This window comes from Copadichromis virginalis, linkage group LG3, assembly GCF_057382275.1.
Source record: "Copadichromis virginalis isolate Kocher_CV1m ecotype Utaka linkage group LG3, C_Virginalis_male_GT1.1, whole genome shotgun sequence".
Taxonomy (NCBI): domain Eukaryota; kingdom Metazoa; phylum Chordata; class Actinopteri; order Cichliformes; family Cichlidae; genus Copadichromis; species Copadichromis virginalis.
The window spans coordinates 15,610,920-15,671,867 of record NC_140620.1 but is presented as its reverse complement, the minus strand read 5'-3'; the positions used below and the strand labels follow the sequence as shown (position 1 = coordinate 15,671,867).

General features: G+C 41.3%; 1 protein-coding gene and 1 pseudogene across 1 annotated transcript; both read left to right on the top strand.

The window, feature by feature from the left end:
- Nucleotides 1-805: 805 nt before the first annotated feature.
- On the top strand, nt 806-37,419 carry LOC146713017 (uncharacterized). The gene is made up of 3 exons (XM_085452309.1): nt 806-910; nt 33,563-33,665; nt 34,039-37,419. The coding sequence occupies exons 2-3, from the start codon at nt 33,648-33,650 to the stop codon at nt 35,152-35,154; spliced, it is 1,134 nt and encodes a 377-aa protein (XP_085308435.1). The 5' UTR covers nt 806-910; nt 33,563-33,647; the 3' UTR covers nt 35,155-37,419.
- LOC146713016 (uncharacterized) lies at nt 35,367-37,896 on the top strand (annotated as a pseudogene).
- The last annotated feature ends 23,052 nt before the right edge of the window (nt 37,897-60,948 follow it).

The following is a 60,948-nucleotide window of genomic DNA, read 5'->3' as shown; positions in this document are numbered from 1 at the left end:
TTATAGAAGTTACAGATTTGTAAAGTGAGGCAAATTATTGTGATGTCACAATTACAGGATGATCTACTAACAGTGTGCTTTAATCTCTCTATGAAGAAGCCACTTCAGTTCAGTAAAAATCAGCTGGAGAGCATCTGTGAACAGCTGACTCTTTGCTGTGCTATAAATAAGTAAAAATAAGTGGGGCTCACCTCAAAACACAGCTTGAGGACTGACTGGAGAGTTTTAGGACAGTCTCTTCAGTAAACCTAGCAGCTCTTTAACATCAAAAGACGTGTTTGACCTGCTGCAGATGTTAGTAAATCTGACCCTAACTGTTCGTTCTTCTTTAAAATTCAAACTTAATAATGAAGCAATATTTTTAACAGGCTGTTCCTGTTTATATAACCTCCATAAAACAACAGGGTTAGAACACATTGTGACGAAGTAAGATGTTTGTTTTGTAGTCCATCTTCTGCACAATGTAGTTTCAACAGGCGGACATCCGGTGTCACGTTGTTACAGAGAGACGAGTGTATGGCTGTTCCAATTCTCAGCACCGCTCCTCTCTTTCCCTGACTTCTCAGCAGTTGTCCTCCCCACGATGACGTTTTCATCGGGGCCAAGGAAAAGAGTTTAGGGAAAGGAGATTGGCGCTACTTTTGAAATAACACTCCACTGGGTTACGTTGTGCAGCTGAGTCACGTGACCGCACAGCAACAAATCACAGCGGAGCCGGGTAAAGGGGGCGGAGCAAAGTGTGTGTGTAGGAGAGGAGTCGAGCAGAGAGAGCTGCTTTTTCATGAAACGGGAGTAAAGTAGTAAACTTACAGGAACAACGTGGGTCTCTGCTCCCTGATCTGTTTCCTGTGTTTGGAAAGTGTTCCAGCTTCATCACGGAGTTTCTCTCGGTTTGTGGGCTCGTCTAAAGGTAAGCATCGAGCTAACTTTAATGTGGGTTCAGTTTATGCTGAGTTTAGCTCTGTTGAGAATAATAGATTGCTTGGTAGACATTGGAGTTAGACAGACTGTAGAGTTTGTGATTGCTTGCAACATCATAATATGGCGGTTGCTGGGGGGAAAGAATACATAAAGAAAAATAGTCTTGGAATATGAACAAAAGGATGGGGTGCAGGGCAGGAGAACAACCAACCCCCACCCCAGGACATGAAGCCACAGGTACAAGCCTGGGGGAGCGCAACTCCAGGGTGAGAGTAGTGGAAGCTTGCTGAGAAGGAGGCTTTGGAGCGTGATGTCACAAGGGTGGGCGTGGAAAGGATTTTGGCCTGACGCGCTATTTTCTGGCAAAGCTCAAGTATGGGCTCAAAATGTGATCATAAATATTTTGTACTTGTAAATCAGGATTTGTATGTGTATGTGTTTACGACTGTGCGTAAATCCCCCCTAATATTGGTATGATCTGAGCTCAGGCACTAAGCAGGACGGGGCAGCTACTGCCTGCGAGTTAGTGAATGGTAAATGGCCTGTATTTAGAGAAACTGTTTTTATTCATCTGTTTATTTTTTTATGAGCTTTGTTTGAATTTTTGAGTATCTGCAAGTGGGACCGCAAAAACATGATTGTTGGCCTGTATTTATATAGCGCTTTACTAGTCCCTAAGGACCCCAAAGCGCTTTACATATCCAGTCATCCACCCATTCACACACTGGTGATGGCAGCTACATTGTAGCCACAGCCACCCTGGGGCGCACTGACAGAGGCGAGGCTGCCGATACTGGCGCCACCGGGCCCTCTGACCACCACCAGTAGGCAACGGGTAAAGTGTCTTGCCCAAGGACACAATGACCGAGACTTTCCAAGCCGGGGCTCGAACCGGCAACCTTCCGATTACAAGGCGAACTCCCAACTCTTGAGCCACAATCGCCCCGCAGTGACGATGTGATGGGATTTCCGGCTCTTTCAGCTCGGCTCACTAAAAAGAGCCGGCTCTGTCGGCTCCGAACCGGCTCTTCAGGTTGTTTTGTTGCTTTAATTAATTTATTATTAACAATAATATAAAATTATGCACAAAAGGAATTACTAATGTAAAAAAAGAAGTGGTTTTATTTATATATGTTTATATATAAATATATGCGGTGGCCCCTAGAGACAAAACATGTACAAACTCCAAAACACATTTCTAGCGTTAACTGAACTTTCAAAACCGCTACCTAGATCACTTAAATTACACAATTGAAAGCATGTGTGTATTGTTTGTGTATTTATACACAAGCACTCATATATATTCAAATAATAAAAAAAAAAAGTTCATTTACCTGTTACTACCACACACCAAATCCGGTCGTTGGTACTTGCTGGCTTGTGTGGCCACTAGGTAACAAAAGCTCAACACTGCGCCCGAGCATCCTGGAGCACTTCTGTTGTCTTTTGTACGTGTTTTGGAGTTTTTACGTGCTTTGTCTCTTGGGGCCACTGTAAATATACTTTTATTTATTCACTCCACACAAAATGTAATAAATAAATAATATAATACAAAAACCAACTATTTCCATTTCAACTTTTAACTATTTAAATTTTCAGCTTTTTTCCTTTTAAACAAATTTAAAGTGAAAGAACACAAAACACTGCAAACCACAACACAATTAAATATAAATTAAAATATGAAAACAAAAAGAACATGCATATTCTCTGCCATTTGGGCCTGCATGAATAAACTTTCTGAATCCTTTATCATCCGCAACTGAATATAGTTTTGGATGATTACTATACCTTTCTAATGTGACGTTGATGTCCCTGGCTGTTTCCCTCCGGCTCTGTTCCTGTGCTACTGCCAGTGTAACTACTGCCCCTCCCCCCTCTTTCCAGCGCAAAGCACAAGGCTCGCGTGCGGAGTGACGCGGAAAAAAAGTGAGAGAGAGAGAGAAAAAAACCGGCTCCCAATAAGGAGCCGGCTCGCGTCGTTCACTCCAAAGAGCTGGCTCTAAGAGCCATTTCGTTCGCGACCGACACATCACTACTGCAAGTGCGCTGTTGGAGAAACGGAGCTAGGCAGACAGAGGAGAACTGAAGATTGACCAGGTACCAAAGTAAATCATTCATACCGTAAATTTTTTTTTAAATATGACGGTGTATCACGAAAAATTGATATCAAACTGATCACTTGACCAATATTACGTTACTTGCTCTTCAAGTTAATCAACAAATGGCGAAATGAAAAGAATAGAATTCAACTGTATTGTCATTGCACATGCACAGGTACAGGGCAACGAAATGCAGTTTGCATCCATCCAGAAGTGCTTTAGTGATATAGGTATATTACAATATATATTAGCAATAGTATAGATATGTAAGTATATTACAGAAATGGGTCTATTATGGTATGTTATAATGTGCACAGTATGAAGTATGTTGTGAATATTCTATAACTATAAGTATGTACAGGCTGTAGTGAGTACAAGCTATGTACAGGCTATGAACAGGATATAAATATGAAAAACTATACAGAATATGAAATAAATAACTTTACAGAAATCTGGGATATACAGCTATACAGAAATGGGAACTATGCAAGTTGTAAACAGTTGTAGGATTAAAGATTATTGAATGTACAGAATGATTATTTACACAGAGCTATACAGTAGTGCAGTTAAGATAAGTGAGGGTGTAGATAGTTTCTACAGAGGCTATATAAAGTGCTAGTGGTTGTGAGTGGTGGTTCACTCCATGTTATTATTGTGTGTTTGAGGGTACAGTTGTCCATTGTGGGGGTGTGTATGTTCAGTGCATGAGTTTAACGTGGGTCAGATGTCAGGAGGCAGAGTTCAGGAGTCTGACAGCTGTGGGGAAGAAGCTGTTCCGGTACCTGGTGGTCTTAGTCCGGAGGCTCCTGTGGCGCCTCCCAGAGGGCAGGAGGGTGAAGAGTCCATGTGATGGGTGACTGGGGTCTTTGATGATTTTCCCAGCCCTTTTCAGACACCGCTTCCTGTAGATGTCTTTTATGGCAGGAAGTGGTGCTCCGGCGATGCGCTGGGCAGTTTTCACGACCCTCTGCAACGCCTTCCGGTCCGAGGCAGAGCAGTTCCCGTACCAGACTGTTATACAGTTGGTCAGGATGCTCTCGATGGTGCAGCGATAGAAGTTCACCAGGATGTCTGAGGACAGGTGGTTCTTCCTCAGAGTCCTCAAGAAGAAGAGGCGCTGGTGAACAACAAAAGCTGAACAACAACAATGCTGTTTCTTTAGAGAGTCTTAGCTTATGTGTGTTTATTTCATATTTTCAGTTGTTTCCCTCCACGGCTAAATAAATCTGTTTCAGTAATGCACTGATATACAAGAATGGACATAAGGAGCTTCTTTCAAAGAAAAAACTCAGGTAGATGTTATTTTATATATTGTGCTTTGTATGTTGTTCAGTATATCTATGCAAAACAAGAGGACTTTCAATACACAGCAGTATATTCACAGTTGAAACCAGATATTTACATACACTTTATGGAAAACACAAGAACATTTTTTTTACTGTACAACATCAATTTAGAGTAAACTTATTTTGTTTTAGATAAATAAATATTGAAATATCTTTTGAATTAGTTAAATGTCAGAATAAAGAGAGACAGAGCTGTCTATTTTAATCACTTTCATCAAATTTAGGAGTACATATACATTAAGTTTATTGTTAATTAATAAAAAAAACTCCAGACGATTCCATTCTGCGCTGAAGAAGCTTCTGATAGGTTAGTAGAGTCCATGTGAGTAAATTGGTGGAACAGCTGTGGATGCATATAAGACAAAACACAGAGCCTGTTTCTTTGAAATGGAAAATTAAGAGATGTCAACCAAAACACCAGGAAAAGAATTGTGGAGCTCCATAAGTGTGGCTCAATTTTGAATACAATTTGGTGCCATTTAAAATTAAGAAATACAGATAGTTTCTCTATTTACTCTTAAAGTTAACAAATATGTTTTTTTATATTTATCAATCTAAAAAAATAAACATTTACCGTATTTTCCGGACTACAAAGCGCACCTGAATATTAACCGCACAAGCTACAATCAGGGGAAAATCCTGTTTTGTACATACATTAGCCGCACCTGACCAAAAGCCGCAGGTGTTTCAATGTTGACTTATCATATGTAAGAGAATATGCACAAAGCGAATTGTCAGGAAAGAGATGGCTGTTTGGAGAAACACCCCTTTTATTAATATTTTGAAAAACAAGTTATGGGTACATATTTGCATAACTTTTTAGGTATATGTACAAGTAGCGGTAATTACAAGTACGAAACATGTGCTGTGCTTCATAAATGAGTAACAAATGTAGTACATAACAATAACCTACAGCACACCAGAAAAATGGATTCGGACTACCTTTTAGGCTCAGGTGCAGTGACACGGCTTTAACAAGAAGAAAAGTCAGTCATTCACCACCATCTTTCTCTTCTTCCTGCGCACTAAAACCACCAAATTCCTCTTCTCCAGTGTCGGATACGAACAGGCTCAGGATTGCTATGTCATCCACTCTCAGCTTCTTTCCTTCGTTGTCACTTTCAAAACCAAAGAAATCCTTGTTGTCAGTGTCGGAGTCGAACACCCTCAGAAGGGCCGTGGCGGAGTCACATGCCCTTCCGCCAGGCAACGTAGTGCCGTACAACAGCGGAACAAACAAAACAAATTGTCTTACGATATGATAAAAATCATGGACAATCCATAGAAAAGCCGCACCTGACTAAAAGCCGCAGGGTTCAAAGCTTGTGCAAAAAGTAGCGGCTTATAGCCCGACAATTACGGTAGTCTGATTTGATGTTACAATTAAAAAAGTGTATCTGTTTTGATCTGAAGAGTATGTAAATATCTGGTTTCAACTGTATATTTGATGATTGTCAGCACAAAGAGGGAGAGAGAGGGAGAGAGAGGAGAATGAGGACAGAACAGTAAGGGAACAAGAGCAGGTGAGAAACACATGTTAGTCAAATGGTTGTTTATCAAAATCCGTATCATAGGTACTTGTGTATCTCGTACCTAGTGTTTCTTTTCAGGTTTGTTATTTTTCAAGTTATATATTTATTAAGTTATGCAGGCTTATGAAGGCTAAATAATTACATAAACTTTTCTGAATGTAAATAGTGTACTTTTGGTAGAATTAAAAAAATAAGTGTAGTGCGGGTCTATGATGATTTTTAGTGCTACTATCATCTAGTTCTGATTCTGGTTCTGTCTTGGTTAAGTCCTAAGTAGTCCTGATTTTGAACTGTTGTAGTCCTGTTTTAATTCCGGATCAGTTCTGGGTCTGGTTGAATTGGGGTTTAGTCCTCGTGTCTTGATGCAGCCCCAACTTTGTTCTGCCTTGCTGCTTAATTAAAATACTAGTTTAAGGTGTCCTGCATATGTGATATATATTTTTTCCTATATGAATTCATTCCTTTTTGAACAAAATTCATAATAAAGCCTATTAATCTTTCAGTCATTTCTACCCTCACTTAATTTCCTTTTGCTGCTCAGCTCTCACACAGTGGCTCAGTTATGCTCCAATTAATCTTTCAGTAATGTCTACCCCCCCCCCCCCCCAAAAAAAAACAAAAGAAAAAAAAAAGAATCCCACATCCATACTACCCTTTAGGGCTAAGCCCCGGGTGTTTCAGATGTCTGCTTCCGAATGAAATACGGCAGTGGAGTAAAGACCCAGAGTACTTACCACCACTGTCCTACCCCGATATCTTCACGTATCTTGTTAACCCTGACCCTAACCCTCACGTTCGGATTTTGGAGTGCCCTATGTTTAACGTTGGTAACCAGTCTGGATTTGTTTGATTCATTTCATAGGCAGGCTTCCCCACAGTTGTGCGAAAGAGTTAGCAAATCGTTACATAGCACGTATGTCTCCACAGTCACTCAATTCTATGTTTGTTTGTGTAACGCAAAGTTATTTAAGGACTAGTTTATCTCAATGGATGAATTTACTGACTGATGCGCAGAAGAAATACTTCTTTATGGAGCCTAGATGGTGTGAATGATGAGACCAAAGACTGCAATGTCTTGTACCAAAAATATATTGAATAAATAGGGGAAAGGGAACAAAATAATTAATACAACACACAACGTAAATGTCCACAATTAAATAATAAATCAATGCTGGGATTTTTTTCTGTGCAAGAGTCCTTTTGCTAAGAGTCCTTTTTTTGGTCCTTTTCTTTTTAAAGTTCACGTTTAAGGTATTCCTCCTTAGGGTCCAGCTGCATACAATGGGGAAATATGTCCATAATCCAAAGACGGCTAAGTGGGGGAAAACAAAGAATGTTCCTACCGGCTCGCCACTTCAATATGAAGAAGATCAATTCAAAGGGGAAAAAAAACCTGACCTGTAGGTCAGAAAAATGTCCATTAGCACATCAAGTTCGATTCAGTTTACCGGAAAACAAATATATTTTTCTGCAAGTCTATGTAATAATGCAAATCATAAATCATCATCAATCAATGTACAACAGTTAAATTATTAATCATCTTGGCTACGTAGCTTAATCTATACATTCCAGTAGCGTTCGCTACAAACAATACAAAAACAACAATAAAGAAAAACAACTGTCTAACAGACAGCATAGCCGAATTCAAGGCAACACATAACAATAATCATTCAATCGCACTTTGTTTCAAAGTAAGCCCATAAAAATGCTTAAGTAAATAAAAGTGTTCAAAAACAGTGCTTTTTGAACCGGAGTTCTGCTCGCGGTGGGAACACTGCCGCACAAAGTCATTTTTTAATCGCGAAAACGATCGGCTGGTTACTGACAACCAAAGGTTGAAAGATATTAAGGACATTTACCGCTGAGGTGAAATGAGGTTACAGATGAATTGAGGAGAAAACGCTTTGTTTCCCAACGCCGTTCTAAATGCCATAAGCTCACAGCCACAGCAGGAGTCGAACCCGGAAGTATCCCTTCACAGCCGGTTTTCAGAGTTGCCGCGACGTGGAAGGAGCCAATCAGAAGAGGGGCCTCAAATCAGCTGACATGGGTCATGTGACAGGGAGTAGTTGATATGGGTTACATTTGCAATTTCTATAACCTCCAAGAACCCCAACGATAATATTATTAAGCTATAAAGAGTGTTATGAACATACAGAACTTGCCGGAGTAAAAATGTCTGGAGCACACCAACAGATATCTGGAGAGCAAACTGGATATCAAGCCGTCTCATGGCTGCTATCCAGGCTAGACGCCTTCGTTTTGTAAGGTCCGCCATATAAGCTCCCTCATGATGCTTCCAGGTTGGGAAAGAATAAAAAAGACAAACCCTTTTTAAGCTTATTCCACAGCCGGCAACACAGCAAGTACGAACCATGGCTGTTGTGTGTGCCTTCGCTCCTTTTTCGCTTGCGCTTTGTTTGGACCCGGAAAATGGCGCATCAGGCCAAAATCCTTTCCACGCCCACCCCCGTGACATCACGCTCCAAAGCCCTATGGCGGTGACAACTCTTCCACAGTAGCAGGTAGGATTTTACTTTTTTTGAGGACGGCTAGTTTTACCTTTCCATACGGATGGTCTGTTTATGTTTTGATCAAGAGCCTTTTTTGGGCAGCTGAAGAGGAAAAGTCCATTTTATGGCCAACCTCTGATTGTATCTTGATCATATTACCCAGCAAAACCCAGTATCCAAGTTCATCTGTAACAGTCCTTGTGCCACAGATCCGCACTGTTGCTTCTACATTAAACAGAAGAGCAGCGACATGGCTGCAGGTCTCCGCAACTCCGGCCATACAGGTGCAGTGGACGGCTTCAACCTTCCCTGTGATGCTACAATGACCCATGGTCACAGGTCATTAATCAATGTATAAAACTAAAATAAAATGTATTTTTAGTGACACAGGATACATATCCTAGTATCCAAGTTCATCTGTAACAGTCCTTTTATATACTACAGGAAAAATGAAAATAAATAGTTTATTTTGATGCATTATAATATTTCCAATGGTGTAATTTCAGTTCTAAGGATCCCAGAAACAATACGGAAAAGCATGAAGTCAAACATCATCATCATCATCATCATCATCATCATCATCATTTATTTATATAGCACTTTAAAAACACACCTGGTAGACCAAAGTGTTGTACAATAGTAATATGCACATGACTTTTATGAACATCAACATAGGCTTATAAGTATGGAACGCCAGGACTGCCATAATGAATTAATTAAATACACCATTAAATAATTAATTAAATGTGGCAATAATTAATTAAAATTGGAATTAATTAATTAAATAAATAGTTATGACACATGTAATTAATTAATTATTGACACATTTAATTAATTATTTATGTATTTCACATTTTAATTAATTATTGACACATTTAATTAATTATTGACACATTTAATTAATTATTTAATGATATATTTATTTATTTCATTTTGGCAGTCCTGACGCCTGGCTCTCGTCATGAAATAATTTTATCTGTCAGCCTCACCCATCAAACTCAGGGGGCGGGGTTAACGCTGCCCATGCAGCTTCTCTAACATTTGATTGGTTGCCGTGCAAAGTAAGTCAAAACAGGTCGATCCTAGATAATCGATTGCTTGTGTAGACTTGGGGCAGCCAGTTATCCCAGAATGCAGATCAAATCACAGGCCGTTTTTCTGTCACCAGCTACACTTTTAACAGTGTTTTAGCCGCGAATGTCGCGCCGTATGTCTGGTCAGGTTGTCAACATAGAACATGTTTGCAAAAGTGCTCAGATGTTTTCAGAGATTTCACTAGCTCTGCTAACAGTTAGCATGCAGAGCGCACCGAGGGGGTACATTAACCGGTTTGTTTACATATTCCACTCTCCGTGTTCCACATGTTGCATTCGCAGATTCTCATTTTCACCGAACGATCGTCTCTTTCCGCCTGGTCTTGTGTCTCTGTGCTTCTGTAACATAAAGAACGAGCTGACATTTTTCTCACGAAACCAGCGATCAGCTCAGCAGACCCTCAGTTTACCTGCATGCATCCTCCTCCTCATCTGTCAGCTGTTTAACACCTGCTGCTAATTCAAGAAACACGCCTAGTTACCTGGTGATAGTCACAGTTTAACTGCACAAGATAAGTAAATATAGTATTTTCCCCGAGCGCAGAGCTGCTGGAGCTCGTTTCCTTACAGAGCACTTTATAGGCGAGCCAGCTTTATCAGCGGCTGATGTCCAATCACCAGCACACAGCTTTCAAACCTCAGCTGAGTTTTAGCTCTCAGTGGTTAAACGCTGGACTTCATTCACTCAGGTTCTGTCTGTCGGGTCACGTTTACTTCGCTGTTTTATTTACAACTGAGCAAATCGGTTTGGCTGAGGTTAAAGTTACGTTTCATAACTGCATAGTTTCACAGACGTTTAATGGTTCACTGGCACATGTGTTAGACTGAACTATCATCTAAATATCATCTGTTTTTTAATAGTTATTCAACTGTATTCTAAGCACCAGCTGTCTGTTAGAATGTGATTTTTTTCTCTCTCTCTGTTGGCAGAGGTATAAAAATGCGCAGGAAAATCTGACGTGCATGGCAAACTTCACCGACGATATTTAGGGAGGAATAAACACACATCAAACATAAATGAACCATTTGTCTGTCTCCATAATTGAGAGCATTTTCTTTTCTTATGTCAACACTCTCTCTCTCTCTCTCTCTCTCTTTTTTTTTTTTTTTTTTTTTTTTTTTTTTGCTTGCTTTTTCGGTCATGTTATGTTTACCTGTCAAAGGCTTGTTACAAACTATGAAACACATTGTGCAGACTTCTGGATGTTAGAAGAAAACTAATACTGCTCATGAATGAGACTAAAGGCAGGAAGGTGTCCTTTAAAACTAAACATGTTAATAGGACCTCCCTGTTTATATCATAGTTTATGATATAGCACGTGTATTTCAGTAATAGCCTGCTGAGGCCACTATACGTGCTGGCCTCATATCAAATGTGAAGGCAGACTGAGTCTATGTTTGACGTTTTTTATATCTAATCTTCCTTTTCAAACATTTAAACAGCAGCGAGTCTGCAGCTGAGGGAATACAAATTCAAATTGTCGGAACAGGTTTGCTCGTTTCTTGGATTCATTTGGTGATTTATTAAATGTATAACTGTGTGGTGGGGCGTGGTCTGCGGTGCCGTGCAGGGAGGGCGGACGCACCTGCACGGCATCCTTAATCACGCCCGCCTAGTTAAAAACACGGGGACTGAGGGGTTTGGGGGTGTTGTGGTGTGGTGAGATGTAAATAAAGATGACTCTGAACGTTGCTCCGTGGTCCCGCCGTGTCTTATTCACGCCACATTGGTGCCGAAACCCAGGAGGCAGCACGGCGGGTCCATATCGGAGCCAGGGAATGGAGGAGCTGGCCCAGAGGGTGGCCGAAATGGCGGCCGCCCAGCGGGAGCAGGCGGCGGAGGTGCGTCGCCAGCAGGAAGAGCTGCAGGACCAGTCCGAGCGGCACCTGGAAAGGATTGGGGAGCTGGCGGCGCTGCTCTGGGCCTGGGCGCCACCCCCACAGGTGTGTCCCGAGGACAGTGAAGCGGTGGAGGAGCCGCGTGAGGCACCTCAGCAGCCGGACGTGGCAGACGAGGCGCGCGGGGATCTGCGCCTGCCGGAGGAGGGGGAACAGCCAGGTGAAGGGCTGCTCCTGCCGGGAGTGGTGGATGAGCCGCTCCAACCGGAGGCGGCAGACGAGGTGCGCGAGGGTCTGCGCCGGTTGGAGAAAGAGGAGCTGCACGAGGGGCTGCTCGAGCCGGGAGTGGCGGCGGAGGGAGCAGTAGTGACGGAGGAGTCGCGCTATGGGCTGCTCCAGCAGGGAGCGACAGCGGTGACGGAGGGGCCGCGCAAGGAGCTGGAGGTCCCAGTGCCAGGGGAGCTTGCTCGAGTGGAACTGGCGAGCGAGGCGGGCGCCACGCTTGAGATCGCCGTGCTCGCCAGAACGGCCTCACCACCACCAGAGGCCTGTACACGCCACACCTCTGCCCAGCCACCTGTGAGCTGGGGCTCACGCTTGTGCCGGCCGCGCCGGGTGCACCTGTCACGTGTCCGACTTCCGAACCAGCTTTGCCTGCGCCGCTGGATTCGCGGGCGGCCGCCTGAACTCGCACCTCCCCGTCGCTTGGCCGGGGCCTGGGGGTGCCAGCTGTCCGGGCTGATTCCCTCTCCCACTGGCGGTGGGGGAGTAGGTTCGGCCGGATGGCTCCCCGGCCTCAATCGGGCGATGGGGGTATGTGGTGGGGCGTGGTCTGCGGTGCCGTGCAGGGAGGGCGGACGCACCTGCACGGCATCCTTAATCACGCCCGCCTAGTTAAAAACACGGGGACTGAGGGGTTTGGGGGTGTTGTGGTGTGGTGAGATGTAAATAAAGATGACTCTGAACGTTGCTCCGTGGTCCCGCCGTGTCTTATTCACGCCACAAACTGTTATTCTAATCTGCTGGTGAGTCTCTTACACTTTTCTTTATGCTGTATATTTTCACGTCTCTGGAATAGTTGGCAGTTAGATAGTCAGCTGGGAAACTTTGTGTTAACTCATGGAGCTGAGGATATCGTGGATATGCTGACCTCGCTGCGTGGTGTACAGAGCGAGGTCAGCATGATTAATATTCACAATAAAAATATTAGCCGAACATCATGAAGTCTGTATGTGTTTCATAGTGTCGAACAACCTTTGTACAGTTAAAGCCAGCAGTTACTACATGACGGAAACACCAACGTTATCTCTTTTATGTGTTTATACACAGGTCACGCTGATTACTGAACAAAAACCCAAAGATCAGATGTTAAACAGATTTATTTGCTCTCTCTCCTCCTTAAACATGTTTTTAATGTTAGTTATAATTCAGAATTGGCGACTGAAACACGTAGGACACATAAGAACATCAGGAAATAAAACACCGATAAATATAACCTCAGTAAAAGAAGTCAGCGGGGGTTACTACAGCTGTGTACCGGGGCCTGCGCTTTGTCGGTGGGATTGCTTGCGAGGCGAGCGGGTCTATCCCACGCTTTGCCGTGAGACTGGGCAGACATCTCCGAAATCATCGAAACACTTTTGCAAAGAGGCTGTATCTTGACAAACCGACCAGACACATGAAGATTAAACCACTACATTCTCGGCTAAAAAAATATTAAAACGGTATTTGGTAACACACAAACAGGGTTTTTCAAAGCTCAGTTCTGTTAGCTTCCACATGCCGGTTGTTGTGTGCTAGAAACAATGGCCACCAGGCCAAAGCAATGGTTTTGACTCGATCAGCGTTAACCCCGCCCCCTGAGTTTGATGGGTGAGGCTGACAGATAAAATTATTTCATGATGAGAGCCAGGCGTCAGGACTGCCAAAATGAAATAAATAAATATATCATTAAATAATTAATTAAATGTGTCAATAATTAATTAAATGTGTCAATAATTAATAAAAATGTGAAATACATAAATAATTAATTAAATATGTCAATAATTAATTAATTAAATGTGTCAATAATTAATTAAAACGTGAAATACATAAATAATTAATTAAATGTGTCAATAATTAATTAATTACATATATCATAACTATTTATTTAATTAATTAATTCCAATTTTAATTAATTATTGCCACATTTAATTAATTATTTAATGGTGTATTTAATTAATTCATTATGGCAGTCCTGGCGTTCCATATATAAGGCCCACAAAAATGACGTCACTTCCGGTTTCGGGCAGGTAATGGCGGACATGCAATAATTTGCACTGATGTATATGCCAACGTAAGAAGTGTTATGAACATCGGCAAAGCGTGTTTCTGGAATATTATCTTTTTGTTGCTGCAAGTTTGGAATATTATGTTTTTGTTGCTGCAAGTGCTTCTTATGCAAATTTTTCTAAAGCTATACAGGGAGTGCAGAATTTAGGCAAATGAGTATTTTCTACACATCATCCTCTTCATGCATGTTGTCTTACTCCAAGCTGTATAGGCTCGAAAGCCTACTACCAATTAAGCATATTAGGTGATGTGCATCTCTGTAATGAGAAGGGGTGTGGTCTAATGACATCAACACCCTATATCAGGTGTGCATAATTATTAGGCAATGTCCTTGTCTTTGGCAAACTGGGTCAAAAGAAGGACTTGACAGGCTCAGAAAAGTCAAAAACAGTGAGATATCTTGCAGAGGGATGCAGCAGTCTCAAAATTGCAGAGCTTCTGAAGCGTGATCATCGAACAATCAAGCGTTTCATTCAAAATAGTCAACAGGGTCGCAAGAAGCGTGTGGAAAAACCAAGGCGCAAAATAACTGCCCATGAACTGAGAAAAGTCAAGCGTGCAGCCGCCAAGATGCCACTTGCCACCAGTGTTACGAGTTCAAAATTGGGGATGGAGACAAGAGAAAAAACCACAATAACAACACTGGTCCGGCCGGGTTAAGTCAAACGATGATTTTAATGATCACACATGTGGGAGATGGACACTGTATGCAGACAGCCTCAGATCTCAAAATGGTGGAGCATTGATCAAACTCTTATAGCCTCTGGTGCCCCCACCTTATCATAAAAGCCTAAACATTCACATGCTTTTCTCTCACACGGCGCCTAAGCTACGACCTTGGCTCCCCGTTTATCTGCTCCTGCTGAGATGGGGCAGAAAACTCCAGCATGTTCCGTTCTCTTCTAATCAGACAAATAAGGCGATGCCTTTCTGCAAACAGTATTTCTGATAACATCATAAAACAATATCATTTATCCACAATAAATCAGCAGTCTAATGTAATGCAAATCAGTTTAACTAATCCAATAGTTATCAGCTTCTTCTAATTCAGGAGAATAATGCAAACTAAAACTACATAATAATTCATAATCTTTAATTAAGGGTATAACATGGCATAAAATAATATTATAATTTAACACTCCCCCTGATGAGGTCATTAGAATAATGAGCTCACCAACACCCTATAACCCAGTGTGGCCGGGTTCATCTCTTCTCACTCCTGAGGTCCTTTGTCCCCCTGATGAGCGAACCATAGGTGAGATGACCTCTGTGTTTGCGCAGTTCAAATGTAAGAAAAACAATTATTCCAACAATAGCAGAGCCTCTCGAACCTCGTTGGTCTGGTGTTCCTGGATTTCCGCCAACCCCTTCATGGTTATTGCTGTGTTTATGGGATCCATCCTTTTGAGGTGACTAGCTGGAGCCCAAACGCCATGACACTTGGACCCAGTTGGTGTCTCGGCAGTCACTGTGTCTGTCTCTGCTGCGGAGGATCCTCGCATCTCTGTGACCTCATCTGGTGTCTGTTCCTTTTTCTGTAAGAGACAGAAAACCAAAACACCTCTCTTCCTAACCCTAATAATCTAATGTTGTTATCTACTGACCTTCTAGTGATTCAGAATTGGTTTAGAATATTCAGAATGTCCCAGGGACTTATTCTAATCATATCCTATGTGTGTACGCGTGTTTGCATTTAGCCCTCTGCACTCAAGGCATTTCCTACACTTTATCAGTCCGGACCATCACGCCGAACAAAGCTTATGACCTTCAAAAGGCCGAGTGCAAACTCATTATAAGCACATTTGCAAGGTGTGTCTGAAGATTACTAAAACCACTCATATTAAGAGAAGACATCAAAAACAAATTAGCCGTTTTTTTTTTTTAATCCTCACCTTTGCCCCCCAAAAATCGTGTGTTTGCTTCCGCCTACTGTTCCATATGGAGACACAATATTGCAGCTACAAGGTCTCCCAGGTTGTTAAGTTGATCTGCGTGTGATGCTCTGACCCAAGAATATGATCTTAAATGAATGTCATTTAATTAACTACCACTATTTAAAACTTGACTTAAAGATATAATTGAATAAAAGATCACAAAGAATAACATGATATCAGTGTTATGTAAGCACGTGCAGCCTTCCATGCTCGAAGTCACTCCACACCATAGATCAGCCAAACATCGCGCTGACTGTAGCTTTTAACCCTTATTAACTTGTGCACAACTCTATAATGAGCAACAAACTGCAATATGTATAAAAATGATCATGGTTACACCTGCAATAGAAGATCACATGATTATCCTGACACCTGTGAATATACGATTAAGAATAGAAGATTAACCTGCGGTTATAACAATCACTGGAAGACAAACGTTAGTACAATGTCAAAAACTTCAATAAATGTTTAATGCAATGCTTGTTATATGATTCTGATGCAATAATAAAGCTGATGCCAAGATAAGCGTAAAAACATCCCCTTTTATCCCATTTAACTTGGCACATAAACGTTTATAAATGCCTCTTTTAAATTCTATTTCCCCCTGTCTTCCCCTTACTGACCACAGCAGGGGAATCTTAGTTTTGAATCAGCCATGAATCCAGCTCACCTGATTCATCAGTGAGCCCCACCGTCACTGGCGTCTGACAGGGTGGCGCTGCATACTCTTCCTTTAATATCACTATTTTCAACCTGTTGATTAGAGTGCTTAAACCTGAAGTCGACTACGTCCACAACAAGTCAATACAGCTGTAAATGTGGCCAATTATCAATCTATTACCAATCAATAACAACAGATAACTTTTATTTTATACATGCTCTCAGTCAACCACTCACCCAGAGGATCTCCAATCCCAGGAAATTCCTTCTCCTCATTTAATGAGTCTGTCCTCCTTCCATGCCCTGGTAACTGGTCCCTCCAGAGCCACATCATCTCAAAATATACATACAACAAGCCAAACCACACCTTGGTCACACCAACCCTTTTCCGCCCTGAAGATGTTCAACGCCATCTTAGTCTGGACTGTCAAAGGTGACTTTAACGCTGACTGTTCCGACAATTCATTTTATAACATTTCCTGGTCAGATTTGCCAATCTCTGCACCGGGGTTTTAATCGTTTTGCCATTTTCATTAGTTTTCAGTTTTATTTAGTTTCGACTCCAGATTTTCAATTTTATACCAGTCGTAATTAGTTTTTTTTACCAATTCTTTGCTAGTTTAGTCTAGTTTTTATTTTCAGAAAGTCCTTAATTTGAGTTTAGTTTTGATTAGTTTCAGTTATAGTTTTAGTTGTGTTTTGCAAAAATTAAGTGTAACCAAATCCTAGTTCCATTATATCAATCATGCTCTTCCGCTTATCCTTGGGTATTGAGACTATTAACTCTTGCAGCACCGGGTGTTCCTAATTTTAGTTCAAATGAATTGATAACCTTTTTGAAGGCGATTGACTCACACATTTATTTAGATGTCCCAGTCCTGTTGTCTCGGGATGCATCACGCTGCCTTATCTGGGGTTAGCTGTTTTCTGGGGATGCTGGTTAAGTGGGGGAGCTCTTCAAGGAGGGGGAGTGTGCTCCCCCTGATGAGCTCTTCAAGGTAAGCTAGGTTAACCTTCTTGTGTGAGCTTTTCAAGTGCACTTTAAAGTTTGTGGGATTTTTAGTTTCATAAATGTCCCTCATAAACCCCTTTTGACCCAGTAATTCATTTTTGCGCACTGTAGTACACATTTAGTTTTTGCTTGTAGCTCTCCTACTCTACTTGCCACTCCTCTGAGTCCTGATGTTTCTTAGAGAGGACAACAGTACCTTTAACATTATATCACATGTGTGGGTGTGGCCTTGCCAATTGTTTTTCCCACCTTTTCAAAATGGCTGGCATGCCCACAAGCACATTTTATGGAAGAAAGAAAGGTAAGCTTGATATTTACATTTAAAATGTTTTGTTAAACTCAGATTTTTATTAATTTTCGAAAATAAACATCTAGTAAATAATTTGAGGGGTCTTTAAGAATTAGGCTTATTAGGGTTTTTTGTTTTTTATCTCTATAAAAGTTGATTGACTCTTTACAGTGACCCGCTATGGTTAATAATAATCTGCTCACTTATGAGTGAAATCAAACCTTTTCTTCACTTTAGCATTTAACATTCCCAACCATATAATATGATACATTAATCGAAATACAGCTAATAAAACACAATTTTCTTAATGTAAACATCAGTAACTCAAAATTAGCAACCAAAGGGTTAAGTCTGCAGTTCACACTCCTGTGAAGCTACAGCCTCCCCCCTTAGTCTCTATCATCCTTCTGTTCTTGCAAAAACAAAACAAAGCAAGACAAAACATCCACCCTTCTTTTACAGGCTTGGTGAATTGTTTGTGGACATTCACTAATCCTTGTCCCCTAAATCTACACAGATGCCCTCTGGGTGGCATGAAATGCATTTAACCAATAAACAATCAATGGGTTCTTGTTGTTGTAACAGACTCCGTATTTGGATGTTTGTGTGTGTAGCAAGTACATAAGCTAAAATAATTTAAGTTGGTTATGAGTAGTTGGGCTAATTCAGAAGATATCAGATTCGGCTCTAGGAGGTGAGTGAAGTACAATAAACATACAACCACAGATATTGTGATTACAGTTATTATTTATAGTGAAAATAAAGCGCAATTACCAAATACCAATATTTATAAATTCTGCAGACAGGAAAAAGATAAACACATAATTCAAGCTTGTAAAATATCCGCTGCACAGCGGTGCAGCAACCTCCTCCAACCCCCGGCAGACAATGTCCATAAAGTTGCTATTTCATGATTGATATAAGTCCAACGCGTATGACAGTCTGTAACAGGTTGAAATTGGAAGTGTGATGATCAGAACTGAGATTCCAAGACTGAGATCTCGAAAGTGAGATTTGGGGGACTGAAAACCAGGGGGGAGAGTGTAGGCCGCAGCAGCCTCCTACCAGACCGCAGGAAGTTGTAGCTGGGGTTCTGGCTCGTTGGGCCTAGCTCGCCATCCAAGGTAGTGGTGTCGCTGTGGTCTCTCCAGGGCACCACTAGCCTGCACTATAATCACAGGACCACTATTAGCAAAATTCATCTAAATTTCCCAAGCTAGCTTTAGTTCCAGTGTACACAATAAAGTTCATGAGAAAATACCAATATACAACAAATACATATCCAACCATTGTAATAAATTAAAATAAATAACAATCTCTAATAACAAAACTACAGCCACGTAAAGTGAGAGTAGTAGTAATGTAGTAGGCCTCAGCCTTAGCTATCCCATCAGCTAATAGCACTGGCATACTGATACAGGTTACAAATACAAACAAACATTCAGGCTCAACTCACCATTCACTATGTGCGATGTCACATACGAGCCCCACGCATCTACCCGCGGCGGTATCAAAATACTGTTGAACGCAATCCACAATTAATTCAAAAACAAGTCAAGATAGTAAACAGCGAAAAGCGCTCGCCCCACGTACCTGTTGCTTCCATCCGCTAACGCCTCTCCCCCGCGTCTTTTCGAGACGACAACCCGGAAGGCATATATTGGTGCCTCGCGAATATGATTGGTCACAACAGGCACGTGCAGACTCGCGGCGTGGCGTGCGTCACGACGCGTCGCGATGCCTTCACGGACACACTCCGGTTGGAATTTAAGATTCCAATTTAGTTATAGATGCAGTTCTTTTTATTTTTATGTGGGTTACATGTGCAGCATTTGTTAGTAAAGCATTCTTCATTGCATCAGCGTGTGTGTGTGGATCACTTCTCAGTGAATTGAATCAGCATTTCGATTTGTGTGTGTGTGTGTCATTTCTCACTCAATCAACAAGTGCATATGTGCATATGTGTGTTTCTCTTCATTCTGAGTCAGTGCATGTAGATGTGGGTGTTTATGTTCATCACTTTCCTGTTCTGGTGTTCTGGGTAAACCACGGCCTGAAGCGTGCCCTGGGGTCCTGCCCTCCTCCTTTTCAGTCCGTTTGCATCCGTTGGTGCTGCTGCTCAAAGTTCTGTCCATACTGGTTCTGGCCCCAATTGAGGCAGTCCTTTTCTCCAGTATCCTGCATCTTCTCCTTGTTCCGCTCCTCCTTAACTTGACCCTTTTGCTTCTGTAGCTCCTTCAGGGCTTGCTCCTGCTGTTGGAGCTTTTTCGTCAGGTTTGGCGACCTCCTGCTCCAGCAAGCTCCGGCCTGATTCGAAGTCCTGTGTCTGGGACTCCAAGCCTGATGGGTTCGATTATCAGCCAGCTCCTCCTGAGCCATGTTCAGTTCCTGCTCTGATGCCTTGAGCTCTTACTGAGGGCAGAAACCTCAGAGTCTTCTCCGTACAAGTCAGAATGAAGTCCATTGATGTTTCCCTTGCTTTGCTCCACGGCCTTCTACAGCTTTGCTGTTCGGCTCTTCTCAGAGGTCAGCTCCTGGCCGAGCCCCGACACCTGTGCCTTCAGCTTATTTTCTCCTGGTGCTTTTGTTCATTCCAAGGTGCCTCCTGACCTCCTCCTGTCTCTGGCACGCCCTTTTTGCTGCCCGAACGTCCGTGTTGGTCCGTCACTGTCCTGCACAGTTTTAATGCAGAGTTGTTAAGGTCAGCATTCTTTTGCTCGGCCTCACTTTTCATCTGGGCTTAATGGGCGTCTCGTCACAGCTCTGTCAGCTGAAGCTGTCTGGAAATCTCCCCGTGTAGTGAAACGGGCCTTGGATTTAACGCTCTCCGTCTCCGCTGCATGAGATCGTTTTCCTGCAGCACTGTTGACATTTTCAGGTTGTTGTTGTGGGTCCAGCTGCTGTAGCATTTGGTCAGGGTCACATCAAAGATGGTAGAGGAGAGAGCAAAGATGGTAGGGGGGAGAGCAGGAGTCCAGGTCAGCCTCGGCTTTCCGGGCCGACAAAGCAGCCTGTAATCAAGCATAAAGAGAAAAAACAAAACGAACACAAAGTCAAAGTCAAAGTCAACTTTATTGTCAATTCTGCCACATGTACAGGACATGCAGAGAATAGAAACTTCGTTACTCTCAATCCCTAGATAAAATAGAAAATGAACATTTAAATATAAGAGTGATTAAAAATGCAAGTAAAATATTTTAAAGTAAAAAAAATTAAATAATATAATACAATTTTACATATAACAAGAAAGCTATACAATATACAATATAAGGGTAAATGACATTGAGTGCAAACCAGGCAGAGTAGTGCAAATAGGCAAATAGTGCAAATGGAGATTTAGTAATGTACGGTAAGAGATAGTGTAACACAAAGTCTTATGAGGTAATGGCAGTCCAATGCTCCACAAAGTGACTGGTAACTGGTGCAGGCCAGTGAGTGAGTCAGAGAGAGTGTGTGTGTGTGTGTGAGTGTGTGTGACAGAGTTCAGTGAGACCGTGGAGGAGAGAGGGGAGAGGGGGCAGAATCGGGAGGGAGTTTAGCTTCCTGACAGCCTGATGGATGAAGCTGTCCTTCAGCCTGCTGGTCCTGGCCTGGAGACTCCGCAGTCTCCTCCCCGACGGCAGCAGCTTGAAGAAGCTTTGCATTGGGTGCGTGGGATCAGCCGCTATGCAAAGGGCTTTTTTAGTGAGACTGGTGCTGTAAATGTCCTGGAGGGAGGGGAGAGAGACACCAATGATCCTCTCTGCAGCCCTCACTATGCGTTGGAGGGTTCTATGACAGGACGCATTGCAGCAACATAATAAGAAAAAAAAAAGCACCATCACAATAAACTAGCTAGCAATCGATATCAATAGTTACTAAATAATAAACGATATTGTGCAGCACGCAAGATAGACAGCGCACAATGTGCTTTGAGGCAGCAGCCAAGAAAGCTGTAGTCCGTGTCTGTGAATACCCATGTGTACACCTGTGTGCATACCTGTGTGGATCAGCATGCTTGCATTCCAAAGGTTTCTCCATGTAATGATCTGCTAGGGAGTGTGGGGAGCCACAGCCCTATCCTTTATGGTATCAAGCAGGTATGGAGGAGATCAAAACTCCAGACATCCAGAGGCCCCCAGAACACAAGAGACCAAGGAAGACCCACAGAGGGGCAGCCGCGCCACTGTCCCAGTAAGAGCTGAGGAGAGTCCCAGATGAGGGCTCATTCAGCAGCCGCGGAGCAGAAGCCAGGGGAGTTGCAGTAACGTGCCCGTGAGCTCCGCTGGCAGCCAGCTGTGCCTGAGTGACCGAGCCCCAGGCCGAGAGGCCGGGGGCACCCCACCTCCGAAGTGGTCCGAGCGAGCCCCAGGCTCCAGGCCCCGATAAGCGGCCGCCAAGGAGTGAGCCGGTGTGTACACGGATGCCCACCCCCAGACACAAAGAACCACCAACGCACCGACACCTGAGGGAGTACGCCACCGGCAGGGGAAGTGGTGGTGGGTGGAGATAGGCCCTCCAAGGTTTGGAGGCCTGAGATGTCCCCAGAGAGGTGGCGTCTGATACCCAACTTGACATATAGACACAGACATACAGGCACACACAGACACAAACATCCATTCCCACCCTCATGCTCTCATGTGCACTTCACACTCAACCGATGTGGAGACAGACATAAAGAGACGCTGTATACACGATCACACTCCCCAAGCGTACTCTACAAACCGGGTCTAGGTACCCTTGCCCCTGGAGGGGGGAACTGCACCCAGACCCAGGTGGTGTTACCCTTTTCCCTGTGGCGGGGAGAGGCAGACCGCCCCGACTCCGCAGCAGCAGGGAGGCTGTGGTTGTGGTGGAGCGGGAAGAGGGAGGCAGCTGGAGATGGGGAGAGAAGGAAGGGAGCGGCAGGTGACCCCTCCCTGGGGCCAGCTCCCCCGCTGACCCCAGTAGGCACTCCCATACTCTGCGACCCGCCAGGTAAAGGGGGCCCAGGCCCATCCAGACCGGGGCCCAGCGCAGCAGCGCCCCCCGGCCCCACAGAGCCCGGGACAGTCCACCCAACCCCACCCACAGAGAAAACTGCACCCCCCCCCCCCCCCCCATCCACTCATCTTCCAGATTACATGAGACGATAGACGCCCAGGCTGAGATCTTCCTCCACCTCTCCTGTATCTCCTCCTCCTGCAGAGAGTTCCTGAGGAGAGGCTGAAGGAGGAAAGCTCCTGCAAGGTGTGACAATCTCCCCCACCATTTGAAGAGCCCCCCAGGTGACTCGACACACCGGCGGCACCATGTGCCAGGGATGGGCCCCCACGCACCCACCTGCCCACAACCCCAGCAACACACAAACCAGGACCCAAGTCCCCGAGGCCCGATTAAAGTTATAGTTTTTACACAGCTGAATAAACCTCAAGCAGACAGCTGATTATCAGAAGTGTGAGATGCTGAGAATATACTCCGGTGTCCTGTTAGATTTTAGATAGCAAGGAGTTTATTAAACTTCACCGAAACAATCTGCAAATTTCATTAAAATTTAATAAACTATCATCTTGTCTTTATTTTTAGTTAGCACAGACCTTAAACACTTAAAGCTGTAAGCTAATGATAGTTATATAAGAGCAGATGCTGCTGTACGTTTTACGTCCAATGGATGATGATCTGATTAGTCGACTAATCGCAAAAATAATCGGTGACTAGTCGACTATCAAAATAATCGTTTGTGGCAGCCCTAGTCAGCACAAACCCTCCCCTAGCCCCGCTGCACGCAGCCACGAGGAAACGGTCAGAAAAGAGCCCCCAACCGGACATGACCGCTACCCCGGGTTGGGCCAGTGTCTTTTTTGAAGTTAAGTTGTTGTCCTGCAACCCAGAGAGTTTATTTGTTAGTAGTGGATAAACTTTATTATTTAACAACAGGTGTATGTTAAGTTTCGCTGCTTTAAACTTGCTGGAAAATCTTCACGTGTTCATGAATTTAAGCTGTTTCTTCATTGCACGTGTGTGCGTTTGTAGGTGGGTTAATTTAACTTTTTTTTTTCTTTTCTTTTTTTTTCAAACGAGGCATTCCTCTAGCACGTGCCTCTCTCACATTACTCTGCTTGTGTGTGTTTTTGTTTCACCTTTTGTTGTGATGCTCCGGACACCTTCCCAACTTCCACAAGTCTGTTGGCCCCAATTTTATGTGTTAAAAACTTCTCTTAATTTCTCCTTTAATTCTCTGCTAGCTGCTGTCTTTTCCACAGCTGCTGATTCTTGCTGAGTGTGGTTTCCATTACTATAATTTTGCTTCGGCCGCTGTGCTTGTGGGGGCAGTTGGTCCAGGCCCATAGCCACCTGTATCAACACACTAAGAGATTTATTTAATATCATTTTCATCACAATCTTACTATGCCGGCTGAAGTGCCGGTCTAAATCATACATGATTTGTCTCTTCTATATCAAAACCCAGCCAAACATCAAACATTCACCCTAGTCATTCAAAACCTTATTTGTAATATTATAATCAGCAAAATCAGCGTTTTAATTACAGGCATGTATCATTATTTACAAATCATAATTATAAAACTCAATAACACGCTAAACAGCAAGCAAAACTCCTCTGTGCGCTTCACAGCAGCCACCTCATTTGCATGTTCACACACAGTCTAAAAATAGCTCGCAGCGCTGCAGCTGCACGCCACACACAGTCTCACACAAAGCTCTGTTATTTTATATTACAAAGACGTCTTATATTTACAATCACTGACAGGCCTGACAGATTTAGCACCTAACAAATTTCGACAAATTTAAGTTAACGGGTCCAACCGAAGAAAGTCTAACTTTTTTGTAATCAATTAACCAGTATCTGTTTCCTCCAGAACAACCTATGGCCTAATTTCTAAAGTTCCTAACTCAATTTAACTGTGTCCAAAAAAGCACATCACACCGTTTCAAACGGTGAGGAGACTCTAACTCCTAGCTTATTCCATGATGCCCTGTACCCCACAGATAAGCCAAACTGAACTAACCCTGTTCGCCGACAGGTCAAGACCGCGCGTCCATGGCCAGGAGGGAGCGTAACCTCCGGGCTATGCGCTTCTTAGCAGTTTCCGACTGCCGTCCTATAATAATTTATAACACTTTGAAACAACGGTCAACACCCTAAAACAAGAGTCTGACTAAGGCAAGTGCAACCTAGAGGTCAATGGAGCCTTTCCCTCACTTATAATCACACAGGTCCACACTTATAACCAATTTGGACTTTAACCAACAACATGACCAATTCCCTACCAAACTACTTGAGCCTTTAACTCAATTTCTTGGGACTCTAACCCAGCATTTCTTTCATACTTTTTCAACTTCATTAAATACTCTTAACCGACTTTAACTGCATTAGACACACGCGGATCCTCATCAAAATCAAAACAGACCCTCTACCAGTAATTTCAGTGAGTAGACTTTTAATTTAATCATGTCCAATTTGGCACACTTTGGAAATAATTCAACAGGTAGATCATTAAAATCATCGTTTGACTTAACCCGGCCGGACCAGTGTTGTTATTGTGGTTTTTTCTCTTGTCTCCATCCCCAATTTTGAACTCGTAACAGCTTGGGGGCTCGTCCTGTGGTATTGGGGTGGAAGTTAGAGGTTTGGACGGTCCGAGGTTGTCGAACGGACAGGCACAAGCCAGTGGTCTGACGTGAGTGGGCATGAGCCTGTCAAACCTGGTAACTTGTTTTTTGATACTAACCGCTGAAACGTTTCATACAGCATTGTTTGAAATGGAAGAGAAACAGTTTTTGTTCATCTGTTTATTTTTTTATGAGCTTTGTTTGATTTGTTGAGTATCTAAAGCTGAGACCGCGGGACTGTAAAAACATGATTGTTGGGCTTCATTTCTGTCCTGAACAGTCATTTTAAGATTAGCTAGTAAATAACAATTAGCTAATGTTGTTCATGAGACTAAAATCATCTCATGTTGGTGATGTAAATATTATACTGCCAATATTACAGTTATTATTATATTAATCATTATTAGTTATTACAGCATTGAACTTGAACTCTGTGTCAAATACTGAGCTTCAGTAAAGATTCAAGTTGCATTTATTTATGTCCTATCACCTTAAATCTTCACTCAAAGACAAGTATCTTTGACAGTGTATATATAGATGTATCTGAATCGGAATAGTGTTTATTGGCCAGGTATATGTGCAGACACATACAGGGAATTTGGTTTCAGTAGATGGTGGCTCTCAAGCACAGCAATGTAAATCACACACACACACACACACACACACACACACACACACACACACACACACACACACGTGTCTATATATACACATACATACACAAAGCTGTGTAAACCAACTATAAATAACGAACCTAAACTTATATACATAAAATACAGAAATGAATGAGGTGGAATGAATACTACAAAATGTACATAAGGTGCAGTTGCAGTCTGGCAGTGGGAGCAGTGTGACAGGTCAACTGTTAAGAAGGGAGATGGCGAGGAGAAAGAAACTGTTCCTGTGTCGGGTGGTCCTGGTCTGCAGGCTTCTGTACCGTCTGCCAGAGGGCAGCAGATCAAAAAGTCTGTGTCCAGGGTGTGAGGGGTCTGTGATGATTTTCCCTGCCCGTTTCCTGGTTCTTGAGAGGTACAGATCCTGGATGGAGGGCAGGGGGGTGCCGATGATCCTTTCTGCTGCCCGTACAGTCCGCTGCAGTCTGCTCCTGTCCTGTTTAGTGGCTGCTCCATACCAGACTGTGATGGAGGAGCACAGGACAGACTCAATGACCGCAGTGTAGAACTGGATCAGCAGCTCCTGTGGAAGAATGTATCATATATAAGATACAAATATTGTTATTTCATTTTGTTGGCATTACTAAATTTGGCTCAGTTCTTACATATATTTGTAACAATATATGTAGATTAATGTTGTTCGTGTGTAATTTACGTTGAGTAGGCTAACCACGTTATTACATTAATGCATGTAAGGTGAACTAGCAAACACCGTCATAGTTACATGGCTTTCTTCTTGTCTGATGGCAGATACTCCCTTCACCCTGGCCAAAAGGCTAAAATGACCAAAGAAAAAATGGGAAACGGCTAAACATGAGAGGTTTTTGGACAAACTTTGCTCCTCCCCTTTGTGAGTGTGGACGCTTCATCTCTTTGCTCTTGAATGCTTTGCTTCTTATATTGATTTTTATTGATTTTTATGCTGATTTTTTCCCTTTTTTCCCTTTTTTCCGTGTGAGCTTACCTGCGATAACTTCTGGACACTTATAGATCATTAGGACTAAAGTGTTCTTAACAGAAACAGCAACATTTTTACAGTTACCTTGTCCTCAGCTCTCCGTGTGTCTGTGGCCTAGACACAGCTGAAGCCTGATTACAGCGTCTGGGCACCGAGCAGCCTCAATAGCCTGGAAAGGTGCTAACCGCTAGGCTAACTAGCAACAAGATGCCTTCCCTCTCCACAGATGACTACCACAGCCTCCTGCAGAAGATTGCAGTACTGGAGACAAAAATTCATCGCTTAGAAGTAAACGTGGAGGTAAATGGACTGTGTGGAAATGAAACAACCTTGCCTTTGATTCAAAACAATGGCGATGAGCAAGCTAGTACACAGCTAAGGAGCACAGATAACATGACCAAGAAAGTAGACTCTGTGCATTATTATAAATCCTCAAGTGATAATCCCCCCTTAGACTGTCTTGGTGCAAAACCAAGACATAAATCATGTCTCCTGGAAGGGGGAGGACGTATCACAGGCAGGGCACAGCGAGCTGAAATCTCTGAAACCGACTGGCCTTCACTTCCTACGAGACAGAGAAGCTCTTTTACCCCTGTATACGGGAGGAAACAGGACTGGACAACCGTGAATAGGAAGGTTAACAACAAACCTCCAAAACAACTGAATGTGAAACTGCAGAACAGATTTGCTCCACTATCAAAGGACCCTGGATCTATATCGGACAACCATCCATCTAAAAGCAGCGAAATAAGGTCTGAAAATCTGTTGAAAAGTGAAAGGCCACAGGGAAAGCTAAAGGCTAGGCCTGAAACTCTGATTGTGGGTGACTCTGCCGTAAAGGATGTACAAAGGATGTGCGGTAAGAACACTAAAGTCCTCTGCTTTCCTAACGATATGGTCAACAACCTGAAGGAGAGAATTCTTCAAATTGCAGATGAATATCCAACTGTGACAAACATTGTTCTGCATACAGGGTCAAACGATGTGTCCAAACAACAGTCGGAGGTTCTGAAACGGGACTTTACTGGATTACTAAATACTGTAAACTCTCTGAATGCAGCTGTATTCATCAGTGGACCTGTACCGCCGGTCAGAGGAGGAGACGAGAGATTCAGCAGGTTGTTTACACTGAATAAATGGCTTATATCAGCATGTGCTGACCACTCAGTGCATTTTATCGACAACTTTAATATTTTTTGGGAACGCAGGCATCTGTTCAAAGCAAATGGATTTAATTTTAACAAGTCAGGGGTGAAACTGTTCACCTCCAACTTGTTTTATTCCATACGTCATCCATCTGTGCTTGGTGCCAAGGCTGAGATAAACGAGGAGTTATCTCATAAAGAGGAACAAACAGTACTCCAAGAACAGACAAAGCCCAGCAGAAACCTTGAGGAGGAGCTCCATTTGCCCCCACCCGGGAAGAGCCTCAGAAAGGAGAGACATCCATGGCATCTGAGGAAGAGCCTCAGAAAGGAGAGACATCTAAGGCAAGAAGAGGGGTCCCTATTTGCCTCCAACTCTCTCAACAACACCAACGACCAGGACAAGGGACCACGACCTTCCCCAGTCCCCCAAACCCCTGACAGGCCATCACCCTCCTCCCCCTCCCTTTCTCCCTCCTCCCCACACCTGAAATTCACTGAGGAGATGATGGAGCGGGTCAATGCTGGGCTCAGATCTACCCCCCGTCCCAATCCCTTTTTGTCCCCCATAAACCCCCCACCAGAGCGGCCAAAGGTTCGCCATCGAGCCCCACCCTCAACAGAGCAATCGAAGTCACATTGCCCAGCCTCGCCCCCCTTAGTTCCTCTTCATGCCCTGTCTCCGCAGTCTGATGTGTGATGTGTGGAGGGTCCGGGCTGTGAGGATTATGGCAGTGATGACTTTTCCCAGGAGAAGCTGGGACCCTGTTTACTAGAAGGTTTTAAAATTTCTGTACTTTTAGGTGACAGGAGACATGTGGCCTGGTCAAAACACAGAGAGCTGCACTCTAAAAGATCTTTAAACATAGTAAACATACCTTGTGTGCCACAGACTGCTCCCAAACACGAGGGGACAAGTAATACCTCTAAAACACTTAAGTTGGCTTTATTAAACATTAGATCTCTAGCTGGGAAAACATTTTTAATTAATGATTTAATCACTGAGCACAGCCTTGATTTTATGTTTTTAACTGAAACTTGGTTGGACCAAAGTAACAGTGGAGCTGTTCTCATCGAGACGACCCCTCCTAACTACAGTTTTATCAGTGAGGTCAGGGCGAGCAGGAGAGGAGGAGGGGTTGCTGTCTTATTTAATGAATCATTTCAATGTAAGCAGCTATCTCCTGGAAGTTTTCAGTCTTTTGAATATGTGGCTTTACAGCTGAAGGCCCCATCCAAAGTTGTGTTTCTTAATGTTTACAGGCCTCCCAAATACTGCACAGACTTTTTTAATGACCTCAGTGAACTGCTGTCTGTGATCTGTGTTGATTTTGACTGTGTAATTATTGTTGGGGATTTTAACATCCATGTGGACAACCCTCAGGACAAAGGGACTAAAGACCTGAGTAACACTCTGGGCAACTTTGGGCTGACTCAGCATGTAACAGAGGCCACACATAATAGAGGACACACTCTTGACCTACTGATCTCCAAAGGCCTGAGCATTTCAAAGGTTACTGTGTCTGATGTGGGCGTGTCTGATCATTACTGTGTTTTCTTTGAAAGTAAAATCTCAGCCCACACAAATATATCAACAACAGTGATCACAAAACGGTGTATAACTGAACACAGTAGTGAGATCTTTAACCAGGTCTTCCCATTAACACCTGACCTGTCCAGAGGGTCAGTCAATGAGCTCGTCAATAGCTTCAATGCTAACATGTTAAATGTAATGGACACTATTGCTCCCATTAAGGTGAAGGTTATCTCTGGAAGGAAAAAGTCTCCATGGAGAAACTCCACACTGGTGAAAAATGAAAAAAGAGAGTGTAGGAAAGCTGAGCGCAGATGGAGAAAAACAAACCTCCAGGTTCATTATGACATTTATAAAGAGAAACTTCACAATTATAATTTACAACTGAGGAATGCAAGGAGGTCCTACTTCTCTGACATCATCACTAAAAACAGCCATAATGCTCGGGTCTTATTTTCTACAGTTGACAGGCTAACAAACCCCCCTGTGTCAGTGGCAGCTGAACTTCATTCGACCATGGCCTGCAATGACTTTGCCAAATTCTTCACTGAAAAAATCCAAAAAATTAGACAAGCAATTGGTACATCAACAGCAGATCCAGGATATGTACTGTGTCCACCAAAAAACTGTTTAAACACCATGAAACAGTTTCAACCTATTAACAGCAAAGACCTGGAGGACATCTTAGGTCAACTGAACTCCTCCTCCTGCTGTTTAGATGTCCTGCCAACAAGTTTTTTCAAAAAGGTCTCAAAGACTTTAGAGTCAGACCTGTTACAGATCGTCAACTTTTCTTTATTATCAGGTGTGTTTCCAGAATCACTAAAAACTGCTGTAATCAAACCTATACTGAAAAAGGACAATCTTGACAAGACACAAATGAACAACTACAGGCCGATCTCAAATCTCCCGTTTTTAAGTAAGATCATTGAAAAAGCAGTTTCTCAACAGCTCAGTTACTTCTTAAAACAGAATAATTGCTACGATGCCTTCCAGTCAGGTTTTAGACAGAATCACAGCACTGAAACCGCTCTGACCAAAGTGTTCAATGACATATGTCTGAATACAGACAGTGGAAAAATGTCAGTCTTAGTTTTACTGGATCTCAGTGCAGCATTTGATACAGTTGACCACAACATATTACTCAAACGACTGGAGAACTGGACAGGTCTTTCAGGAACTGTACTAAACTGGTTCAAAACATACGTAGAAAACAGGAAATACTTTGTATCAATAGGTAACTTCACATCTGAGCAGACAAGTATCACATGTGGAGTTCCCCAAGGTTCCATCTTGGGACCCCTTCTGTTTAACATCTACATGCTCCCACTGGCACAGATTATAAACAACAACAAAATAAACTATCACAGCTATGCAGATGACACACAAATATATATCACAATGTCACCAGGAGACCGAGGCCCTGTACAGGCTCTTGGTAAATGCATTGAGGAAATCAATGACTGGTTGTGCCACAATTTTCTCCAGCTAAACAAAAACAAAACTGAGGTAATAGTCTTTGGCGCCAAAGAAAAACGATTACAGGTCACCAGAGAACTTCAATCTATACATCTAAAAACCACAAACCAGGCGAGAAATTTGGGTGTAGTGATGGATGCAGACCTAAACTTAGAAAAACACATTAAGACAATAACAAAGTCAGCTTACTATCACCTCAAGAATATATCAAGGATAAAAGATCTGATGTCTCAACAGGACCTGGAAAAACTAGTCCATACATTCATCTTTAGTAGGCTTGATTACTGTAACAGCATCTTTACAGGTCTACCTAAAAAATCAGTCAGACAACTACAGCTCATTCAGAACTCTGCTGCTCGAGTCCTCACTAAGACCAAAAAAGTGGACCACATCAGTCCAACTCTGAGGTCTTTACACTGGCTGCCTGTCCGTCAGAGGATAGACTTTAAAGTCCTGATGCTGGCCTATAAAGCTCTGAATGGTTTAGGACCAAAATACATCAGTGACCTCCTGACCCAGTATGAACCTTCCAGATCCCTCAGGTCATCTGGATCCGGTCTTTTATCAGTTCCCAGAATCAGAACCAGACACGGAGAAGCTGCATTCAGCTTTTATGCTCCTTATATCTGGAACAAACTCCCAGAAAGCCTCAGATCAGCTGAAACACTCAGTTTATTTAAATCCAGGTTGAAGACTCACCTGTTCTCAGCTGCATTTGAATAAAGCACCAAATCCACACTTTAAGCTTAAATTTCAAAACTTACATTTAACTACTGATTTTATCTACTGTTCTGATTTTATCTGTTTTGATTTTATATACTGTTGTTTGTTTGTTTGTTTGTTTGTTAATTAGTTAGTTAGTTTATTTGCTTGTTTTAATCAATTTTAAATCATGCTTTTTATTTGTTCTTGTTTCTAATGTCTCTGTAAAGCACTTTGAATCACCTTGTTGTTGAATTGTGCTATACAAATAAACTTGCCTTGCCTTGCCTTTTTCCATTGTTTAAGCACTGCTTCTAGCCAAGAGTGATACCATATATGCCCTATGGCTGCAGAAAAGGCTAACATTGTTATCTTTCTACAAAAAAAACAGCTGAACATGAGAGGGTTTTGGACCAATTTTGTGTTCTCCATTCTTTAAGCACCAGTTTGAGTACTGTTTAAGCACTGGTACAGTTTCAAAAGTACCAGTTTGGTACTGGTATCGGATAGGGCTGCACGATTCTGCATAAAATGAGAATCACGATTTTTTTTCCTTAGAATTGAGATCACGATTCTCTCACGATTTTCTTTTCCAATATAAATATTTATTGCACTTATTAACTGCACATCAACTTCGTAACAGTTGAGACTGAACATAAAAACAATATATAAACATAAAAACAACAAATGTCTCGCAAAATGTTGCCGCAAAATGTTGTACTGCTTGAAATTCCGTCTCCACCGTTGCTCGACACTGCGTGTATAGAGCAGGTAGTGCAACAATAGAAAAATAGTTGCGGGACAGCACTGTGTAGCGTTTGTCTAGGGCGTTGATCATTTTCCTAAATCTCTCATTTTGCACAGTGTTGATGGGAGCCATATCTTTGGTCAGGTGATAAGTAATGGCCTCTGTAATTTCTTTGTGCCTGCGGGAGTTCGACGGGTATAGGGAAGCGCTGTATAAGGTTCCCGTTATTGATGTTTGGGTGGTTGACCGGGACGGATTTTCTCCTGTCACTTTCTTGTCTTCCCTGACGTGCTCTCCGATGTTTTTTCCCTACTAATTTTAGCATCACACGGCACAGCTTCTGTATCACGTGGTATAAGGCTCCGCCCTTGTCATTTGTTGAGCAGGAAGAGTGAGCGCTTGTTTTCATGCAGATTACGTCCTGGATCAAAATGCGGTACAGTCGTCGTCTTTTTTTTTCTTTTTTTTTTAAATCGTTGTCATTTGGAAATGAGATCGCACAAAAGTATGAATCAAGATCGCGATTTTCTAACGATTAATCGTGCAGCCCTGGTATCGGATAAAACCTAAACGATACCCATCCCTACATACAACCACCCTTTACCTTCCCATATGGAAAAGAAATAGTAAAAAATTATATGATTTACTCATGAAAGTGGCCACTTTCTCATTACTTTCATGTATTGTTTTAGTAAGTATCCAAAAAATAGAAGTTTCATTTATATAATTTTCAAGGGGTCTTATATCTGTTTTCACTCTTGTATGCTTTTCATACAAGTTTCACACAAGACGGATACAAACTTTATAAGATTTATATATATCCTTTCCATGTGGGTTGTCTGGGTGGAGTAGGTGGAATCTAATGAGGTGCTTCAGGTGGTACTGCTACCATTGAGTGTGAGCCGGACTTGTGGATCTATAGAAGTCCATATATACAGGGTGTAGCATCCACTGGGTAAAGGCAGTGATATGCAGGGGGGTCAGTGGCTTTTTCCCTTTCAGGTTCTTGTGACAACTGATGACTTTCTTGTTGTAGCTGCTTCTCAGTTTCCACATTGAAGTTTCATAGGTATTGTTGTCACTGAGGAGTTTAGTCATGTTTATTTGCTCTGCTTTTTTTTTTTTTATCAGGGATAAAATACATATACTTTTTGTGTCCCAGCTGAGTAACAGGAGAAGAGTCTGGTGGAGCAACAGAGGAACAATTTCAGCCATTTGGACTCAGCTCAGCCACTACAGAGGAAAAAATGACTTCAACACAGAAGGTGAGAAAAATATCACAGTTACACTGTTATTGAAACTGCACAGCTTGTTGGTTTTTAAAAACCAACTCAGATGTTACAAGAAGATACAAACATAATTTTTATCGGCACACATTGAAACAACAATATCAAAAATTGATTCAATTTTTTATGAGTAAAATATTTTCTCCACTTATCAATATTTCTTCAATATGTATTTTTCATTACAACTGTCATTGTAGCACATCATTCAAATGTGATACTATGACCAGAAGGTGGTGGAAACACACCTACAATGTGTTTGTTGACATGTTTGATTCCGCTAATAGAGGGAGTTACAGTTTGTTCCACGACTGCATTTCACTCACTGCCTCTGTTTGTATCTCTGTCACTGCAGGACCAACATGGAGCGAGAAGTCAGCGCTCTCAGGAGGCCGACAAACCTCACAGAAGAAAAGGAGAGAAAACCTACAGCTGTGATGAGTGTGGGAAGGATTTTAGCCGGGGTGGAGACTTGAAAAGACACCAACTCATCCACAGTGGATTTAAACCTTACAGTTGCGACTTGTGTGGAAAGTCTTTTACCCGGGCTGAAAGCTTAAAAACACACCAACTCATCCACAGTGGAGTTAAACCTTACAGCTGCGACTTGTGTGGAAAGTCTTTTACCCAGGCTGGACACTTAAAAACACACCAACTCATCCACAGTGGATTTAAACCATACAGCTGCGACTTGTGTGGACAGTCTTTTACCCAGGCTGGAGACTTAAAAAAACACCAAATCATCCACAGTGGATTTAAACCTTACAGCTGCGACATCTGTGGAAAGTCTTTTACCCGGGCTGAAAGCTTAAAAACACACCAACTCATCCACAGTGGAGTTAAACCTTACAGCTGCGACTTGTGTGGAAAGTCTTTTACCCAGGCTGGAGACTTAAAAAAACACCAACTCATCCACAGTGGAGTTAAACCTTACAGCTGCGACTTGTGTGGAAAGTCTTTTACCCAGGCTGGAAACTTAAAAAAACACCAACTCATCCACAGTGGATTTAAACCTTACAGCTGCGACTTGTGTGGAAAGGATTTTACCCAGGCTGGAGACTTAAAAAAACACCAACTCATCCACAGTGGATTTAAACCTTACAGCTGCGACTTGTGTGGAAAGTCTTTTACCCACGCTGGAAGCTTAAAAACACACCAACTCATCCACAGTGGAGTTAAACCTTACAGCTGCGACTTGTGTGGAAAGTCTTTTACCCGGGCTGAAAGCTTAAAAACACACCAACTCATCCACAGTGGAGTTAAACCTTACAGCTGCGACTTGTGTGGAAAGTCTTTTACCCGGGCTGGAAGCTTAAAAACACACCAAATCATCCACAGTGGATTTAAACCTTACAGCTGCGACTTGTGTGGAAAGTCTTTTACCCACGCTGGAAGCTTAAAAACACACCAAATCATCCACAGTGGAGTTAAAACGTACAGCTGTGACTTGTGTGGAAAGTCTTTTACGTAGCATTTGGGCTTAAAAAAAAAAACACCAACTCATCCACATTGTAGTTAAAGCACACTACTGTGAGTTGTGTGGTAAAGCTTTTGCTCAAAGTCGAAACTTACAGAAGCATCTAGTTACCCACTCTGGAATTAAGGCGTACAGCTGCGACTTTTGTGGAAAACGTTTCAGTGAAAAACAGTACCGAAATAGTCACCTACGCATTCACACTGAAAATGATGTTTCCTGCTGTGATCAGTGTGGGAAACTGTTTACAACAGATGCACAGTTACAACAACACGTTTAGCCACACTGAGGAGAGACCTTATAAATGTGACCTGTGTGAGAAGACTTTTAAAGCTCCACATCAGCTGAATAAACACCAACAGATCCACACCAGAAAGTAACTCTACAAGTGCAGTTACTGTGAGGATGTATTTACCTTTTTATCCTGTATTTTTAACCTGACTGTTTGGAACAAGTCTGATCAGTAAACTTACGGAGTTATACTGAATGAATTGTTTGGAAAATTGAAGAGTCATTTTTGTTCAGTAAGCTCAGTCTTATAATGTAAACAGTAAAATGTAATTGGACGTTGGCAGAGATGCTCTTTGTTTCAGGCGACATTCAGGATAAAAATAAATAAAGCAGAGCAACACAGATGGATCCAGTTCTCAGCCCTGTCGTCACTGTGGTGGTGGGAAAGCGTTTCTTTGTAAGCTTTGTGGAAAAACTTCCAATCATCAAGTGGACCTAAATCCACATCAACGTAGCCACACTGGAGACAAATGAACTACTGCAAAGAATGTGGGAGAGGCTTCCACACACCAAGTACATTAAAAATACATGAACTCTTCCACAGTGTGTTCAAAAAGCACATCTGTGACTAGTGTGGGTCATCCTTCACCACTGCACGTGAGCTCAATGAAAAAGCATAAGGGAATCCACACAGGAGAGACACCATACAAGTGCAGACACTGTGACAAAAGCTTCTCACAATCAGGTCATCGTAACAAACATGAACGTACACACATGGAAGTGAACTTCAGCTGTGACCAGTGTGACAAGAGCTTCAGGAATCTCAGTTCATACTCCGAACACAAACGATCCCACGCTGTAAATAAACTGTTTCACTGTTACCAATGTGCAAAAACCTTCACTTCATTATCTGCTCTGTGCAAACATCAGCCTGATCATGCAGGACTGAAATCACTGGATCACAATGAATCTGAAGAGAGAGAAAGATCCTCTTCTGGTTTCAGGCTCAGACTTAAAAACCTTGAGATCAGGCTCCACAGAGTTCAGATGGAATCTCCTGTAAAGAGTGTCAGCTGATGTCACACTTGGATCTGATGAGGTAGCTCTGATTTCTGGACCTGCAGTGAATAATCCTGAATGTTACATTTAGGAAGCTGCATGTATAGATATGTATATCAAGTTTGTTTTTTCCTTTGAGGGATTTTAATTCTCTAAAATGTTATCCCTGTTACATTTTAACCTTTGTTCCCTTAGGACACAGTAGTGTTTAGTAGTTGTACTATTAAAGTTATAGGAATGTCTTTTCTTTCTTTTTTTTAACCAAACTGGTATTCTATCAAAAATCAAATATGGATATGTAAATCATTTCTTTTATTTGAACTTTTTTAGCTTTTCCAAAATTAACTTATTTTTTATGTATTCATTGCATGTTTCACCTCAGTTAAATTTCAATCCTTCATTCATATTTAAACTCTTGCTGTGGTAAAATCTTCTCTTAAATCCTTTTCTCCCAAAACAAGCAAATATTTTCACAGCAGTTGCTCTTAAAACTTCCAAAATGAACTAAATCTGTTCACCAGCTTTGAAACAACACTTTATTATGAAATTTATCAGTTCCCAGAGTCAGAACCAGACACGGAGAAGCTGCATTCAGCTTTTATGCTCCTTATATCTGGAACAAACTCCCAGAAAGCCTCAGATCAGCTGAAACACTCAGTTCATTTAAATCCAGGTTGAAGACTCACCTGTTCTCAGCTGCATTTGAATAAAGCACCAAATCCACACTTTTAAGCTTAAATTTCAAAACTTACATTTAACTACTGATTTTATCTACTGTTCTGATTTTATCTGTTTTGATTTTATATACTGTTTTGTTTGTTTGTTTGTTAATTAGTTAGTTAGTTTATTTGCTTGTTTTAATCAATTTTAAATCATGCTTTTTATTTGTTTTTGTTTCTAATGTCTCTGTAAAGCACTTTGAATCACCTTGTTGTTGAATTGTGCTATACAAATAAACTTGCCTTGCCTTGCCTTGCCTTTATGTCCAGAAAAAAAGAAACTCAAGCTGAACTGGTTTTGGGCTGTATTTCCATGTAATACCTTTTTTTTCCCCAGAAGATGAAGCAGTGAGTCAGTGTAACCTTTATTTAATTAGGGAAAGAACACAATATTCACAGTGGCAGCAAAGAACTGTTAAAAGTTAAAAACAGCAGCACACATCAGAACCATTTTAAAGATCACAGGTGACTACTTTTAGTTAATTTAAATCCTATTAAACATCTATTTTTGGATCCTCCTTTCACTTTAGTGTATTTACTGTATCCTTGAAGTCCACGTTGTTTTTTTTAATGAATTCATTTTGATCCACATGTTCTGCAGCTGTTTTCCTTTTGATTTGAAGTTTGCATTATGAAATCCTGATACTGTTAAAGCATCAGTTATATTTGATGAACTCTGTGTAAAGTTTATTAAACAGTTTGGTGTGAAAAATAAAGAAATGGTCTCACAGCAAGTAGTTTGAGCCATGATTTCCGATTCAAACTAATTTAAATGTTTTCAGTGGTACATGTGGAGGTTTATCAGAGGAGGAGACTTGGCTGCTCTCGGCACAGTTCCTGCAGCTCATTAAAAACTGAAATGATCTTCAAGGAAAAGATGATTAATTTTTCTTAAAAACAAGATGTGGGCATGAAGTTTTAACATGAGTGTGTTTAAGATGCATTGTGATTAGCATCTCACACGTTCCAATAAAGCAGATGTTCCTGCATTGCAACAGTAGTTTGCAGATGTGTTCATCCCCCGACCATCTGCAAGACTCTCATGCAGCACCAATTTGAAACGCAGCCTGGAAAGTGCGTTCATGGCCCTACAGGTTGCCTAAGCACAAGAGACAAATTGTGCAAAAGGAATTGGCTGAAATGGTGAAAATGCTGTTATCATAGGATGAAATGAGGATTTGTTCCTCAGTGTTTGGTCTGCTATGCTTACCTTTTCTCCAGATGATTTGTCGCAGTTGAGAGGGGCCGGTTGTCTTTAAGGTGCTTCCAGGTAATTAAGAAGTGAGTGCAGGGTTTGTACCATTCATCACGCTTCTGTTAGGTTTGTTTGAAGACTCGGGCATTTTTCAGCACCTCCTGTAGCGATAGCTGCGTCCTCACACTGCATATGCTGTTTGCCACCTGGATGATGTTGTCATTCATAGTGATACCACGGTGGAGCATGTGCAGTGGGTGGTCACAGTCCCTAAAGTGTGTGGTTGGATGGAGGGACGTACAGTATTTGGGTACAATTTGGGAGCTGGGTATGTGCATCCACACATGGATAAAACAGCAGCCATCGCATCCTGCCTGTGTCCCAACGCAAAAAAGAACATCCTGATAATAATGAATTACAATATTCCCGACAAGAAGAAATAAATGCATGAACGAGTTTTTCAGCATCACTCTGGGACAGGATATTTCTGATTTTCAAGATATTGCAGCAATGGAAGAAAGCAGTCATAAATATTTGCTTAATATTTCCATTAAAGGAGAAATCCTGGTCAAAATGACTCTAAGATTCCATATAGTGTTACTGGAGGCCAAGGTATTGCATCCAGAAAAGGATAAAATCCGTAGCTGTTGATAAAATTGGCACAGAGCTTCCCCCATGCATTACCAAAGATTCACATCAAACTCATTCTTGATTGCTTTAATGAACATTTTTTTATTGTCACAGTTTGATACTGATGATTTCTTGTGAACACTCCTTTAGTTTAAACCCAGTGACAGTATCAAGTTATTATGTTTGTTTTCTCCCTCCAAGTGAGAAAACATTTGATTCATTCAACCTTTTTACCTTTATTGGATTATGGTGACCTGCTTTTTATGAATGCACCTGCCCACTACCTAAAGAGGTTGGATACTGTGTACCATTGTGCTTTACGTTTTATTACTGGCTATGGAAGTCGTGTACATCATTGTTCTCTGTATGCTGCTGCTAAATGTCCATCTTTGCATATTCGTAGACTCTCCCATTGGTTGATTTTTATCTATAAATCTCTCCTTGGGCTGGTTCCATCTTATTTATGTGTTTATATGGGTAAAAACCACAACCAATACAACCTTCGTTCGAACAAAATCATACAATTGATTGTCCCAAAAATCAGAACAGAATGGGGGAAAAGGGCTTTTAAATACGCTGCCCCTGCTTCCTGGAATAATCTGCAGAAGGAACTGAAATTATCAGAATTGGTTACCTTGGGAGAGTTTAAGTCTGTCTTAAAGGAACGAGAGAACAGCTCTTTTACTCAGTGTGATTGTTTTTAATGTACTCTTTTTGTATTTGATCTGTTATTGTATATTTTACACATGTTTGTATGCGATATTGTATTTGTTTTAAATGTTATATACCTATGTGGTATGTGACTTTTGTTGCTATGATGCCAGGTCTCTCTTGGAAATGAGATTTTTAATCTCAATGAGATTTTTTACCTGGATAAATAAAGGATAAAAAAAAAAAATGTAAGTATCTATCTATACTTCGTCTGCATCCCTCGAGGCCCCATTTGAAGGCTGATTATGTCCCAACATAGGCCAGAATTCATAGCGCAGTGGTGGCTGTGGCTATTTTTTTCAAAAAAGAAAAAACCCCAGCAGATGGCTGAAGCGTGGTGGCCAAAGAATAAACTTTTAAAAGCAAGTATTAAATTTTAGATCACTTATATATCTGCAAAGAACGTTATAACATTACTGTTGGCTACATGTCCACAAAGTTATGTATAGGGGTGGGTTTTTAATTATCGATTTATCGATTAAAATCGGTTCTAGCTTGGATAATGTGATATCGATTCATTAAAATCCTGAAATGATTTTTTAATACAAATTTATTTTGACCAAAATGCCAGAATTTCAGGTTAAACCTCAGAAAATTTCAACAAATAACAACAACCAAACAGCTGAAATAGTAAATGAGAGCAGGAACACGATTCTGCACAAAGACGTAAACACAAAGCGTGGATCCACCGACGGATCAGAATCAGCGAGGTGGCGCCTTTCTCTCACGACAGCACGGACACAGTCGGGGCTGAAAGCCGACAGCCCGCTGATCCGTGCTTTGAGTTCACGCCCTTTTTCCACTAGATTCTGAAGCTGCAGGTTTTGTCTCTCTCCAAACAATATTGACTAAACCAGCAGCTAAAGAAGATCCAACCCTTCACATAAACATCGTCATGAACTTTTGCTGTTTTACTTCCACAACAATAAAATCACACTTCATGCACAGCTCTCTCCCTCTCTCTCTGTCTTTCTGTCTATGTGTACTTCAAGAACAGTTTCCCGTCAAAAAAAATCAGTTTTCTGCATTATTCGCTTGTTTATTACGCACAAGTCTACCGTTGTTTACAGCGCTGTCGGCCTCTGTTTTTTCCCTTTTACCTAATTCTGAAAAGAAAGTCTCATTTCTGCTGTTCAATAGGCTACTGAACAAATTCAAACTTTTTAAAATTATGCGAAATTTCAAAACGCTTAGCTGTGTCTCTAATAAAACCTCTGTAACTTTGCTCTGCTTCACTTCAGCAGCATCAGCTAAGGTTCATATGTTGATTAATGGTTTTCTTTCGTTTTCGATGTACTGCTGAATATTTTTATAAAATCCCAGGCCAGGAAAATCAACTTCGTGTTTTTCTGTGTTTTATCCTCAGCTGTTGTGCATCTGCACTTTATTGTTGTCAATGTCTACGCATGGGACAGAGTGAAACGTAATTTCAATTCCTTTGTATGGCAAGTACATTTGAAGAAATTGACAAATAAAGTTTTCTATTCTATTCTATTCTATTCTAGCTACTTCGACACAAAGGCATCTTCTGTGATGCTCACACCTTTGATAGAGTCTAGCAAGTGTCAGCTTTTTTTTATAGATATAAAAATATGGAAATGTATTGATGCAGGACCTGAAGGATGATATATGGAATGTGGAATATCTGTCCATGCAGACAATATTGATTTGTAACTTAAAATTTGTTATTTTAACTAATAATCTTGTCAGCATAAAGTTCTTTATTTGGAGCACAGATCTACAAGAAAGATAAGTTACTGAAACGCGCTTGTGCTTAAATTCCATATCACTCTTTGGCAATATTGTGAGTAATGTTAAACTTAAATATCATCTCTGCCTCCTGATCTGTTTCCTGCTGCCTGCCACTGAAGACAGTGGGGAGAGGTAACAATTAAGCAGTGCATTTACAGTGGCATATAATGTCATCTTTTCTCATTACAGTCCACTTTGACCAGCAGGTTTGTGACAGTTGGCTTAACATACCGAGCCAAGGAATCTAAATATACATTTGGCATTTCAGTGGGGCTACCAAAAATCATCACCTCAGTCTTTTTATCATTGAATTTTAAAAAGTTAAGAGACATCCAAGCCTTAATGTCATCAAGACACTGAAGTAATGGTTGTATGGAATATGTGCCTTTTTTATGTAGAGGGACATATATCTGACAGTCATCAGCATAGAAGTGAAATGCAATGCTGTGTTTTCTCAGTATAGATCCAAGAGAGAGCAGATACAAAGAAAAGAGAAGGGGGCCTAGAACTGAGCTCTGTGGGACACCACACAAGAGAGGAGCGGAGGACGACACATGGTCACAGAGACTGACACAAAATGTTTGCCCCGCCAAGTAGGACCTGAACCACTCAAGTGCCCACCCAGTGCTCCAAATGACAGAGTAAAATGCATGATCCACAGTATCAAATGCAACTGTCAAATCTAAAAGTACAAGAACAACACAGTCCCCAGCATCAGTGGCTAAAAATATGTCATTAAAAACTTGTAAAATGGCTGATTCAGTGCTATGAAAGGGTTTAAAACCAAATTGGAAAACGTGTAAAACATTTTGCTTTTTCAGGAAGGTCATTCATTGACTGTCAACTCTCTTTTCAAGAATTTTGGAAAGAAAAGGTAGTTAGAAGGAAGGCCTGTAATTTGCAAGAATCGTAAGATCAAGAACAGGTTTTTTTTAAACAGGTGTTTGACTACAGTATGTAAAAATTTTGGGGGCTACATCTGACAATGTGGATGACAAAAATGACAAAAATGGATTGAAACTGAAAAATGGCTTGAAACCGAAAAAAAATGGATTGAAACCGAAAAAAAAAATGTAAGCGAAAACAAAAAAATTACAGTTTCAATTAATTGTTTTTCACTATCAATTTTTTTTCGGTTTCAAAACAAGATTTTTCAGTACATTTATTTCAGTTACAATATTTTTTTTCGTTTTCGCTTCAAGGTGGCATCGTTCTGATTCCATATTGTCCTCCCCACGATGACGTTTTCATCGAGGCCAAGGAAAAGAGTTTAGGAAAAGGAGATTGGCGCTACTTTTGAAATAACACTCCACTGGGTTACGTTGTGTAGCTGAGTCACGTGACCGCACAGCAACAAATCACAGCGGAGTCAGATAAGGGGGCGGAGCAAACTGTGTGTGCAGGAGAGGAGTCGAGCAGAGAGAGCTGCTTTTCTATGAAACGGTTGTAAAGTAGTAAACTTACAGGAACATATACCACTACCAACGTTGGGATTCATTTCTGCATCGATCTGCACACCCTTGTCTCCTGGATCGTAGCTGAGATCAGCGTGAACCACGTGGATCTCTGTTCCCTGATCTGTTTCCTGTTTTTGGAAAGAGTTCCAGCTTCATCACGGAGTTTCTCTCGGTTTGTGGGCTCGTCTAAAGGTAAGCATCGAGCTAACTTTAATGTGGGTTCAGTTTATGCTGAGTTTAGCTCTGTTGAGAATAATAGATTGCTTGGTAGACATTGGAGTTAGACAGACTGTAGAGTTTGTGATTGCTTGCAACATCATAATATGGCGGTTGCTGGGGGGAAAGAATACATAAAGAAAAATAGTCTTTGAATATGAACAAAAGGATTGGGTGCAGGGCAGGAGAACAACCAACCCCCACCCCAGGACCTGAAGCCACAGGTACAAGCCTGGGGGAGCGCAGTAGTGGAAGCTTGCTGAGAAGGAGGCCAAAAGGCTTTGGAGCGTGATGTCACAGGGGTGGGCGTGGAAAGGATTTTGGCCTGACGCGCCATTTTCTGGCAAAGCTCAAATATGGGCTCAAAATGTGATCATAAATATTTTGTACTTGTAAATCAGGATTTGTATGTGTTTACGACTGTGCGTAAACCCCCCCTAATATTGGTATGATCTGAGCTCAGGCACTAAGCAGGACGGGGCAGCTACTGCCTGCGAGTTAGTGAATGGTAAATGGCCTGTATTTAGAGAAACTGTGATATTCTGGATTAGGCTCTTTAAAAAGATCAGGACAGAAGGACGTGGATAGGTGCCTTTATTGAACAGCAGGACATCACACACTAACTTGTTGTTTTCTTAGCGTGCAGAAAACTACCCTTTTTGTTGTTATATAGGGTATGTTATGTAGGGTGGCTGTGGCTCAGGTGGTAGAGCAGGTCATCTACTGATCGGAAGGTTGGTGGTTCGATTCCCGGCTTCCCCTAGTCTGCATGCCAAATATCCTTGGGCAAGATAATAACCCGAAATTGCTCTCCGATGCATTCATCGGAGTATGAATGTGTGTGAATGTCAGTTGTGCTTGTGCGAATGGGTGTGAATTGGTGAATGCACAAGTTGTGTAAAGCGCTTTGAGTTCTCAGAAGAGTGGAAAAGCGCTATATAAGAACCAGTCCATTTACCATTTACCATATATTGGTCAACCAAGAACTAGCCCTGTAACAGGCACTTCTGTATTTTACCACTGGGGGGCAACAATTCACTCTATTACAAAACTGTTTTTGTTCATCTGTTTATTTTTTTTATGAGCTTTGTTTGATTTGTTGAGTATCTGAGGCTGAGACCACGGGACTGTAAAAACATGATTGTTGGCCTGTATTTATATAGCGCTTTACTAGTCCCTAAGGATCCCAAAGCGCTTTACATATCCAGTCATCCACCCATTCACACACACAGCCACCCTGGGGCGCACTGACAGAGGCGAGGCTGCCGACACTGGCCCTCTGACCACCACCAGTAGGCAACGGGTGAAGGACACAATGACCGAGACTTTCCAAGCCGGGGCTCGAACCGGCAACCTTCCGATTACAAGGCGAACTCCCAACTCTTGAGCCACAATCGCCCCGCAGTGACGATGTGATGGGATTTCCGGCTCTTTCAGCTCGGCTCACTAAAAAGAGCCGGCTCTTTCGGCTCCGAACCGGCTCTTTTCGGTTGTTTTGTTGCTTTAATTAATTTATTATTAACAAAAATATAAAATTATGCACAAAGGGAATTACTAATGTAAAAAAAAGAAGTGGTTTTATTTATATATGTTTATATATAAATATATGCGGATGTATATGCATGTACAAACTCCAAAACACATTTCTAGCGTTAACTGAACTTTCAAAACCGCTACCTAGATCACTTAAATTACACATGTGTGTATTGTTTATGTATTTATACACAAGCACTCATATATATTCAAATAATTAAAAAAAAAAAGTTCATTTACCTGTTACTACCACACACCAAATCCGGTCGTTGGTACTTGCTGGCTTGTGTGGCCACTAGGTAACAAAAGCTCAACACTGCGCCCGAGCATCCTGGAGCACCTCTGTTGTGTTTTGTACGTGTTTTGGAGTTTTTACGTGCTTTGTCTCTAGGGGCCACTGTAAATATACTTTTATTTATTCACTCCACACAAAATGTAATAAATAAATAATATAATACAAAAACCAACTATTTCCATTTCAACTTTTAACTATTTAAATTTTCAGCTTTTTTCCTTTTAAACAAATTTAAAGTGAAAGAACACAAAACACTGCAAACCACAACACAATTAAATATAAATTAAAATATGAAAACAAAAAGAACATGCACATTCTCTGCCATTTGGGCCTGCATGAATAAACTTTCTGAATCCTTTATCATCCGCAACTGAATATAGTTTTGGATGATTACTATACCTTTCTAATGTGACGTTGATGTCCCTGGCTGTTTCCCTCCGGCTCCGGAAAAAAAGTGCAAGAGAGAGAGAGAGAAAAAAACCCGGTTCCCAATAAGGAGCCGGCTCGCGTCGTTCACTCCAAAGAGCCGGCTCTAAGAGCCATTTCGTTCGCGACCGACACATCACTACTGCAAGTGCGCTGTTGGAGAAACTGAGCTAGGCAGACAGAGGAGAACTGAAGATTGACCAGGTACCAAAGTAAATCATTCATACTGTACAAAAAATGTAAATATGACGGTGTATCACGAAAGATTGATATCAAACTGATCACTTGACCAGTATTACGTTACTTGCTCTTCAAGTTAATCAACAAATGGCGAAATGAAAAGCTGAACAACAACAATGCTGTTTCTTTAGAGAGTCTTAGCTTATGTGTGTTTATTTCATATTTTCAGTTGTTTCCCTCCACGGCTAAATAAATCTGTTTCAGTAATGCACTGATATACAAGAATGGACATAAGGAGCTTCTTTCAAAGAAAAAACTCAGGTAGATGTTATTTTAGATATTATGCTTTGTATGTTGTTCAGTATATCTATGCAAAACAAGAGGACTTTCAATACACAGCAGTATATTCACAGTTGAAACCAGATATTTACATACACTTTATGGAAAACACAAGAACATTTTTTACTGTACAACATCAATTTAGAGTAAACTTGTTTTGTTTTAGATAAATAAATATTGAAATATCTTTTGACTTAGTTAAATGTCAGAATAAAGAGAGACAGAGCTGTCTATTTTAATCACTTTCATCAAATTTAGGAGTACATATACACTAAGTTTATTGTTAATTAATAAGAAAACTCCAGACGATTCCATTCTGCGCTGAAGAAGCTTCTGATAGGTTAGTAGAGTCCATGTGAGTAAATTGGTGGGACAGCTGTGGATGCATATAAGACAAAACACAGAGCCTGTTTCTTTGAAATGGGAAAATTAAGAGATATCAACCAAAACACCAGGAAAAGGATTGTGGAGCTCCATAAGTGTGGCTCAATTTTGAATACAATTTGGTGCCATTTAAAATGAAGAAATACAGATAGTTTCTCTATTTACTCTTAAAGTTAACAAATATGTTTTTTATATTTATCAATCTAAAAAAATAAACATTTACCGTATTTCCCGGACTATAAAAGCGCACCTGAATATTAGCCGCACAAGCTAAAATCAGGAGAAAATCCTGTTTTGTACATACATTAGCCGCACCTGACCAAAAGCCGCAGGTGTTTCAATGTTGACTTATCATATGTAAGAGAATATGCACAAAGCGAATTGTCAGGAAAGAGATGGCTGTTTGGAGAAACACCCCTTTTATTAATATTTTGAAAAACAAGTTATAGGTACATATTTGCATAACTTTTTAGGTATATGTACAAGTAGCGGTAATTACAAGTACGAAACATGTACTGTGCTTCATGAATGAGTAACAAATGTAGTACATAACAATAACCTACAGCACACCAGAAAAATAGATTCGGACTACCTTTTAGGCTCAGGTGCAGTGACACGGCTTTAACAAGAAGAAAAGTCAGTCATTCACCACCATCTTTCTCTTCTTCCTGCGCACTAAAACCACCAAAGTCCTCTCCTCCAGTGTCGGATACGAACAGGCTCAGGATGGCTACGTCATCCACTCTCAGCTTCTTTCCTTCGTTGTCACTTTCAAAACCAAAGAAATCCTCATTGTCAGTGTCGGAGTCGAACACCCTCAGAAGGGCCGTGGCGGTGTCCTCCTCTCCATCATGCAGCAGTCCAGCCCTTCGACATCCGTTGGTGATCATGGATGTTTTCACACTTTTCCACGCTGTCAGATTCCAATGGTGGAGTTGAGCATAACTTGCTTTTCGCAAGTTTATCGCCGCTCGTCATCCACGACTCCCGCTGAACGCGTAGCGTTAATTTGAAGTTTGTTTTTCGTGCTACTTGTACAGCACTATGTTGCCTGGCGGATGGACACGTGACCAACATACCACTCTTGAACCCCGATACTGTGTGTCTGATCACATGCCCTTCCGCCAGGCAACGTAGTGCCGTACAACAGCGGAACAAACAAAACAAATTGTCTTACGATATGAAAAAAATCATGGACAATCCATAGAAAAGCCGCACCTGACTAAAAGCCGCAGGGTTCAAAGCTTGTGCAAAAAGTAGCGGCTTGTAGCCTGACAATTACGGTAGTCTGATTTGATGTTACAATTAAAAAAGTGTATCTGTTTTGATCTGAAGAGTATGTAAATATCTGGTTTCAACTGTATATTTGATGATTGTCAGCACAAAGAGGGAGAGAGAGGAACAGAGAGGGAGAGAGAGGAGAATGAGGACAGAACAGTAAGGGAACAAGAACAGGTGAGAAACACATGTTAGTCAAATGGTTGTTTACCAAAATCCGTATCATAGGTACTTGTGTATCTCGTACCTAGTGTTTCTTTTCAGGTTTGTTATTTTTCAAGTTATATATTTATTAAGTTATGCAGGCTTATGAAGGTTAAATAATTAAATAAACTTTTCTGAATCTAAATAGTGTACTTTTGGTAGAATTAAAAAAATAAGTGTAGTGCGGGTCTATGATGATTTTTAGTGCTACTATCATCTAGTTCTGATTCTGGTTCTGTCTTGGTTAAGTCCTAAGTGGTCCTGATTTTGAACTGTTGTAGTCCTGTTTTAATTCCGGATCAGTTCTGGATCTGGTTGAATTGTGGTTTAGTCCTCGTGTCTTGATGCAGCCCCAACTTTGTTCTGCCTTGCTGCTTAATTAAAATACTAGTTTAAGGTGTCCTGCATATGTGATATATATTTTCTCCTATATGAATTCATTCTTTTTTGAACAAAATTCATAAGAAAGCCTATTAATCTTTCAGTCATTTCTACCCTCACTTAATTTCCTTTTGCTGCTCAGCTCTCACACAGGGGCTCAGTTATGCTCCAATTAATCTTTCAGTAATGTCTACCCCCCCCCCCCCCCCCCCAAAAAAAAAAAAGAAGAAGAAAAAAAGAATCCCACATCCATACTACCCTTTAGGGCTAAGCCCCGGGTGTTTCAGATGTCTGCTTCCGAATGAAATACGGCAGTGGAGTAAAGACCCAGAGTACTTACCACCACTGTCCTACCCCGATATCTTCATGTATCTTGTTAACCCTGACCCTAACCCTCACGTTCGGATTTCGGAGTGCCCTATGTTTAACGTTGGTAACCAGTCTGGATTTGTTTGATTCATTTCATAGGCAGGCTTCCCTACAGTTGTGCGAAAGAGTTAGCAAATCGTTACATAGCACGTATGTCTCCACAGTCACTCAATTCTATGTTTGTTTGCAATTTCTATAATCTCCAAGAACCCCAACGATAATATTATTAAGCTATAAAGAGTGATATGAACATACAGAACTTGCCGGAGTAAAAATGTCTGGAGCACACCAACAGATATCTGGAGATGGAAGCAAACTGGATATCAAGCCGTCGCATGGCTGCTATCCAGGCTAGATGCCTTCGTTTTGTAAGGTCCGCCATATAAGCTCCCTCATGATGCTTCCAGGTTGGGAAAGAAAAAAAAAGACAAACCTTTTTTAAGCTTATTCCACAGTCGGCAACACAGCAAGTACGAACCATGGCTGTTGTGTGTGCCTTCGCTCCTTTTTCGCTTGCGCTTTGTTTGGACCCAGAAAATGGCGCATCAGGCCAAAATCCTTTCCACGCCCACCCCCGTGACATCACGCTCCAAAGCCCTATGGCGGTGACAACTCTTCCACGGTAGCAGGTAGGATTTTTCTATTTTTGTTGACGGCTAGTTTTACCTTTCCATACGGATGGTCTGTTTATGTTTTGATCAAGAGCCTTTTTTGGGCACCTGAAGAGGAGAAGTCCATCTTATGGCCAACCTCTGACTGTATCTTGGTCATATTACCCAGCAAAACCCAGTATCCAAGTTCATCTGTAACAGTCCTTTTATATACTACAGGAAAAATGAAAATAAATAGTTTATTTTGATGCATTATAATATTTCCAACAGTGTAATTTCAGTTCTAAGGATCCCAGAAACAATACGGAAAAGCATAAAGTCAATCATCATCATCATCATCATCATCAATTTATTTATTTATTTATTTATTTATATAGCACTTTAAAAACACACCTGGTTGACCAAAGTGTTGTACAATACTAATATGCACATGACTTTTATGAACATCAACATAGGCTTATAAGGCCCACAAAAATGACGTCACTTCCGGTTTCGGGCAGGTAATGGCGGACATGCAATACTTTGCACTGATGTATATGCCAACGTAAGAAGTGTTATGAACATCGGCAACGCGTGTTTCTGGAATATTATCTTTTTGTTGCTGCAAGTGCTTCTTATGCAAATTTTTCTAAAGCTATACAGGGAGTGCAGAATTATTAGGCAAATGAGTATTTTGTCCACATCATCCTCTTCATGCATGTTGTCTTACTCCAAGCTGTATAGGCTCGAAAGCCTACTACCAATTAAGCATATTAGGTGATGTGCATCTCTGTAATGAGAAGGGGTGTGGTCTAATGACATCAACACCCTATATCAGGTGTGCATAATTATTAGGCAACGTCCTTTCCTTTGGCAAACTGGGTCAAAAGAAGGACTTGACAGGCTCAGAAAAGTCAAAAATAGTGAGATATCTTGCAGAGGCATGCAGCAATCTCAAAATTGCAAAGCTTCTGAAGCGTGATCATCGAACAATCAAGCGGTTCATTCAAAATAGTCAACAGGGTCGCAAGAAGCGTGTGGAAAAACCAAGGCGAAAAATAACTGCCCATGAACTGAGAAAAGTCAAGCGTGCAGCTGCCAAGATGCCACTTGCCACCAGTTTGGCCATATTTCAGAGCTGCAACATCACTGGAGTGCCCAAAAGCACAAGGTGTGCAATACTCAGAGACATGGCCATGGTAAGAAAGGCTGAAAGATGACCACCACTGAACAAGACACAAGCTGAAACGTCAAGACTGGGCCAAGAAATATCTCAAGGCTGATTTTTCTAAGGTTTTATGGACTGATGAAATGAGAGTGAGTCTTGATGGGCCAGATGGATGGGCCCGTGGCTGGATTGGTAAAGGGCAGAGAGCTCCAGTCCGACTCAGACGCCAGCAAGGTGGAGGTGGAGTACTGGTTTGGGCTGGTATCATCAAAGATGAGCTTGTGGGGCCTTTTTGGGTTGAGGATGGAGTCAAGCTCAACTCCCAGTCCTACTGCCAGTTTCTGGAAGACACCTTCTTCAAGCAGTGGTACAGGAAGAAGTCTGCATCCATCAAGAAAAACATGATTTTCATGCAGGACAATGCTCCATCATATGCGTCCAAGTACTCCACAGCGTGGCTGGCAAGAAAGGGTATAAAAGAAGAAAAACTAATGACATGGCCACCTTGTTCACCTGAGCTGAACCCCATTGAGAACCTGTGGTCCATCATCAAATGTGAGATTTACAAGGAGGGAAAACAGTACACCTCTCTGAACAGTGTCTGGGAGGCTGTGGTTGCTGCTGCACGCAATGTTGATGGTGAACAGATCAAAACACTGACAGAATCCATGGATGGCAGGCTTTTGAGTGTCCTTGCAAAGAAAGGTGGCTATATTGGTCGCTGATTTGTTTTTGTTTTGTTTTTGAATGTCAGAAATGTATATTTGTGAATGTGGAGATGTTATATTGGTGTCACTGGTAAAAATAAATAATTGAAATGGGTATATATTTGTTTTTTGTTAAGTTGCCTAATAATTATGCACAGTAATAGTCACCTGCACACACAGATATCCCCCTAAAATAGCTAAAACTGAAAGCAAACTAAAAACTACTTCCAAAAACATTCAGCTTTGATATTAATGAGTTTTTTGGGTTCATAGAGAACATGGTGGTTGTTCAATAATAATATTATTCCTCAAAAATACAACTTGCCTAATAATTCTGCACTCCCTGTATGTGGAAGGAAACCGTGACCTAGGACAAGCTAATGGCATAAGATGTAAGTACAACTCCTCCGGTTTCACATGCCAAAAAAATAATTTTTGGTTCCAGTTCTACAGGGATTTAAAAATAGGTAAAACGGAGTGCCTTCTCCGACCGGTTGTAAAGGGTTAATTATATATTTTATGTAATAATTTATAAAATTTGGGTTAAAAACGATAGAAGACAAATGGCACTAGACACTTTTCTATTGTCCACACGATAGTGCTGGGCGATATGACGATATCTAATGACTTGTGCGCGCTGACTCCACTGACAAGGTACGAAAAAATGTCACGCTACGTCAATAGCGGTAGGTCTTCGGGGATTCTACGTCACGGCTGTATTTCATGCGGGTCCACATTTCCAACGCACGCTATTTTCTGCAAGTGCTGCTGCTTCGCCTCACAACGCAATCAGTCTCTATACAGTCTCTTCTATTTTGAGCTACTTTTAAGCATCTTTCTTGTAGTCGTCGTTACAACACAGTGTGTTTGTTTTGATTCATTTCCCCGGAAGATGGCGCAGCGTTCCCAGCGTTCTGTGATGTCAACTCCAAAGCCCTATAGAGAGAGTAGTGGAAGCCTACCGCGAAGGGTGCGAAAGGGCTACATTTTCTTGCTTGTTCAATTATTTCCATCATGCTTTGACTGCGGCTGTAACCAGACCTATTCCAGCAGGATTTGTAAAAAGTGTTTTGCCAGACACACAAAGCCGGACAACTTTTGTTCTGAGTCTAAGAAGCTTAGAGAGAAAATGATCGGACTTCTCATGTGGCTAGGTGCTGTTGAGGTTCACTTTCTCTTGACTTCACCGATTCTTTTGATATTCCTGCTGGAGAAGAAGGGTCAGATGAGGCTGAAGTATGTTTCTTCAAAGCTTTATTACCACTGATCCCACTACATGCAGTCACAGCAAACACCAAGTGGTTCTGAGAAGTACTTCTCATACACACACCTTTATAGGCTGTATTCCAATTCAGGGTCTGCAGCCTTGGAGGATGCGGGCCACGCGGGAATCGTCCTCAAAGACCGAAAGTGAAATGCTTGTGTAATGGGACGGTCTGGCCTCCATGGTGCTGCTCAGGTTGCCTAGCAACCATGATACTAACCGCTGAAACGTTTCATACAGCATTGTTTGAAATGGAAGAGAAACAGTTTTTGTTCATCTGTTTATTTTTTTATGAGCTTTGTTTGATTTGTTGAGTATCTGAGGCTGAGACCGCGGGACTGTAAAAACATGATTGTTGGGCTTCATTTCTGTACTGAACAGTCATTTTAAGATTAGCTAGTAAATAACAATTAGCTAATGTTGTTCATGAGACTAAAGTTATCTCATGTTGGTGATGTAAATATTATACAGCCAATATTACAGTTATTATTATTATATTAATCATTATTAGTTATTACAGCATTGAACTTGAACTCTGTGTCAAATACTGAGCTTCAGTAAAGATTCAAGTTGCATTTATTTATGTCCTATCACCTTAAATCTTCACTCAAAGACAAGTATCTTTGACAGTGTTTTAGGGCTGCCACAAACGATTATTTTGATAGTCGACTAGTCACAGATTATTTTTGCGATTAGTCAACTAATCAGATCATCATCCATTGAACGTAAAACATACAGCTTATTGCACCAGCAGCATCTGCTCTTATATAACTATCATTAGCTTACAGCTTTAAGTGTTTAAGGTATGTGCTAACTAAAAATAAAGACAAGATGATAGTTTATTAAATTTTAATGAAATTTGCAGATTGTTTCGGTGAAGTTTAATAAACTCCTTGCTATCTAAAATATAACAGGACACCGGAGTAAATTCTCCAGCATCTCACACTTCTGATGATCAGCTGTCTGCTTGAAGTTTATTCAGCTGTGTAAGAACTATAACTTTAATCTCAGCCAAACTGATTTACTCAGGAACAAATAAAATACTGAAAAAAGCCAAAAAATAACATTGTTAAGTTATCTAAGTGACTCATATATCATGTTTAACCTGAGTAGCAAAAGACGGCGGTGGGTTTAAAAACGATTTGCCGGGAGTCCAGTGATCTCATGGCTCTAGCGAGCCTTGCCCCCGGCTAGCTATCGAGCTAGTGGGTAACAGACGTCTCCAAAAACGTCGGAGCGCTTTTGAAAATATGTGGTGTCTTGATAAACTGAGCAGATATTTGAGGTTTACACAGCTACATTCTCGCCTGAAAACATGTTAAATGTTTATTTTGTGACCCAGAAAGAATAATAAGAGTAATATTAAAGCTAACTAGCTGCCGCCATTGTTGGAAACTGAGCTGGGCTCAGTGTTGCCAACTCCTCAGTAAGGAAAATCGCTATTGGTTGTCCAAAAAAGTCGTTAGAAGTCGCTAAATGATGTCATCGCCTAATTTGCATAATTGGTCATGCTAATCTAATTGTAACCTATGTTGTTGGAGAGAGAAATAACATCATGGAAGAGACATAAAGTGAGTAAAAACGTCCTAAATGCAGTTAGTTTATTTAGAACTACAAATTAAATTTCTTTTAGCAATTATTGGTTTTTTTAATGTCACAATTCCAACCCTGCTCCTTTGCCCGGGCTTGGACCGGCAAAAGTAACCCGAAATAGGCACTCTGGTGGAGTTACTTTGTGTGTGTGTTTATAAGTAGTTTTAAACCTTGTGATTCACAAAACAGCATAAGAGTAAAAGAAGAACTGACTGCGTTACAGCACCCGCTGCTTGTTGAGAGTAGCGCTTTCACGTCTTTTTTAAGGGGTCTGAAAACTCTCTAAATATAGCGACCAAGTTGCTAAGTTGGCAACACTGGCTGGGCTGCGCTATGAATTCTGACTGGGACGGAGCTACTTCTTCTTCGGGGTTTAACGGCAGCTGGCATCCTTGTACATGCAGTGCTGCCATCTTCTGTTTCAGTCCGTTATTACACTCTTAAATCCTGCTACTTATTCCTGCGTCTTTTGGGATCTTACAAAGCTTCAAACGAGGCGTCGACTATTAAATCAGTCGTCGACGATTTTGATAGTCGACGTAATCGTGACTAGTTGACTAATCGTGGCAGCCCTACAGTGTATATATAGATGTATCTGAATCGGAATAGTGTTTATTGGCCAAGTATATGTGCAGACACATACAGGGAATTTGGTTTCAGTAGATGGTGGCTCTCAAGCACAGCAATGTAAATCACACACACACACACACACACACACACACACACACACACACACACACACGTCTATATATACACATTACACATACATACACAAAGCTGTGTAAACCAACTATAAATAACGAACCTAAACTTATATACATAAAATACAGAAATGAATGAGGTGGAATGAATACTACAAAATGTACATAAGGTGCAGCTGCAGTCTGGCAGTGGGAGCAGTGTGACAGGTCAACTGTTAAGAAGGGAGATGGCGAGGGGAATAAACTGTTCCTGTGTCGGGTGGTCCTGGTCTGCAGGCTTCTGTACCGTCTGCCAGAGGGCAGCAGATCAAAAAGTCTGTGTCCAGGGTGTGAGGGGTCTGTGATGATTTTCCCTGCCCGTTTCCTGGTTCTTGAGAGGTACAGATCCTGGATGGAGGGCAGGGGGGTGCCGATGATCCTTTCTGCTGCCCGTACAGTCCGCTGCAGTCTGCTCCTGTTCTGTTTAGTGGCTGCTCCATACCAGACTGTGATGGAGGAGCACAGGACAGACTCAATGACCGCAGTGTAGAACTGGATCAGCAGCTCCTGTGGAAGAATGTATCATATATAAGATACAAATATTGTTATTTCATTTTGTTGGCATTACTAAATTTGGCTCAGTTCTTACATATATTTGTAACAATATATGTAGATTAATGTTGTTCGTGTGTAATTTACGTTGAGTAGGCTAACCACGTTATTACATTAATGCATGTAAGGTGAACTAGCAAACACCGTCATAGTTACATGGCTTTCTTCTTGTCTGATGGCAGATACTCCCTTCACCCTGGCCAAAAAGGCTAAAATGACCAAAGAAAAAATGGAAAACGGCTAAACATGAGAGGTTTTTGGACAGAGTTTGTGTTTTTTCCATTGTTTAAGCACTGCTTCCAGCCAAGAGTGATACCATATATGCCCTATGGCTGCAGAAAAGGCTAACATTGTTATCTTTTTACAAAAAAAACAGCTGAACATGAGAGGGTTTTGGACCAATTTTGTGTTCTCCATTCTTTAAGCACCAGTTTGAGTACCGTTTAAGCACTGGCACCGTTTCAAAAGTACCAGTTTGGTACTGGTATCGGATAGGGCTGCACGATTTTGCATAAAATGAGAATCACGATTTTTTTTTCCTTAGAATTGAGATCACGATTCTCTCACGATTTTCTTTTCCAATATAAATATTTATTGCACTTATTAACTGCACATCAACTTCGTAACAGTTGAGACTGAACATAAAAACAATAAATAAACATAAAAACAACAAATGTCTCACATTTGTCGTTGCTGCAAAATGTTGTACTGCTTGAAATTCCGTCTCCACCGTTGCTCGACACTGCGTGTATAGAGCAGGTAGTGCAACAATAGAAAAATAGTTGCGGGACAGCACTGTGTAGCGTTTGTCTAGGGTGTTGATCGTTTCCCTAAATCTCTCATTTTGCACAGTGTTGATGGGAGCCATATCTTTGGTCAGGTGATAAGTAATGGCCTCTGTAATTTCTTTGTGCCTGCGGGAGTTCGACGGGTATAGGGAAGCGCTGTATAAGGTTCCCGTTATTGATGTTTGAGTGGTTGACCGGGATGGATTTTCTCCTGTCACTTTCTTGTCTTCCCTGACGTGCTCTCCGTTGTTTTTTCCCTACTAATTTTAGCATCACACGGCACAGCTTCTGTATCACGTGGTATAAGACTCCGCCCTTGTCATTTGTTGAGCACGAACAGTGAGCGCTTGTTTTCATGCAGATTACATCCCGGATCAAAATGCGGTACAGTCGTCGTCTTTTTTTTTCTTCTTTTTAAAAAATCGTTGTCATTTGGAAATGAGATCGCACAAAAGTATGAATCAAGATCGCGATTTTCTAATGATTAATCGTGCAGCCCTGGTATCGGATAAAACCTAAGCGATACCCATCCCTACATACAACCACCCTTTACCTTCCCATATGGAAAAGAAATAGTAAAAAATTATATGATTTACTCATGAAAGTGGCCACTTTCTCATTACTTTCATACATTGTTTTAGTAAGTATCCAAAACATAGAAGTTTCATTATATAATTTTCAAGGGGTCTTATATCTGTTTTCACTCTTGTATGCTTTTCATACAAGTTTCACACAAGACGGATACAAACTTTATAAGATTTATATATATCCTTTCCATGTGGGTTGTCTGGGTGGAGTAGGTGGAATCTAATGAGGTGCTTCAGGTGGTACTGCTACCATTGAGTGTGAGCCGGACTTGTGGATCTATAGAAGTCCATATATACAGGGTGTAGCATCCACTGGGTAAAGGCAGTGATATGCAGGGGGGTCAGTGGCTTTTTCCCTTTCAGGTTCTTGTGACAACTGATGACTTTCTTGTTGTAGCTGCTTCTCAGTTTCCACATTGAAGTTTCATAGGTATTGTTGTCACTGAGGAGTTTAGTCATGTTTATTTGCTCTGCTTTTTTTTTTTATCAGGGATAAAATACATATACTTTTTGTGTCCCAGCTGAGTAACAGGAGAAGAATCTGGTGGAGCAACAGAGGAACAATTTCAGCCATTTGGACTCAGCTCAGCCACTACAGAGGAAAAAATGACTTCAACACAGAAGGTGAGAAAAATATCACAGTTACACTGTTATTGAAACTGCACAGCTTGTTGGTTTTTAAAAACATGTTAACAGCAGCTTTATCTTTTCCATCCCGGGCTCCTCCATATATACACAGAATCTACATTCACAAACAAAAAACTCAGATGTTACAAGAAGATACAAACATAATTTTTATCGGCACACATTGAAACAACAATATCAAAAATTGAACTCAATTTTTTATGAGTAAAATATTTTCTCCACTTATCAATATTTCTTCAATATGTATTTTTCGTTACGACTGTCATTGTAGCACATCATTGAAATGTGATACTATGACCAGAAGGTGGTGGAAACACACCTACAATGTGTTTGTTGACATGTTTGATTCCGCTAATAGAGGGAGTTACAGTTTGTTCCACGACTGCATTTCACTCACTGCCTGTGTTTGTATCTCTGTCACTGCAGGACCAACATGGAGCGAGAAGTCAGCGCTCTCAGGAGGCCGACAAACCTCACAGAAGAAAGGGAGAGAAAACCTACAGCTGTGACTTGTGTGGAAAGTCTTTTACCCGGGCTGAAGGCTTAAAAAGACACCAAGTCATCCACAATGGATTTAAACCTCACAGCTGTGACTTGTGTGGAAAGTCTTTTACCCGGGCTGAAGGCTTAAAAACACACCAATTCATCCACAGTGGAGTTAAACCTTACAGCTGCGACTTGTGTGGAAAGTCTTTTACCCGGGCTGGACACTTAAAAACACACCAACTCATCCACAGTGGATTTAAACCTTACAGCTGTGACTTGTGTGGAAAGTCTTTTACCCGGGCTGAAGGCTTAAAAAAACACCAAGTCATCCACAGTGGATTTAAACCTTACAGCTGCGACTTGTGTGGAAAGTCTTTTACCCAGGCTGGAAGCTTAAAAACACACCAACTCATCCACAGTGGAGTTAAACCTTACAGCTGTGACTTGTGTGGAAAGTCTTTTACCCAGGCTGAAGGCTTAAAAAAACACCAACTCATCCACAGTGGATTTAAACCTTACAGCTGCGACTTGTGTGGAAAGTCTTTTACCCAGGCTGGAAGCTTAAAAACACACCAAATCATCCACAGTGGAGTTAAACCTTACAGCTGCGACTTGTGTGGAAAGTCTTTTACCCAGGCTGGAAGCTTAAAAACACACCAAATCATCCACAGTGGAGTTAAACCTTACAGCTGTGACTTGTGTGGAAAGTCTTTTACGTAGCATTTGGGCTTAAAAAAAAAAACACCAACTCATCCACATTGTAGTTAAAGCACACTACTGTGAGTTGTGTGGTAAAGCTTTTGCTCAAAGTCGAAACTTACAGAAGCATCTAGTTACCCACTCTGGAATTAAGGCGTACAGCTGCAACTTTTGTGGAAAAGGTTTCAGTGAAAAACAGTACCGAAATAGTCACCTACGGATTCACACTGGAAATGATGTTTACTGCTGTGATCAGTGTGGGAAACTGTTTCCAACAGATGCACAGTTACAACAACACATGTTTAGCCACACTGAGGAGAGACCTTATAAATGTGACCTGTGTGAGAAAACTTTTAAATCTCCACATCAGCTGAATAAACACCAACAGATCCACACCAGAAAGTAACTCTACAAGTGCAGTTACTGTGAGGATGTATTTACCTTTTTATCCTGTATTTTTAACCTGACTGTTTGGAACAAGTTTGATCAGTAAACTTATGGAGTTATACTGAATGAACTGTTTGGGAAAATGAAGACTCATTTTCTCTCAGTAAGCTGAGTGTTATAATGTAAACAGTAAAAGTAATTGGACGTTGGCAGAGATGCTCTTTGTTTCAGGCGACATTCAGGATAAAAATAAATAAAGCAGAGCAACACAGATGGATCCAGTTCTCAGCCCTGTCGTCACTGTGGTGGTGGGAAAACGTTTCTCTGTGACCTTTGTGGAAAAACTTCCAATCATCAACGGGACCTAAATCCACATCAACGTAGCCACACTGGAGACAAAATGAACTACTGCAAAGAATGTGGGAGAGGCTTCCACGCACCAAGTGCATTAAAAATACATGAACTCTTCCACAGTGTGTTCAAAAAGCACATGAAATGAAAAAGCATAAGGGAATCCACACAGGAGAGACACCATACAAGTGCAGACACTGTGACAAAAGCTTCTCACAATCAGGTCATCGTAACAAACATGAACATACACACATGGAAGTGAACTTCAGCTGTGACCTGTGTGACAAGAGCTTAAGGAATCTCAGTTCATACTCCGAACACAAACGATCCCACACTGTAAATAAACTGTTTCACTGTTACCAATGTGCAAAAACATTCACTTCATTATCTGCTCTGTGCAAACATCAGCCTGATCATGCAGGACTGAAATCACTGGATCACAATGAATCTGAAGAGAGAGAAAGATCCTCTTCTGGTTTCAGGCTCAGACTTAAAAACCTTGAGATCAGGCTCCACAGAGTTCAGATGGAATCTCCTGTAAAGAGTGTCAGCTGATGTCACACTTGGATCTGATGAGGTAGCTCTGATTTCTGGAGCTGCAGTGAATAATCCTGAATGTTACATTTAGGAAGCTGCATGTATAGATATGTATATCAAGTTTATGTTTTTTCCTTTGAGGGATTTTAATTCTCTAAAATGTTATCCCTGTTACATTTTAACCTTTGTTCCCTTAGGACACAGTAGTGTTTAGTAGTTGTACTATTAAAGTTATAGGAATGTCTTTTCTTTCTTTTTTTTAAACAAACTGGTATTCTATCAAAAATCAAATATGGATATGTAAAGCATTTCTTTTATTTGAACTTTTTTAGCTTTTCCAAAATTAACTTATTTTTTATGTATTCATTGCATGTTTCACCTCAGTTAAATTTCAATCCTTCATTCATATTTAAACTTTTGCTGTGGTAAAATCTTCTCTTAAATCCTTTTCTCCCAAAACAAGCAAATATTTTCACAGCAGTTGCTCTTAAAACTTCCAAAATGAACTAAATCTGTCCACCAGCTTTGAAACAACACCTGCTGTGACTTTATGTCCAGAAAAAAGAAACTCAAGCTGAACTGGTTTTGGGCTGTATTTCCATGTAATACCTTTTTTTTTTTTTTACCAGAAGATGGAGCAGTGATGCTGTGTAACCTTTATTTAATTAGGGAAAGAACACAATATTCACAGTGGCAGCAAAGAACTGTTAAAAGTTAAAAACAGCAGCACACATCAGAACCATTTTAAAGATTACAGGTGACTACTTTTAGTTAATTCAAACCTTATTAAACATCTATTTTTGGCTCCTCCTTTCACTTTAGTGTATTTACTGTATCCTTGAAGTCCACGTTGTTTTTTTAATGAATTCAATTTGATCCACATCCATTTTTAGTGGTACATGTGGAGGTTTATCAGAGGAGGAGACTTGGCTGCTCTCGGCACGGTTCCTGCAGCTCATTAAAAACTCTGAAATGATCTTCAAGGAAAAGATGATTAATTTTTCTTAAAAACAAGATGTGGGCATGAAGTTTTAACATGAGTGTGTTTAAGATGCATTGTGATTAGCATCTCACACGTTCCAATAAAGCAGATGTTCCTGCATTGCAACAGTAGTTTGCAGATGTGTTCATCCCCCGACCATCTGCAAGACTCTCATGCAGCACCAATTTGAAACGCAGCCTGGAAAGTGCGTTCATGGCCCTACAGGTTGCCTAAGCACAAGAGACAAATTGTGCAAAAGGAATTGGCTGAAATGGTGAAAATGCTGTTATCATAGGATGAAATGAGGATTTGTTCCTCAGTGTTTGGTCTCCTATGCTTACCTTTTCTCCAGATGA